At 42.3% G+C, this 70,346-nt stretch overlaps 5 protein-coding genes across 8 annotated transcripts in view; all 5 read right to left on the bottom strand.

Annotated features, from left to right (window-relative positions):
• The window catches only part of LOC130490962 (keratin, type I cytoskeletal 24-like), an 11,794-nt gene extending 2,472 nt beyond the window's left edge, over window positions 1-9,322 (bottom strand). Inside the window, exons 1-7 of the mRNA XM_056864775.1 lie at window positions 8,735-9,322; window positions 7,098-7,180; window positions 6,769-6,925; window positions 3,331-3,492; window positions 3,116-3,241; window positions 2,074-2,291; window positions 76-140 (exon numbers count right to left, since the gene is read on the bottom strand). Of these exons, the coding sequence (XP_056720753.1) occupies window positions 76-140; window positions 2,074-2,291; window positions 3,116-3,241; window positions 3,331-3,492; window positions 6,769-6,925; window positions 7,098-7,180; window positions 8,735-9,253 (1,330 nt within the window). The 5' untranslated portion in view covers window positions 9,254-9,322. The remainder of the gene's footprint in view (window positions 1-75; window positions 141-2,073; window positions 2,292-3,115; window positions 3,242-3,330; window positions 3,493-6,768; window positions 6,926-7,097; window positions 7,181-8,734) is intronic.
• Window positions 9,323-16,185: 6,863 nt separating this feature from the next.
• Window positions 16,186-33,227, bottom strand: LOC130490975 (keratin, type I cytoskeletal 10-like). Its single transcript, XM_056864799.1, has 8 exons — window positions 32,988-33,227; window positions 28,347-28,429; window positions 26,453-26,609; window positions 23,633-23,794; window positions 22,516-22,641; window positions 21,306-21,523; window positions 19,045-19,217; window positions 16,186-16,292 (listed from the first exon to the last, which is right to left on the bottom strand). The coding sequence occupies exons 1-8, from the start codon at window positions 33,210-33,212 to the stop codon at window positions 16,186-16,188; spliced, it is 1,251 nt and encodes a 416-aa protein (XP_056720777.1). The 5' UTR covers window positions 33,213-33,227.
• A 3,531-nt stretch (window positions 33,228-36,758) lies between these two features.
• Window positions 36,759-46,051, bottom strand: LOC130490961 (keratin, type I cytoskeletal 12-like). Its single transcript, XM_056864774.1, has 8 exons — window positions 45,515-46,051; window positions 44,883-44,965; window positions 43,916-44,072; window positions 42,037-42,198; window positions 41,802-41,927; window positions 40,375-40,591; window positions 38,074-38,340; window positions 36,759-36,862 (listed from the first exon to the last, which is right to left on the bottom strand). The coding sequence occupies exons 1-8, from the start codon at window positions 46,049-46,051 to the stop codon at window positions 36,759-36,761; spliced, it is 1,653 nt and encodes a 550-aa protein (XP_056720752.1).
• A 9,021-nt stretch (window positions 46,052-55,072) lies between these two features.
• LOC130490966 (keratin, type I cytoskeletal 12-like) lies at window positions 55,073-60,876 on the bottom strand. 2 transcript variants are annotated; one of them, XM_056864785.1, is made up of 8 exons: window positions 60,397-60,876; window positions 59,687-59,769; window positions 58,660-58,816; window positions 57,321-57,482; window positions 57,111-57,236; window positions 56,216-56,433; window positions 56,101-56,114; window positions 55,073-55,223 (listed from the first exon to the last, which is right to left on the bottom strand). In XM_056864785.1, the coding sequence occupies exons 1-8, from the start codon at window positions 60,874-60,876 to the stop codon at window positions 55,126-55,128; spliced, it is 1,338 nt and encodes a 445-aa protein (XP_056720763.1). In that variant the 3' UTR covers window positions 55,073-55,125. The 2 variants fall into 2 exon arrangements, with proteins under 2 accessions (XP_056720763.1, XP_056720762.1); XM_056864784.1 differs by lacking the exon at window positions 56,101-56,114 and adding an exon at window positions 56,022-56,074.
• A 6,421-nt stretch (window positions 60,877-67,297) lies between these two features.
• The window catches only part of LOC130490972 (keratin, type I cytoskeletal 19-like), a 14,200-nt gene continuing 11,151 nt past the window's right edge, over window positions 67,298-70,346 (bottom strand). The window contains exons 6-8 of one of the 3 annotated variants that reach the window (XM_056864795.1): window positions 69,824-70,044; window positions 68,994-69,044; window positions 67,298-67,382 (exon numbers count right to left, since the gene is read on the bottom strand). In XM_056864795.1, the coding sequence (XP_056720773.1) occupies window positions 67,298-67,382; window positions 68,994-69,044; window positions 69,824-70,044 (357 nt within the window). The other 2 variants (XM_056864796.1, XM_056864794.1) reach the window with 2 other exon arrangements.

Genomic DNA, 70,346 nt, shown 5'->3' with positions numbered 1-70,346 from the left:
GGGCGGATGCTGAGTTTCAACACTGATATGAAGCAATTAGCCAAAATGTTCTCTGTATATAGTATATATATTTACCTTTGCCAGAGCCTCCTGAAACCGTGGAACTGTAGCTTGCAGATCCGGAAGCTCCCGATCCAAAACTATTGTTGGAGGGGGAAAAAAAACTTGCATAGTTTCAAAACACGTAGTGCTGTTCTTTGCTTTTAAGTAAGCAGTTGTAGAATGGTTGTACTGATGTGTTTAAGGTAATATGACAATCTGTCCAGATTGCTTCTGACTTTTAAAAATCAAGTTAATGGGGATCACTTTTTTTTGCCATCCCATTGCAGATGACTTATGGTGCCCCTGTAGGGTTTTCAAGGCAAGAGACGTTCAGAGGTGGTCTGCCATTGCCTGCCTCTGCTTAGCAACCCTAGACTTCCTTGGTGGTCTCCCATCCAAGTACTAACCTGAGCCAACCCTGTTTAGCTTCTGAGAGCTGATGAGATTGGGCTAGGCAGGATCATTTATAACCCTATGCAGATATTCCAAATTTGCTGGGGGTGGGGGGAAGATAAGGATTCTGCCCACTGGCCTTGCTACTGATCTCCATGTATGGTTTTGAACTCCTGTTAGAGTCAGTGTGTCTGCAAACACTGCACTCTTATCTGTCTACATCTGTCTATCTGTATGCACTCTGTCTACATGTTGATTTGAAGGTCTGCGCATTGCCTTTGTTCAGGCTGTATACCTGCTATGCACATGTATAGTGCTTTGTGTAGACCAGTGGTTCCCAAAGTGGGAAGTACCACCCCCTGGGGGGTGGGATTACCTAGGGGGGCACTAAGAGGTAAGAGGGCAGCAGGGGGCGCGAGAGATGGGCCCCTTCAACTGTGTTGTTCACCAATTTACAATAGATCAAGCTATGGCACCATGCTGGCAAATTTGTTGGGAACTATCAGAATATTTTTTCCAGACTTTGAAGAGCTGGTACCACTGGATCAAGTTCATCAGTTTTGTTGAATAAATTTCAACTAAAAAGTTTTTGAATCTGATCTTGAATAGATGTGTGATTAATTGTTGCTGTTTTGAAATTTTATTGTTATTATCTTCTTTTGTGAGTCTTGCAAACCCCTATTTTGAATAATGCTTTTTATAGGATATGATAGGGGGTGCTGGGGTTGAATTTGTGGAATCAAGGGGGCGGTGGCCCGAGAGGTTTGGGAGCCACTGGTATAGACCATACTTTGGGTGGCAGGGCTAGTAGGTGTGGTTCCAATCTCCCCTTGGTATGTTGCTTCTCATTTTCCTCACTTCTAAGTTCCTGTTTCTTTGGGGAGGGGGTTCCCTGTTCAGACGTGTTTTGCTCCCTCTAGTGGTCAATTCGATATCAAACAGCTTTAAGTCTGGCATGAAACCTGCAGTTAAATCTGCAGGGACATATGCTGGACTTAAAGCTGTTTGATATCAAATCGACCACTAGAGGGAGCAAAACGTGCAGAACTGAGCGCCCCCAACCCCGTCTATTGGTGTATTTCGCCAGCAGGTAAAGACATTTTTGCTTTGTCCGGCATACCCACAAATCACGGTTACTGGCCTTCCTTCTAGTGTTATGTGTTTTAATTGAATTATTTTATAATTTTAATTGCAATTTTAAATATTCAAATGGTTAAATTTTTCATGTTTGCCTCCTTGTGGACCCTGATCGGGTGGCAAGGCAACATAATTTTTTTAAAAAATAAATAATAATATGAATCATATGGATGGGACATGAATGTAGGTATGGAAGGAGGTTGGGGGGACCTGACTAGGATGGGAAATGCTCTGTCTTCTATTTTGTATTTATCTTTATGGGGTTGCCATAAGTCAAATGTGACTTGATGGGAAAAAAAAGAAAGGTTCACAAGTGGTATGGCTTACTACCTGCCACTCTAACTTTAGTTAAATAGGAACAGAAATCTTTGTTATAATTTTTCTTGCAGCTGATGGGCAAAATCTTGTGCAAACATCCTTTGTTGCAAACAAATGTTATGTCCCTAAAGGAATCTGTTCTTGACATGACCCTGGTTCTTCAGTTGCATGTGAAATCCTTACCCTCCTTCTCCATCCAGTAGGCGGCGGTAGGTTTCAATTTCCCTTTCCAGACGTGTCTTGATCCCTAGAAGCTGCTGATATTCTACATTCTGGTTCTCCATTTCGGCCCGGAGCTGCATTAGCTGTTCCTCTACGCTACTGATCTGACCCTGCATTTGGCCAAGCTGATCGCAGTAATTTCGTTCTGTTTCTGCCAAAGTACCTTCAAGGGATTGTTTCTGTCATGTAACAGTTGGAGGAAAGGAGAGGTAAAGGTACAACACCAGTTAGTGAATACAGAAGAAGAGGTGTTTCAGCAAAATAAATAAATAATTTTTAAAAAGAAACACCTTAATTCAAACGAAGCTTATGAAATCCTTCCATTATAAAGTTTCCATTGCACATTTAGAGTTTATTAAAAGTTGTGGTTTGCCTTGTGACTCCTTTAAAAATGTCTCTTTTGGTTCCTTCCCTGTTCTTAACTTCTTATTTTCCTCTCTCATTCCTCTTAGGACCAGGGCCATTTATTTTGTATGATGGTTACTAGGAATTGATACTGTTGACTTGATGCTAACGCTCCAATGTGTCACAATTTGAGATGGTGGCACATCATCTCCTGGAAGGCCTTCAAAATGTGGATTATGTTGAAAGATAACCATATTGCCAACCTGTCATACACCGGAATACTTGTCAAACAAGCTGTTATGCCAAATAATTCATTACATCAAAAACTGTTGTGTGATTTGCTTCCCTCCTCTAAAATAACAGATCTTTACACTAGCATAATTTTCACAGCTTTTTCTCTACTAGAGTTGCCAGCTCCAGGTTGGGAAATACCTGGAGATTTTTGGGGCAGAGCCTGAGGAAGGTGGAGTTTGGGGAGGAGAGGGACTTCAGTGCCATAGAGTCCAATTGCCAAAGCGGCCATTTTCTCCAGGTGAACTGATCTCTATCGGCTGGAGATCAGTTGTAATAGCAGGAGATCACCAACTACTACCTGGAGGTTGGCAACCCTATTCTTTACCATTTAAAATAATGGGACCTCTTATCATGATATACCTACCATGGCAAGTTGGGCCTGCAATTCCAGTTCCAGTGCCTGCAGAGTCCGCTTCAGATCGGTGATCTCGCTCTTGCTTGAGCTCAGTTGATCCACATTGGCAGATATCTCTTGCCTCAGAGCTCCAACCTGCGAGGACAGCCAAACCGGAGAAGCATTTTAGTGGGTTAGTAAAATGGAACGTTTCCTGTGCGCTTTGGGCTAGGGAGCTTCCTTGCCTGTTTGTTGAACTGTTCTTCCGCCTCTCTGCGATTCTTGTCTGCAAGTTCTTCATACTGGGCTCTCATGTCGTTCAGTAGCTTAGTCAGGTCAATTCCTGGTGCAGCATCCATTTCAACGTTGACATCGCCACTAGCCACCCCTCGGAAGCTCTTCAGTTCCTGCAGAAAGAGAAGCCAAATAGATTTTAAGCATTCCTATTACAGGCTATCACAGTACGGACCATAAAACCACAATCCACTGAGAAAAGGGGATCTTCCACCTGCAAATCCCTTTGGGATGTATCCAGTGACTTCCTTCGGCTAAGTGCGGAGTCTGATGAAAGAAAATTACTCACTTAGAAGAAGGGATTTGTTGTGTTGGGCCATACCTGCTTTTCTGCTGACAGAAGAGGCAGAAGGTTTCCCTTTTGACCACCAAAAAAGGTATGCCAGGGATTGTAGGACTGGCATGGATAAAAGCCATGCAGGACAGTGTCTGTAGTGAGGAGGTGAATGGGTGAGATCAATAGGAAAAGTGGATAGGATCTAACTCATGGATCCCCAGCACTGTTGAGCGTGTGGACACCTTTGGGATTTTTGGAGGGTGTGGTGAACGCCACTCCAAAATGGCTTCAACAGGAGGCAGAGCCAAACTCAAAATGGTTTCCTGGATCCTGGCCCAACACCATAACCACACTACACCATGCTGCCTCTCTATACATACTATACATACACAATCATATAGCGCTCAACTGTTCCTTGTGTGGGACATTTTTGCATTTGGCAGAGATCTACCTTCTCTCCAAGTTGTGAGAAGTTGAACAGGTGGAGGAGTCTGGGAAGAAAGGACTGTGGTGAGCAAAAAAAGATAAATGCATGGCATTTTTGGACAATAACAGCTGAACTCCATCTTGCTTAATTATGAATTGTAGGTTGGCTATACGAGGAAGAGGAATTTAGTTTAAACCTATCTCTGTATTCTCCTATTTGACCACTAGATGGCAGATACATCTAACCTTATGGAATTTTCTTTCGACTGGGTAAAATAAAGGTTTGCTATAAAAGTGGTAAAAATGCAACTCCTACATTTCTGTACAGAATATGTATTTATATAGTTGTAAATGCCGGTTGTATTGAGTAGCATATTTAAATTATTTAAAATCATTTTAGAATAAGGCTTTATTTGAAACAGGGCAATTAAATCTTTTTGTGTGTGTGTGTGATGATATCACTTATTTATTTGGGAAATTTATATGCCGCCTCTCCAGAGACCTGCTGGGTTTTTTTCTTATTTTTTTATTGAGAGAAATTTTATATTCAGAGAAATTAAGAAAGCGAGACTATTTCCCGAACTATGAACACATAAAGCTGCCTTATACTGAATAGGACCCTTGGTCCATCAAAGTCAGTATTGCCTACTCAGACCGGCAGTGGCTGTCCAGGGTCTCAGACAGAGGCCTTTCACATCACCTACCTGCCTAGTCCCTTTAACTGGAGATGCCAGTTATTGAACCTGGGACCTTCTGCATGCCAAGCAGATGTTCTACCACTGAGCCACAGCCCCTCCCCTTTTGGTAATCTTTTCTCAGCGCAAGGTTATCTTTTACTGCTTTAGAGCAGCTAAATGTTTTGCAACTTCACTGTAATATGGTACAGTTTCTTTAAAACCACTCGAGAGGTTCAGTTCAATGGTTTTAAATTTTTAAACAAGTACACTATTGACTGTTGCTTTACTAACATAAAGCTTCTTAAACTGTGGGTCGCAAGCCCATATGGGGTCGCATAACTAAATGTGGGGGTCGTGAATTTTTTTTTTAAAAAAAATAAATTTCTTTATGATTTATTATCAGTAAATGTTTGATTTGTATACCTCTTTTATATACCTATATACCCAGGGTCGCATAAAAATTTATGGGGTGAAAAGGAGTCGTGAGTGGAAAAAGTTTAAGAAGCCCTGTACTAACACACATCCTGCTTTAGAAACTAGTGCCAGAAAAGCTACTACAGAATAAAAGAATAGATCAAGTCAGTAAGAGAATTTGGCAACGTGGAACAGTGATGGAGAAGGGAGCAGTACTTAAGAGAGTGAACCTTGCTGTGAGAATAAGGGTAGCGAAGACGGAGGTTCTGTGGCTCAGCCGGGGCGGTTTGGGGACGGGGGTGCCGGCTCCCGGCTCTTGATGCTGTAAAATTAACACCTGCGCCTGCTGTCAAGAGCATGGGTGTGATCCTTGATGCCTCCTTACCTATGGAGGCTCAGGTCACAGCCGTGGTCAAGGCAGCATTTTTCCATCTCCGCCGGGCCCAGCAGCTGGTGCCTTACCGCTCCTGCCCAGATCTAGCCACGGTTATCCATGTGACGGTCACCTCTAGGCTAGACTACTGTAACTCGCTCTACGTAGGGCTGCCCTTAAGACTGACCTGGAAGCTCAAGCTGGTACGAAATGCGGCGGCGAGGCTCCTTACTGGGGCCTCGCCCCGAGATCATATACAGCCAGTGCTCCGACAACTGCACTGGCTCCAGCTGGAGCATAGGATCAGGTTTAAGGTGCTGGTTTTAACCTTTAAAGCCTTACACGGTCTGGGACCTTCATATCTTCGGGACCGTCTCTCCTGGTATACCCCCCGAAGAGCATGACTCTCTGCTGATAACAACCTGTTAGTGATCCCCTGGCCCGAGGAGCCTGCGGCTGTCCTCGACCAGGGCCAGGTGGAATGCTCTACCTAGTAACATCAAGGACCTGCGGGACTGAAGACAGAGCTATTCCACCGGGCCTATGGTTGAGGACAGCCGCAGGTGAGATCAAGTGAGATCAGTGCTGGTCTCCCTACTCCCTCCCCCCCTTCTTCTTAACTTACAATCAATGTATTGTGGGGGGTTAGCCGACCTGGTTTTAGGTATTAAGTTATGGTCGGCATGATCTGCGACAGTGGGCTCTTTACTCTTACGGCAGCCATCGTTTTATAACTAAGGGAATGGTTTTAATAGTTTTATGTATTTTATAGTCATATTGTAAGATTTTTAAATGCTGTAACCCGCCCTGAGCCCGGCCTTGGCTGGGGGAGGGCGGGGTAGAAGTATGAAAATAAATAAATAAATATTCTGCAGGTATACAAAGGTGTCTCTTTTCTTCCACTAAATGCTGGTTGTGTATATCTGCGTGCTTTTGTACGGAATCCCAGTAGTGCTGGAAACCACCAAGGGCGAACTTCTCTTTTGTTTCAGAGCATATCTCTGTCGCTAGCAAAATGTCTTGGGGGATTCTCAAAGCCAAACATGACTTGCCGTGGTCTGTTTCCCTCTTTTCTCAGCTCTGCCCTGGGACGAGTGAGTGATGAGAACTTGTCTTTTTGTTAGGTTGGGAACTCTGTAACCATTCCCTCCAAGGGCAAGAATTTCTTACTCTTCCTTGCCTAGGAGTGGCAAAGGAGCTTTAAAACAGAGTTTACTCCTACCTCTTCGTGGTTCTTCTTGAGGTAGGCCAGCTCCTCACTCAGGCTTTCGATCTGCATCTCTAAGTCAGACCTATTCATGGTCAGGTCATCCAAGACTCTCCGTAAGCCATTTATGTCACTCACCACGCTCTGGTGTAGGAACAATTCATTTTCATACCTGTAAAGTGAATGCAGGGATTATAACGGCAGAATATATTGACTGAAAATCACATGCATTTAAAATCAAGGGGCATTACATGTTAGGTTTTTGCTTCTTGCCAAGTTGGAGGAGGAAATGTGCATGGATGAAGATTTCATTTCCTTGTCCTTGCCAGGAATATGGTACTTACTTAAGTTTGAAATCATCAGCAGCCAGTCTAGCGTTGTCAACTTGCAAGACGATTCTGGCATTGTCAATAGTAGCTGCAGCTATCTATAATCAAACATATGAAACGTAGTTGCGGTAATTCCTAAATATAGTATTATTATTATCTTCATTGGTTTGTATTTATTCAATATTTTTAAATTCTTTATTTACTTTATAGCATCATTTTTATGTACTTCATTTTTAACACCAGCATCTTCTATAGTTTCCCACCCCAGCAACATTTGGCATGCTGGACATTTTACACCAAATTAATAGTCAGATAATATCCTTTAAATGCTATTGCTAGACTTGAGAATTGGGAGGAGAAAGAGGCCATTTATGCAGGGTCGATTTTGATGCTCGCTCAAAGCTCCTTTTTTAAAATCCGACCTTTAAAATGACTATTCACGGTCCCGATGCAAGAGGAGAAAGTCAAACAAATTCCACTCCCCCACTTGCTTTCTCCTTCGTTTGCATAGCCATTAGCAGTAGTCGTTTGCATAGCTAAGCTACGGCTGTGAACCTGCATGCTTCCTTCAGTGAATGCTTCGATGTGGGGGCAGAGCAAATACAAAAGGTCGCATTAAAGGAATGCAAAGCAGGTATGCGCTGGCTTCACAGTGACGTCTGGAATGACAGTTCAGTGTGAAGAAATTTTTTTTTAAAATGTGGGGCACTTCAGTCTGGAATGTGCTGCTAATTACCAAGCACAAACGGCCAGAGAGTGGTTTCACTGATTTCACTAGGCTTAGACTGATTTCAGGAGGCTGAGAACGGAGTAGCTCTGCATAGGATTTCACAGTTAAATCTGCAGGAATTTTGATGGTGTAGATATCAAAATAGAGATAGCTGTTCGGAGGGAATCTGCCTGAACACAGAGCACAAAAGGCCCCCCGGGTGAGATTCCAGAAGATAATGTTGAAGGGCTGTGCTGTTCAAATCTGTTCATTTCTTACCTTTCCTACTTAGGATACAACCAATCCAACTATGTATCTGACAGCCCTATTAAGAATCATCCATTATAGCCCAGATTTTACATGGATATTATTTTTGCTGTCAAGTCACATCCGACTTATGGCGCCCCCTGGTGGGGTTTTCAAGGCAAGGGACATTCCGAGGTGGTTTGCCATTGCCTGCATCTGCATCACGACCCTGGTGTTCCTTGGAGGTCTCCCATTCAAATACTTTTCAGGGTCAACCCATGGATTGTAATTGCCAAAATTTCACACTTGGATTTGCTGCCTCTCATTAAAAAAGATGTATGATTATCAGTTATTTAACAGTTAATTGCTTTACTGATCTAAGTATGCAGTATGAGTGGAAGCAGTGAAGCATGTCTAGAGATGGACAATTTATTTTATTCTGATCCAACAGTTGCCAGTAAAGATTTACAAAGGCCCAAAGGGGACTCTGCCCTGGCAGGGAGCAGCGTTACTCCTATTACCTCTGACAGTAATGGTTACCTGGAGCTGCGAAAATGTTACCGATTAACTCTTCAGCCTTATTAAATAGAAGAAAGTATAACTTAATTATGAAACTGTATATGGACCCAGTTATACATCAGCGTAATATCTGATGACCGAAATCAGGGTATTTGGCAAAAGCATTTAGGTTACTTACTTGATTCCGAAGGTCTTCAATAATTCTGAAATATTTGCTATAGTCTCTGTCAGTGTCAGGAGTGCTGTACTTTGCATACCATTCCTTGATTCTGAGTTCCAGTTCTGTGTTTGCCTCTTCAAGAGCATGCACTTTGCCCAGGTAGTTGGCGAGGCGGTCGTTGAGATTCTGCATAGTTTGCTTCTCACCGCCAGTGAGGAGACCGCCATCTCCCCCTCCAAAGCCACCACCAAAGCCACCAGCAAAGCTGCTACCCCCACCAAGGCCACCTCCATATCCTCCACCAAGACTACCTCCGTATCCTCCACCATGGCCACCTCCGTATCCTCCACCAAGGCCACCTCCGTATCCTCCACCATGGCCACCTCCGTATCCTCCGCCAAGGCTTCCTCCAGCAAAGCTGGAGCCACCACTGAAGCCTACACCACTAGATAATCTGACAGATCCTCCGCCACCCCCTCCAAGACTGTATGAAGAAAGCTGTCGGGAAGAGCCAGAGGTGAGCATAGAGAGAGCCATGGTGTTTGAGCAAGAAGTGTGACCTGTCCTATCCCAGCAAGGCAAGCTGACTAGAAAGAGTGCGTCGATTTGGTGGGCTTTCAGCATTTATATACAGTCAACAGGGTGTATCATTTCCGCCCCCATCACAGCAAACCTATCTTTTGCCAAGTCAGTGCCTTAATATCTGCAACAAGATAATTATTTTGTCTAATTAAAAACTGACGTTACCAAGTTCAGTTTTGCAGAAGTATGTATCTTTGGGCTATGTGTTATGCCCAAATTCTGGATGGAAGTATGTGGAGCAGTGCCAAATCTGTTTTGCTTTCCCTTTTATCTTTAAAATTTTGATGAACAAACTGTTTCCCCCCCTTTCCCTCTCCTTTCTTTTAACTTTGGTTATAGGACATTCTTTTCAACATTTCAGCCCTCCAGGCATAGCCTTTGCAGTTGAAGAAGGAAGCCAAGCCAAGCTTTAAGTGACATGTATGAACAGCAGATGCTCTATAGTCTTAAATGTGGGGGGTATTTTTTATTTTTTTTAATCTAGTGGGAAAAGAGATCTCAAATCCCCTGTCATTGTTTGGCTCAAAGTTGCAAGTTGACTGATTTATTAATTACTTCTCGGATGATTATTCAGCATGTTTGATGTTAAAGCTGGATTTTTCATTTGATGTTCAGCCTGCCGTTGCAAGTCCAAGAAGGTGATAAGAAGTGGGAGTTGGGATTGGGAAACCAAAGAATTCCTCTTTAAACTGCAATTCAGAAGCAGACAAGTCAATTCATATTTATTAGTAGTGACAAAACTGGGTGATATATGTATGTTCAGCATATTTTTATAATTAATTATTTAGCAGACTTCTACTGCAGATAATCACAGGCAAGAACAAAACATGCCTATTTCTCTCTGCTTTTCCTTCCAGAATGCTAGATCCTCATTTAGCCCACAACTCCAGGATTCCCTGTGAGAACTTATTTGTAGGGTTGCCATCCTCCAGGTACCAAAACAAGAAAAGAGCACCACTGTGCTAATACCGTCAGGTTTGGAAACTGGCACGGGAAGAAATCAGTACAATAATACAAAAAGTGTGTATATTGTGTTTCAAAACATTTCAACAAGTACAATGGACTACAACAAGTGACAAACGATATATACAAAATATACAAAACGTGTTTGATGCAGTCTATGAATAGTACAGTCTATAAATAGTAGAATCTTCTTAGTATATGGAAAAGTAGGATACTCCTACAGGAACTGGTGAACCGACTTCATGATGATATATAGAATTTAATTAATGATTGGAAATAGGGCTGAAGAAATATTCTTGAAACGGCCGTCCCCCACCCATCATGCTTAATGAAGATTTTGTGATCATTTATACATGTACCTAATGGTCTTTTTAAAATACTTTTCCATATACTAAGAAGATTCTACTGTTTATAGACTGTACTATTCATAGACTGCATCAAACACGTTTTGTATATTTTGTATATATCGTTAATTGTCACTTGTTGTAGTCCATTGTACTTGTTGAAATGTTTTGAAACACAATATACACACTTTTTGTATTATTGTACCGATATCCTCCAGGTATCAGCTGGAGATCTCCTGCTTTTACAACTGATCTCCAGCCGATAGAGATCCGTTCACCTGGAGAAAATGGCCGCTTTGGCAATTGGACTCTATGGCATTGAAGTCCCTCCCCTCCCCAAGGCCCGCCCTCCTCAAGCTCTGCCCCAAAAACCTTCTGCCAATTGCGAAGAGGGTTCTGGCAACCCTACTTATTTGTACTCCAAATTAATGTTCTCCTTTTCCCCGTGTACTGCAGGCTCACGAGGCCTACACAGCATTTGGAATTGAGCTGAACCTAGTATTGTGTTTGTTTTGGCTTTGGCTGGTAGGGTTGCCAACCTCCAGGTACTAGCTGGAGATCTCCTGCTATTACAACTGATCTCAAGCCAATAGAGATCAGCTCACCTGGAGAAAAATGGCCGCTTTGACTCCAGAGTGGTGGACTCCAGTCTGGAAAACTGGGTTCGATTCCTGCACTCCTCCACATGAAGCCTGCTGGGTGACCTTGGGCTAATCACAGTTCTCTCAGAACTCTCACGCAGAGGAAGGCAATGGCAAACCACCTCTAAACATCTCTTGAAAACGCTATGGGGTTGCCATAAGTCAGTTGTGACTTGATGGCTTTCTACCACCACTGCTCTTAAAGACAATGGCGATGGAGTTACCTCCGTTCACCTTGTGCATTTCTTCATGTTCAGTGTCCACTGAGGCTAAGGTTGCCAGTTTCCTCTTCGTAATCAGCAGGAGGTTTTTGGGGCGGAGCCTGAGGAGGGCGGGGTTTGGGGAGGGGAGGGACGTCAATGCCATAGAGTCCAATTGCCATAGCAGCCATTTTCTCCTGGTAAACTGATCTCTATCAGCTGGAGATCAGTTGTAATAGCAGGATATCTCCAGCTAGTATCTGGTGGTTGGCAACCCTGAGGTTGTTACTGGCAGCAGAGTTTGAAAAGCCCTTGGGCAAGTCTCCAGAGAACTTTTCCTCCTTCAGTGGGCTCTTCTTGCTGTCCTTGCTGTTTCCCACTTGCTTGCCCTTTTTCTTTGTGCAGCCGCGTGCTCGTTCATTAGCTCACATGAACACATGAAGCTGCCTTATACTGAATCAGACCCTGGGTCCATCAAAGTCAGTATTTTCTACACTGATCAACAGCAGCTCTCCAGGGTCTCAGGCAGAGGTCTTTCACATCACCTACTCGCCTAGTCCCTTTAACTGGAGATGCCGGGGATTGAACCTGGGCCCTTCTGCATGCCAAGCAGATGCTCTGCCACTGAGCCACAGCCCCTCCGCTGTCTGTCTTGCTGTGGTCCATTCCTTTCCTTTAGCTGTATGCTGAGATCACTTTCCAGTACGGGCAGCAGCAGAGCAGATGGCAGTGGCAACAACCCTTTATTCTGAAGCTTGCAAAGCATTGTGCCTTGCAATAAACCAGTAGTTTGATGCATTTGTCCTGGTTGCAGGTGTCAGTTTGGTATTAGAATGCATTTGAGCAGTGGCATGCTGAATTACGATGTGTGCCGGTAAAGAAAGGTTTAGCTCTCTAGTTTGCCATGAATACTGCACCGTACCTGGAAAATAGATGGCTTGCTCTGCTTGGATTCATCCTTCTCATTTTATGTGCTCAGGAAAACAAGCAAGTCAAAGCTTGTTTGGTGATTTAGATGTGTTGTGTTTCTTTTTGTAGAAGCATGTGAGTGATGAGAGGTGTGTATTGATGAGTTTACCTACTTTCTGTCGCTCTGGTATTCTACAGAATTGTCAGTCTTAATGTCATGCAAAAGTTTGCAAGCCTTTATTTAAAAGATGTTCTACATTTTAAGATGTATTGGGACTTTAAAAAACATCCCCCTTCCCCCGGCAACTTTGATACTTAGTGCTAAAAAAACCCAACTTCGGTAAGGTTATGCAGATCACCCACAATTGAAATCCTGCAGAGAGGCTGTTGAGGAGAGAAGCAAGGGGTTGGCCACAGCTGGTAAGTGTGTGTGTGTGAAGTGCCGTCAAGTCGCTTCCGACTCATGGCGACCCTATGAATCAATGTCCTCCAAAATGTCCTATCTTTGACAGCCTTGCTCAGATCTTGCAAACTTGAGGACTTCCTTGATTGAGTCAATCCATCTCTTGAGTCTTCCTCGTTTCCTGCTGCCTTCAACTTTTCCTAGCATGACTGTCTTTTCCAGTGAGTCTTGTCTTCTCATAATGTGACCAAAGTACGACAGCCTCAGTGTAGTCATTTTAGCTTCTACGGTCAGTTCAGGCTTGATTTGATCTATAACCCAATGATTCATGTTTTTTGGGGGGGGGGGCATTCCACGGTATCTGTAACACTCTCCTCCAACACCACATTTCAAAGGAATCTACTTTCTTCCTATCATCTTTCTTCAATCTCCAGCTTTCACACCCACACAGCTGGGAAGAACAGGAGCTAATGTAGATCGGCAGAATGGGAATGGCAGGTGGGAGAGGCTCTGTACATTGAAGAGGAGCAGTGCAGTTGTTGCAGTGAGAGTGGGACCTGTGCTTCTGTGAGTATCTTTGCTCTGGCTTCAGTGCCTCACAGAACTGGTCCCAGTTTCCCCAGGCTTCAGACCTGGCAGATGTATTCTACATGATATTGACTGTGTGAGCTGGGCAAGTTTAGCGTAGATCAAAACCCGCCACTGCTCTGTACTACTCCCACCAGCAGGTATGCTCTTGGAAACTGTGGTTCTTTTCAAGCCCCAACATTTCTTTCAAGCCTCAAAGCCCTAACTCAAGGGTCCCCATCCTTTTTGAGCCTTCGGGCACCTTGGTACAAAAGACTGCACCAAGTCCTCCTCCACTGAGTTTCCCAACTGTACAGCTCTAGAAGAAGGCATTTCTAGTTGCTCAGTCCAATTAATCAAATCTATTTGTGTTGCGAATTGAAATTATTGAAGACTTTCTATTCCTTGGCTCCATCATCAACCAAAAGAGAGACTGCAGCCAAGAAATCAGAAGGAGGTTGAGACTAGAAAGGGCAGCCATGAAGGAGCTAGAAAAGATTCTCAAGTGTAAGGATGTGTCATTGGCCACCAAGATTAAGGTAATTCATGCTATCGTATTCCCTATTACTATGTATGGGTGTGAAAGCTGGGCAATGAAGAAAGCTGATAGGAAGAAAGTAGATTCCTTTGAAATGTGGAGGAGAGTGTTACAGATACCCTGGACCGCCAAAAAAACAAATCAGTGGGTTTTAGATCAAATCAAGCCCGAACTGACCCTAGAAGCTAAAATGACTAAACTGAGGCTGTCGTACTTTGGACATATTATGAGAAGAGAAGAGTCACTGGAAAAGACAATCATGCTAGGAAAAGTTGAAGGCAGCAGGAAAAGAGGAAGACCCAACAAGAGATGGATTGACTCTATAAAGGAAGCCACGGCCCTCAATTTGCAAGATCTGAGCAAGGCTGTTAAGGATAGGACACTTTGGAGGACATTGATTCATAGGGTCGCCATGAGTCAGAAACGACTTGACGGCACTTAACACACACACACACACACACACACATTTGTGTTGTTTCTATTATATCCCCTCTGGAAGAACCTCCTTCCTTTACCATACCATTTTCTGGTGCATGGCACCTTCGTAATTCTGACACAGCCTGGTGGGTGCAGTCACGAAATAGCTGCCACAAAATAGCTGCTACAGGTGACGGAGCAAGCCATAGAATCACAGAGTTGGAAGGAACCACCCGGATCATCTAGTCCAACCCCCTGCACAAAGCAGGAAATTCACAACTACTTACCCCCCCCCCAACACACCCAGTGACCCCAACTCCATGGCCAGAAGATGGGGAAAAAACCCTCCATGATCCCTGGCCAATCTGGCCTGGAGGAAAATTGCTTCCTGACCCCAAAGTGGAGATCGGCATTAGCCTGGGCATGTAAGAGAGGGCCACAAGAGCCAAACACTGATACAACGCTTCCTGCTCTCCTTCTCACAATCTGCTTAAGTTCACAGAATCATAAAACAGCTGTGCAGCTAACTTTTAATCACACAGTGAAGATCCTTGTGCTGTGGCGGCAGGTGCTGCCAAACTACATTTTTAAAAAACACTCTCTAATGGCCCATCAGAAGCCCTGCTAAGCAAAAGCCCCACCCGGCCCCCCACACTTGCTAAAAACACTTGTTGGGTACCATGAAAGATGTCAGTGAGCACCATGGTGGGGACCCCTGCCCTAATCGAAGTGTGAGTGCTAGGATTACAGATGGATTCCTACAGCAGAACAGCACTTCATAGGATTGGGTGGTCGGGTCTTCAGGTCAATACAAGGACTGGTGTCACGTTCAGTCACAATCCCAAGTCCTGTAGCAGCTTCAGTGGCCTTGCCCTGTGCCTCAGTGTTACTGGAGTTCATATCAGTGCCCCTCTACTACAGTCTCTAGGAGGAGTAAGATCATGATGGGTAGCTGTGTTAGTCTGTCAATAGCATCAACAGCAGTAGAAAAGAGCAAGAGTCCAGTAGCACCTTAAAGGCTAACAAAATTTCTGGCAGGGTATGAGCTTTTGTGAACCACAGCTGACTTCTTCACATACATTGAGTTGCCCGGTCCCTCTTCGCTACTGGCGGGAGGTTTTTGGGACACAGCCTGAGGAGGGCGGGGTTTGGGGAGGGGAAGGACTTCAATGCCATAGAGCCCAATTGCCAACACAGCCATTTTCTCCAGGTGAACTGATCTCTATCGGCTGGAGATCAGTTGTAATAGCAGGAGATCTCCAGCTATTACCTAGAAGTTGGCAACCCTACAGATACAGCTAGAATGTGAGTCCATCTATCCTTAAGAAGAGAAGAATGAATTAGACACACAATGGCAATAGTATGTAAATGTCAATAGCAGGTAAATGACATTAGCAGGTATGATTGGATTAGGTGTGATATGCAGAGGGGTAGTAGGCATGGAAAACTTATCATTGGTAATGAAACAGGAATCCCAGACCTCTATTCAATCCAGGAGAATGCATAGTCTTGAGTTTCATTATTAGTTGTAATTCAGCAGTCTCTCTAATCTCCCTTTGAAATCCCTTTGTAAGAGAACTGTAAGGAGTAAGGGGCTGGACAGAGAGCTTGCCTGGTGGGGTGACAGATCCAGTTGTTTCAGCCACCCCACATAAACATATAGTGGGAAATAACTTTACAGGAGATGTTATTAAAATTCAGCAAATATTAGTGCAGGAACCTACTTTCAATGTGTGAGAGGGAATGCTAAGGAAAGAGTTAAGAATATAGATGAGGTTTCTTATTAAAGCAATTAATTCCATTGGCTTCTTGGTATTTTGATACTGCAATTAAAATATATGCTTCCTTTTCAACATCATCCTGGAAAATGCTTTGGGATAAAGTTGATGCTCCCGATGCTGATGTTTATATAGCTGGGTTTTCTTCAACAGACTGAACCTTGGAAGATATTACTCGGCCATGTTCATCTAATTCCTCAATGATTGTTTTAACGACTCTCGTTCTCTTTGGATCTAAAGATGAAAAAAGAAATAGTAAATGTCAGAAATGTGAGCACAAGAAATTTCTCATATAGGGATGATATATTTACCCTCAGACCATAAAAGTAAGGTTCTTCCTGTAATGTGGTCATCTGAGCATTTATCTGGCATAGTATTTTGCACCTACAGGGCAACTTTTTTGCTTGATCTCTTTAGAGCAGTCAAATGGAAGAGTTACCTTGACATTTATATCCTTTCTAACAATGAATTGGTCATCCAAACCAACAGGAGTCTTTGGATCAGTCTTCATGGGAAGATTTGGCAGCCATACCTTGTGCTTTAATATGCAACAGGAAGTGCATGAAGAAGAAGTAAGACGATAGGATGTTTCTCATATAAACATTTAGAGTGCTTTCCGGGGGGGGGGGCAAAGCTCCATAGGAGCCAGCGTGACCCTGCTCCAGTGTAGGTGCCACCTTATCATGGAATGAGGTGGAACCTACGACAGTGTGGGGGCAAACACGCTAGCGTCCAGGAGTCGTGGGGCTCTGCCAGCCTGTGCCACCAACGCAGCCATGCTGGCAGGGATTTTCCAGAAGGGAAAGCCTGCATCAGTGTGTGTGTGTGGGGGGGGGCATCAAAGGGGCGGAGATGACATTAGCTTCCTAATCCCTTTCACCCCAGGAATGCTCCCTTGAGCAGCCACATTGCTACGCCACCTTTTTTGGTGGCTTAGCCCTGTTGCTTTCTGTGGGGGCATTTCCCCCTTTTTCATTTTAAAATTACTTTTATTTTCCTTGCAGCGGCCAGGAAGCCTCTGCGGAGGTGGCGTGGCTGTGCCGCTCCCAGCTGCTGCCTTACTGCCCCCCTTTAGGAATGGGCTGCCCATCATCCATCCTATTTGTGAATCATGATAACTATGCCTAACATGAAATTAATCATATCTGCAGATAGCTACATGAATCCGGAATGTCTCTTAATGTATACCCTATCATGTCCATGAGCCAGTGTGATGTTGTGGTTAGAGTGTCGGACTAGGACCTGGGAAACCCAAGTTCGAATCCCCACTCCGCCATGGAAGTTTTGCTGGGTGACCACGGGCCAGTCACACGGTCTCAGCCTAATGTACCTCGCAGAGGTGTCAGGATAAAGTTGATATCGGAGAAAATGTTGGAGAGAAAAATAAGGTGTTAATGAAGCAAATACATACGTACATACGTACATATGGAAAGAAAGAAAAGAAAGGAAAGAAAAGAAAGAAAGAAGGAAAGAAAGAAAGATAGATAGATAGATAGATAGATAGATAGATAGATAGATAGATAGATGGATGGATGGATGGATGGATGGATGGATGGATGTTTGGGTGAGCAGAAGAAGGCTGTTCATGGGACTATCCAAACCAAAAAGGTTGAGCTAAAAGACACTAAAATTACAAATATATAAATTTTAATAGGGTACACAGTAAAGTTAAAAACACAAGGCCTATGGGACCTCTACCTCAAAAAATGCCCCCCAAGGCGCGGAATTCTGCCAATGTGCTTTAAGTGGCTTTATTCCTGTGGGCGATTTTTTTTTGGGGGGGACCCCTTCTGGGCCCCATATCTCGGGACCCTCTGACCCAATCTTTACAAAACTTGGGGGTTCTTGCAAGAAGGGTCTCGGCAGTTGGGCCGTACCATTACCCTGGCCCGGGGGTCTGGCTGCCTCGGCAGTTGGGAGAAGGCCATTGTGGTTGCCTCGGCAGTTGGGCCATACCATTACCCCGGCCCGGGGGTCTGGTTGCCTTGGCAGTTGGGCCGTACCATTACCCCAGCCCGGGGGTTCTGGTTGCCTCGGCAGTTGTGCCGTACCATTACCCCAGCCCAGGGGTCTGACTGAAGGCAAGCCGACAAACAAAATGTGCACACCCCTCCCCACGGGGATCTCTTTCTCTCACACACAGACGCCCTTTCTTTCTCTCCCCGGGCCACGCAGCGTCTGAGCTCACGCCCGGGACCCTCTGACTCAAGCGTTACAAAACTTGGGAGTTCTTGCAAGAAGGGTCCCCTCAAGCTACCCTGAAAGTTTGGGACCTCTACCCCCAAAAATGCCCCCCTGGAGCCGCGGAAAGCCGCGAATGTGCTTTAAATGGCTTTATTCGGCCAAATTTATTCCCGAACTCTGAATCTCATGCCAAATTGCACAGATCTGAATCGGGGGAGTTCGGACTTCGACATTTCCCAAATTAAAATGGGCCAAATTTTGCCGAATCCGAATTTTACCGAATTTTTTTTCAACAGCCCTAATTCACAATCAATAAATACATGAAACTTATAAAGAGTTGACGTGAAGTCATCTTTACAAAACTTGGGGGTTCTTGCAAGAAGGGTCTCGGCAGTTGGGCCGTACCATTACCCTGGCCCGGGGTAATGGACTACTTTGATCATTGTACGACTTCACATCAACTGTGTATGAGTTTCATGTATTTACTGATTGTGAATGACTCACCTATGATATAGGCCTTGTGTTTTTAACTTTACTGTGCACCATATTAAAATTTATATATTTGTAATTTTAGTGTCTTTTAGCTCAAACTTTTCTGTTTGGATTCAACATTTTGGTTGAGTTTAATTTGTTTTTCTCCCCTTTTTGTTGTTGTTTGTTCATGGGACTATACACAGAAAAAGAAAAGTACAAAGGTAACCAACAGAGCAGGGGGGGAAAGAGTTAATTTAGTGCCAAAATGAGCTTTGGGCTTAGCCCAATAATAACATTAATTAAAAGCAAGTGCAAGATTGATACTTACCTTTGTCTCTGGGCTTTGTGTCAGAATGTGTAATTACACTTCCTCTAGAACCCGATTCTGCGTCAGATCCAGTGGTGCCTCTAGCATTAGATGCTGAGATTCTTAATCCTGAGCTGGTTCCAGATCCCAGATTTCTTGATCCTGGATCTCTGCTACCACCATATCCAGATTCACTGTTGATAGGTAATGGGGTTTATTCTTATCACTCTTGCTTAATTATATTTCCAGTATTTTTACGACATGCTTTGATCAAATATGCTTTCATCTAGAGTAAAACTGAATCATGGTCAAGTTGCACATATTCTGTATTGGGTATGCAGTAAATCAGTTTCCTGTCTGATTCTGTTATAAATGGAAAATTATTGTTGAGGTAGAAAATTTTAATTATTGGTTTAGAAATTTGTTATCTGAGATCACTTAAACAAGGGGTGTTGGAACTCATTTGTTATGAGGGCCAGATATGACATAAATGTAACTTGGTTGGGCTGGGCCATGCCTTGCCAGCCCAGATTGGGATTGGGGGAGGTGGCTGCCTCGGCTGGAGAGCCCACACCAGGCTCCCCATCCCAGATCAGGATGTGGGGGTGGCTGCCTCGGCTGGCAAGCCCACAGCGGGCTTGTCAGCCCGGATTGGGACTGGAAGTGGCTGCTTTGGCTGGCTTGCGAGCCGGATAAGAGTTCTCAAGGTGCCGGATCTGGCCCATGACACCCCTGACTTAAATGGAAGATGTTGTGCGTCAAACTTGGGACTTCATACATGCCAGCAATACATGATATCACCACTGTACATTTTACTGTGTTTTTATAGGAAGCTTTACATGGATGGCAGTTGTAAAGACCTTTCCACTGGGATTAATCAGGAAACAGTGGCCTTTTATGCATGGCTGTTTCTCTCACGGTCACCCCTCCAACAACTTCAGGTTTTAGTTTTTATTATGCGTGCCATTTCCGACCATCAGAGGTCGCCTGGCTCTCTCCCTGCATTTTTGTGTGTTTTGCCCAGGTTTTCAGGGACCTGTTTTATCAAAAATTGGAAAACATGGGGAAATGCAGGGGGAGAGCAAGGTGACCTCTGACAGTTGGAAACAGCATGCATAATCAAAACAAAGACCCAAAATTGTCGGAGGGGTGACCACAAGGGAAACAGCCATACATAAAAGGCCTATGTTATAACTGCACAAAAAAGTAAAACAGTGATACAGAATAAGATATGTGTTTCGCATGACTTGAAATATAAGTCATTCCATTTCGTGAATTTTTTGGTCAACATTAAACATTTCTGACGACATCCCAATTGTGAGTCCTGCTGGTAGACTTTAAAACGTCCACTCACCAGAGCATCATACTGATTATGGTTTTTCCTCAACTTTTTGCTCATCAGTGCAGAATAAATGGGGTTTACCATTAGTTTGAACTTCCACTATAAATAATTGTAAGGTTGCCATGTCCCCTACATGAGGAACTTGCAAGATAAGCCATAATAGATAATGGTCTAGGGGGACCACAGATTAAGGTGTTATGTGCATGTGAAGTCACGTCAGAACTGTTATAGGCCAAAAACGCATGGTCCCTTAACCCACTTTATTCCCCGTTTCAACCAGGATCTGGGGGGACGGGACGGGACTGTACGCATTGCCTTGAAGAGCAGGGACGAAACTGCAAATTGATCCATGTAAACAGAAAATGTGGGAGACGTAAAGTTCCTGTTTAGTTTGGCATGCCCCCCATACCCCTGGTGATTGGTTGTTTCAAATTGACCAATGAGGGCCTTCCCTGCCCTGGGAAACGACCAATCACTGGGGGCGGGAGTGTTGCAAGCTAAACAGGAACTCCACGTCTCCCGCATTTTCTGTTTACATGGATGGGTTTGCACACAGTTTTGTTCCTGTTCGCTCGAGCTAATGCATACAGTTTTACCCCAGCCAGGGTAAATTTGATCCTGGATGAAATGGGGAATAACGTGAGTTAAGGGATCATGCATTTTTGGCCATAGTCTGAACTGTTTCATGAAAGGAAATGTTGCTGTTTGGGAAAAGAAAAGGCCTAAAGTGGTATCGGACAGCCCAGTGACGCTGCCATTATATTCCAGTTGGATGCTCATTTTTGCTGGCCTGGGTGCATCTGATATGCAACCAGTCTACTATTTGTACTACTGTAGACAACTTATAGGCAAGCTGTTAAAATTTACAAAGTTATCAGCTATTTATGACAAATCTGGCTTGTGTCGTCCTTTTTTCCCTTTTTTGGTTGTTGTTTTCTACCTTGCTTCTCCATCAATCAAATGCCGATAGGTCTCGATCTCATTCTCCAGGCGGATCTTAATGTCCAGAAGTTGTCTGTAGTCTGCATTTTGGCATTCCATGTCCTCTCTTATCTGGTGCACTTGGGTCTCCACATTGCTGATCAGCCCTTGCATTTGCAGGAGCTGGACACAATAGCGACCTTCTGATTCTGCCAAAGTGGCTTCAAGTGATTGCCTCTGACATAAAAAAATAATTAAATGCATAGTTAACTCAGGGCTTGTTTTGCACAGTCGGCATCTCAAAAGTTTATTATCCCAGTGTCCTTGAAGGGTAGCATTATTTTTACACCAACAGAAGCTCTATGCTGTTTTGGAGACACATCCATGTGTGAGCTGTCTTGAGTTGTTCATTTACTGTGCCTCTGTGAACACAACCCACAAGATACGCTGATTAGATTATGTTTTAAAGGTTGCAAGGTGGGCTTTTATGTGAAAAATGTAAGCCCCCAAACCCTATTGTGTACACAAAACTAGTTCTGTGTGGTTCTTTGGATACTGTCTTTGGCATGTGTAAGAGTTTTGTTTCTGACATGTTTTTGCCTGTTTAGGGTCTTTGGAATGGGACTGGCTCCAGATCAGATAAATGTTTTTCTTAATGATTCTCTATGAGTTGCTGCAACTGGTTAGACAACATTCTGTTCTTGAAATAATTGGATCGTCGTTATCAAAATAGAAAACCTTAAGGAATTGCTTAACTGAGTCTATTTTTCTCCACAAATGCAATAAACATATCTTATAATGAGTTGGCTGAATGATCCATCAAAACTATTATGGTCGGACTGTCTGGCACTGAGTCTCAAGCGTAGAATCAACAAGAGGCAAATTAGGAGTGCCTGATATTTCCAGGGACTGTTGATCCTTTCAGTTAACCTCGGCTTTCTTTTTTACCCCTTGAATGTGTAAACACATTAGAAGATGAATTCAGGAGATTTTATTCCAGGATGACTATTCAAAAATTTGTGGGGAGAGGAGGGAAGGGAAGACAGGCTTTTGCAATGTGAGATGCTATGGTGTAAAAAACACCATTTGGGCAAGTTATTCATAACATCATTTGTATCTGATTTAAATGTTCCTTATAGGGCAACTTGTGAGATCAGGCTTTGTGTTGGAAGGAGATGTAAGTTAATATTTCAAATGAAAGTGTGTTTGGTTAAAACCTCTGCCCATACCAAAGCAAGTTGAGATTTCAGGTCTATCTCCAGAGCTTGAAGGGTGCGTCTCAGGTCTGTGATCTCAGTCTTGTTGGTGCTGGTCTCCTTAGCACTCACATTGATCTTCGTGTTTAATTCTTTGCTCTGCAGTAATACAAGAACATAATTAAAAATACAAAATTCAAATGAGACAAATAAATGATTTGAGCGCTTGATTCTGTTTTTTTAAAGCTTATTGGCTCTATTCAGTTTGTAAACTGGAAGGTGAGAAGGTAATTTGTTTGACTGTCCATGCCTGTGAACTCCTGGTACATGGATCCTAGGGGTTTCAGTGCCCCAAATTAACATTTTACAACTCGATGAACTTTAAGGGTATGTTTAGTCATAGGATTGCCAGGTCCCTCTTCTCAACCGGCGGGAGATTTTGGGGGCGGAGCCTGAAGAGGGCGGGGTTTGGGGAGGGGAGGGACTTCAATGCCATAGAGTTCAGTTGCCAAAGCGGCCATTTTTCTCCAAGTGATCTGATCTTTATTGGCTGGAGATCAGTTGAATTAGCAGGAGATCTCCTGCTACTACTACCCGGCAGATGGCAACCCTATTTAGTCAGAATGTTTCTTCACTGGGCGTTTTATGGTGATTTATGACATAATTTGCCCAGAGCTACACAGATTGAGTAAGCCCGCATCATGAAATAAATACTACCCATTAAGCCCTGGTTAGCCAGTGTTGCTAATTTAAAGGATGCATCCTGCTGCACAGGTACAAAGAGGGGATGAATAGCAAGCAATGCTATGCTTTACACAAATCAGTCAGTTTAGTGATCCGACCATAACCTTGGGACATACATGCCGCCTCTCCAGTAACTGGGGTTATTTAAGTCTTTGATTAGGGAAAAAGAGCTGCAAGCTGCAGTGACCTTGCTCTGTAGTGCAAGTGGCAACTATGCAGAAGTGCATGGAATATTTGCTTGTTATTAGCTGTCAGATGATTTCAGTCTACACTTTTTATGCTGTTCCATATACAGGGAAATAAGAATGTTGGATTAACAAACATTATTGGATTTTGTGTTAATTTAGTGTTGGGTATGATATGCTGCCATGTAGATTTATGCACACGTGACTGACGATTTATTTACCTTTTCATTGAACCAGCTTTCGGCATCTTTACGATTTTGCTCTGCCAGAGACTCGTACTCGGCTCTCATCTTGTTCAAAAGTGTGGTTAGATCAGTTCCTGGGATGGCGTTCATTTCAACATTGACATCACCAGACGCTGTGCCTTGCAAACCTTTTATTTCCTACATGGAGAGTGGGGGGAGAGGCTCACAATTTCACAGAAAATACACAAAACAGTCTAAGTGTTTTCACTCTGCATTTTCAGACAGACATTAACATTTTTACATTTTTGGAAATTTCACACTCATTGTTTATTTTTTACTATGGGAGAAGGTGTGTGGCACAGGAAAAAGAGCTTGGTTGTGTATTTCTCTATAGCAAAAGTGAAACTTGTAAACAGATATCACTTATTTTTAAATTTTTGACTAGGAAAACAAAAAACGCATACCCACGTTCTCATCAAAATTGAGCAGCCACAATTATAGAGATGACATTTTTTTTGTCAATTTTGTTTTATTGTATTTTATTGTGTGACGGTTTCTACTTTCGTTTCACACAATCTGGAAGACTTTCTCAATGTTTTGCTCCTATTGTAGAGACACTGCATTTTCCTTGTAACCTAACTGCAAGATTTTTTACCTGGGAAAATATAACTAACCCCTGCCCCATGGGTACCAATTGGATATTTAGGATGTAATTAGAAATGAGAGAACTCTTCAGGCCTATGCTATTTGGTGGTGTTATACAATTCTCACTGCTCATTTGCTGGATTGTTTCACATTCAAATAACAAACTGTTCACTTACTTTGCTTTGCAGACAGCAAAATGGTATTGTATATTCTTGTTTAAACTTAAAGAGACAACCTAAATCATGCAAATACTCTGTACTTACAGCCCAGGTGTTTTGTTTTAAAGCGAAAGGGCAATTACTGGGGTGTAGTTATCGCAGCTTTACTTAGGGTTGCCAGGTCCCTCTTCACCACCGGTGGGAGATTTTGGGGGCAGAGCCTGAGGAGGGCGGGGTTTGGGGTGGGGAGGGACTTCAATGCCATAGAGTTCAATTGTCCAAGAGGCAGGTGATCTGATCTCTATCGGCTGGAGATCAGTTGAATTAGCAGGAGATCTCAGTTGGCAACCCTAGCTTTACTGCAGTTTAAGAGATTTGTAATCTCTACCAAAGACATGAAATTTGTTTGGGGTGGGGGGTGGGGAGGTTGCCTCATCCAAGAGTGTTATGATGATCTGAGGAGAGCTGGTAGCATTTAGTTTTTCAGTTCTTTTGGTTGATAGCCTTTGGGTTGTCTTTTGGTGTATTATTGACTGCTCTGTTTTTTATTAATGTAATGCTGAAGTTGCTGCATGAAGCCACCTCTGAGAGGTGGAAAATAGATAATTTAAATAAATAAAAATTTCTTTATTGGTGTAACAGTGCCAACATTTATGATTAGTGAATAGTTATACGATGTCTCATACGTCCTCACTTGCATTCTTTTAGCTGAATTAAACTGTGCCATTTTTAGCACTCTGAAATTATTTTTATTTTGTTTTGGACTGCAGGAAATAATGACAAGACAGCATGCCAGCATGCAGACGAAAGCTTCCCTGAAGGCGCGCGGGGTGGTGGTGGGCCCCCCGTGCACCTTCAGGGGCCCTTTAAACAGATCTGCGCCTCCCAGCTGGGAGGCGCAGATCTGTTTAAAGGCCCCCCCGTGCCTTCATGGAAGCCCCGTGAAGGCGCGGGGGGGAACCCCAAATCTGTCGAATTTATTTGCCGAGCCCCCGAAGTTGGCAAATTCGGCTCCCCTGTTTCCCGCCTTTTTTGAGTTCGGTTCGTCCCGAACCGAACAACAGCCAAATCGGGGGAAATTCGGCTGTTTTTCGGTTCAGGACGAACCGAATCGACAGCCCTACTTTTTGCAGAGGGGAGGGGTGGAAGAAGGATTGGAGCAAGAAAGATGCAATTTGATGGGAATATTCAACTCCCTTCCCTTTTCATTCCACTCATTTTATACCATGAGGGAAGGGGGATATATGAAAAACCTGGGGCTGTCAACTCCAGTTGGGGAAATTCCTGGAGATTTTGGAGGTGGAGTCTGGGAAAGGTGGGGTTTGGGGAGGGGAGGGATTTCAGCATTGTATAGTACCATAGAATCTACCTTTCAAAGCAGCCATTTTCTCCAGGGGAACTGATCTGTCATCTGGAGATCAATTGTAATTCTTGGACATTGCCAGCCTCCCCCCCCCCCCCCGGAGGTTGGCAACTCTAGAGGAACCTATATCGGTTCTGTAGAAATAAAGTCTTGTTTCATTCTCTTGTAAGGCACTAAATGGCCGCTGATACCAACGTTAGCTGCACTGAAGTTCTTGGGGAGGGCAGGGTTTCAGGAGGGGAGGGACCTCAGTGGGATATAATGCCACAGAGTCCACCCTTCAATGCAGCCATTTTCTCCAGGGGAACTGATCTTGGTCATCTTGAGATCAATCGTAATTCCAGGAGATCTCCAGGCTGTACCTGGAGGCTGGCAACCCTGGTGATGGTGGTGGAAAGTGCCGTCAAGTCACAGCTTAATTATGGTGATCCCATAGAGGAACCTCAATCAGTAGAGCAATGGGCTGTTCTGCAGAAATAGATTGGTGTTTCATCCTCTTGTAGGACACTACATGGCCACTGATACCCTGGTTGTTGGGGGTCAATGAAGCATCTGTTAGTAGTATTGATGCTTTCATCATTGAGCATATCCTAGATTCAACAATTGTGAAATGCCACCGTTTGTACATGATAAATTTGCATTGGCTGATCTAGACCACTGTAGTCTGTTTTGGCAAAATTGCTACCTTACCTCTTCATGGTTCTTCTTGAGAAAGGCCAGCTCTTCAGTTATACTTTCAATCTGCATTTCCAGGTCACTTTTGGTCAAAGTCAGCTCATCGAGTACTTTACGTAGCCCATTGATGTCTGCTTCGGCACTCTGACGGAGGAACATCTCATTTTCATATCTGAAAAAAAGTTTTAAAAAAATACTTAGCATTTGAATCCAAAGCTCTCTTCATATATTGTCACAACATCTTTACAATATCCATATAAGCATGCCAGGATTGTTATTCCCATATACAAATGAAGGACTATGGCGAAGAGCTGTGCTGGTCTATGACTGTTTTAATAAAGACTGATTGATTGATTGATAGATTGAAGGACTATGTCTGAGAGATAGTAATTTGCCTAAGACTATTAGAGGAGAAATCCTAAACAAGTCTACTTGGTAGCAAGTCCCATTTTAATCAGTGGGGCTTACTCCCAGGAATTATTCTTAGAATTGTAGTCTGTGTAATGCTGGTCAAATGACCGTAATAAATTGAAACTGAATTGTAGTCTGTGCCTTTTTAGCTGATCTGAGATTTGAACTAGCAGCCCCCTGCATCTTTCTGACTATTCTGCAACAGTTCTCTGGTTAATACCTGTGGGATTTAAACTACTGAACTTTTACTGGATGGTATCATGTTTCTTGACCCATTATTTGATTGCTATTGTCTGACATCCAGTTCACACATTGCAAAGTCCTTATGCCCTCCACGTGTTTGGTTGATCAGATGTGGGCTAGAGGTTCCATGCTCAGAACTTAATTCCCAGGCATGTGCAGGAACAATTCGGGTTGGGATTGCAGCATGTGGGGAGAGGGGGCTTGAGATTTCCCTCATGTACTATTTTACGGTCTGGAAAAGCACCAGGGAGCTGCACGTAGCCGTCATGTACATGTAGCCATAACTATATGTATATTGGCTCCCTGGGGGCACTGGGAGAGGATTAACAGCGCATTCCTGACTTCTGAGGATGAAAGTCCTCAGGAGGCCAAGAAGGGGCGGGGAATCCTGGATGCTGGACTCCTGGCAATGCCATGGCAGCGCCACCCCAGGACACCGATGGGACCTTCCACTGGCATCCCACTGGCGTAAAGGCCCATGCTGGCATTCTGGGGGGCGTTCTGGGGGACGGGGCTGCCTGTAGGCAGCCTCCTGTCCCCTTTCGCCCCAGGTACGCCAGCGGGGAGAAGAGCGAGGCTGCACCTGCTATTTAGCAGGCGTAGCCTCACTATTCTAAATGGGGCAAAAAGCCCCATTTTAAAAGAAAAAAAGCCTTTAAAAGGCTTTTTGGGGAGCTTTTGGCAGCCATGGAACGGCTTAGGAGGCATCGTAGCAGCGCCTCCTCCCCGCCGTCCCTGGCTGCCGAAAGCTCAGGAATGGGCTGTAAGCCTCTCTTTTCACACACCTTGGTCCCAATCTGAAGTGGTCCCATGCATAGGGTTGCCAGGTGCCCGCTGGTGGCGGGCAAACCCTCGGCAATTGCCCCCTCTGTCCGCTGCCCCCCTGAGGGTCGGCACGCAAACGTGCACGCGTGCGTGCATACTGCGTGCGGCACTTCCGGTTTAGAACCGGAATTTCCGCCTTGCTAGGGGCCTTTACCTCTTAGTTTGAGTGGTAAAGGGCCTAAGAGGTAAAGGCCCTTTTTACTTCCGGTACACACGCTTAAACGCAAAAGCCTCCAGCCGGAGGAAAAGAGGGACCTGGCCACCCTACCCATGCATGCCTGAGAATTAAGTTCCGAGTACAGAACTCCCTGAGCACATGTGATCAACAGGATCTGTGGTGCTTTGTAATGTGATTTGATCGTGAGTTTCCTGTTTCTATTTCTGGTTGTTTTCTCAGGTTAACTTCAACACACTCTACTTTGAAACTTACTTCATTCTGAAGTCGTCTGCCGCCAGCCTGGCATTGTCTATCTGTAGGATAATGCTAGCATTGGTAACGCTTGCTGAAAGGATCTGGATGGAGGGAAGGAAAGAGAAAAAGGAGAGCGCACTGGATGTGAAATGCTACCAGATGAATGAGAATTGTACACATTCTGTTAGAATAATTGATAAATTGGGCAAAAGCTGATACGGACAACATCTTCTTTTAGTTTCTTTTGCTGGAATAATTTTTGAAATTATAGTGACTGCATCCACACAGACGTTTCGGCTGGGGGGGCGGGGAGACTGACCCGGCAGCTTCTGCCGGTACAGAATGCGGCAGTGAGACTCCTTACAGGGGTCTCGCCCCGAGAGCATATAAAGCCAGTGCTCTGTCAACTGCACTGGCTCCAGCTGGAGTATCGGATCAGGTTCAAGGTGCTGGTTTTGACCTTTATAGACTTACAGAGCCTGGGACCTTCGTATCTGCAGGACTGCCTCTCGTGGTATACTCCCCAAAGATCTTTATGATCATCAGATAACAACTTACTGGTGGTCCCTGGCCCTAAGATTGTGCGGCTGTCTTCGATGAGAGCCAGGGCCTTTTTGGCCTTGGCACCGGCCTGGTGGAATGCTCTGTCTGGTGACATCAGGGCCCTGCGGGACCTTAAAGAGTTCCACAGGGCCTGCGAGACAGAGCTTTTCCGCCAGGCCTACAGTTGAGGACAGTGGTGGGTATCATCCTCTGCTGGCCTTCCTATTCCCCCCCTTGTTCCTATGTTACTCCTGTTATCGGGGGGACGGGGACAGGACAACCTGCTGCTTATCCCGGGCACTATGGGCTAAATTAGGTGCCATCTGGAGTTTTTAGGTTTTTAATTGGATTTTATTGTTTAATTTTAGACTTATTATTGTTTTATTGTTGATGTTTTGATGTGTTTGGATGATGTTACCCGCCCTGAGCCTGGTCTTGGCCGGGGAGGGCGGGTTATAAGTTGAATAAATAAATGAATGAATAAATAGATAAATAAACAACATCCTATATGGAGGGGCTGTGGCTCAGTGGTAGAGCATCTGCTTGGCATGCAGAAGGTCCCAGGTTCAATTCCCGGCATCTCCAGTTAAAAGGACTGGGCAAGTAGGTGATGTGAAAGTCCCCTGCCTGAGACCCTGGAGAGCCACTGCCAGTCTGAGTAGACAATACTGACTTTGATGGACCAAGGGTCTGATTCAGTATAAGGCAGCTTCATGTGTTCATATGTTTATAATCGTTCGCTTTCCAGACTTTCCGTATCTTTGAGACATCCTTCCTCAAACCTGGTTTAATATGATTTTCTGGAAAGAACACAGTCCAAACATGTTTGCAAGAATGGGAAGATGAGTATTTTCAAAGGTCCTTTTCACACTGAGACATTTTCTTTCCATCTGCCCCTTGTGGTTGCCACTTCCCCTCTTGTACCACCAAAGGGCTTTTTCAGGGCTTTTTTTAAAATTGCCATTGCTATTATGCTATAGTGAAATAATGTTATTATGATCTATTGTCGTAATCTACGAATTCCTTTGTATTCCCAGCTTTCAATTTCTTTAAAAAAGCCCCTATCCCTTTCAGCTGTGGAAAGGAAATAGTAGATCGTGACAATAGCTTGTTAAAATATTGAATTAAGCCAGGAGTGTGGCAAAATGCCATACAAGTCAATAGAAGTAAATAATTTGGCAAGAAGTGGGGCCCACCAATCGATAAATTTCTTAAACAATTCAACAGGGAGACCGTCAGGACCTGGGGATTTGCCAGACTTAAGGCTACCTATTAGCTCAATAATTTCTTCCACTTCAACAGCTGGCCATCTAGGGTAATGCTTTATCCTCCGTAGAGCATTCTCTCTTGCTAGGGTCAATACCTTTCCATCAAGGATGCTGAATGGAAGGTACCACCAAATCCCAATACAGGATTTGTCCCTGTGGTTCCAACTCCCTGGATACAATTGTACACGTATTGTTTGACTGTTCTCTATACAAAACATCCCATGGGAAATGGTTAAAAACTTGGTTATATTCAAAACATCACCTGTCTGATAAAGTAAAATGTCAATTTTTATTGAATGATTCAGTACCGGAGATTACTGAGGGTGTTGCCTATTTTCTAGTGGATGTGATGAAAGTGCAAAAACTTGCAAGCTCTGATATTTGATTATATTATTCTTTGTTTTATTTCACTGATTTTAAGTTTTATGATCCCTTTTTGTAACAATTGTAATAATTTTTATGCCATTAAAGGTTTATGATGATGATGATGTTGTTAAAATATTATTGCGCTATAGTGTAATAGAAATTACTGCTTTTTTTTTAAAAGGCTCTTGAAAAGTTGTGCAGTTGCTCGATGGGGAAAAATGCAGAGGAAATGGTGGCTGACGAAGGAAAAAGCACACACACAAACAATGTGTAGGCTCTGTTGCCAGTGCGACTGCCTCTGCTTTTGCCATGGTTATGACAAGAAAAAAAAAATCCTCTCCATGTGGGTTAACCATAGTGGAAGGGCTCAGGCTAGAAATTACCCAAGGTGTGTTTGCTGCCAAAAATTCCACGGATGCAGCTTCTTTCCCAGTGTGAGAGTCTGTAAATGGAGACGTCAAGGACTGAACCTGGAATCTTCTGCAGCAAAGAATGTGCTGTGGCCACTAAGCTCTGACCTCTCCCCATATTTTAAACAGTGGGGAGAGACAGGATAGAGATTCCCCCCCCTTCCTGGTCTCATAATACTGGAACTCAGGGTCATCCAATTAAATAGATTGATTGTAGATTTAGGGCAAAATTATGTTCTTCTTACATAAGGCATAATTAACTGATGGAATTCAGTACCAGAGGATATGGTGAAACCCAGGGTTGCCAACCTCCAGGTCCTAGCTGGAGATCTCCTGCTATTACAACTAGGGTTGTCAAGAGCCTGGTGGTGGCAGGTAAAATCCCACCAGTCCACCGGGCTGCCCACCGGCCAGCTGATGGTCGGCGGGCACTCCGTACATGCGCACACACTCGGAAACCATAGAGTTTTAGCCAGGATCGCTAGAGCGTCCGCATGACTTCCAGGTAAACCCAGAAGTGACGTAGGCACATCATGCACTTTGCTCGCATCCCACGCTGCAGCCACATCCCCAGAAAGCTCCCGCTGGTGGAGCTATGGGGCCTGGCAAGCCTAATTACAACTAATCTCCAGCCGATAGAGATCAGTTCACCTGGAGAAAATGGCCACTTTGGCAATTGGATTCTATGGCATTGAAGTCCCTCCCCTCCCCAAACCCTGCCCTCCTCAGGCTCTGCCCAAAAACCTCCTGCCGGTGGCGAAGAGGGACCTGGCAACCCTATGATAACTACTGCCTTAGAAGGTTTTTTAAAAGGATCAGTCAAGATCCATGGTAAATGTACAAGTGCCTATTAGCTATAATGAATAAATGGAAACTCCATGTTCAGGAGCTGAATACACTGTGTTAGGGACAGTGAACTGCTTTTGCCTTCATGGTCTGCTTATGAAGCCCTGGTTGGAAACCGAATGGTAAATTGCATGGACTTAGGTTGAGTGCATGGGCTTTCTTTTGCCGTCATGTCACATCTGACTTATGGCGACCCCTAGTGGGGTCTTCAAGGCAAGAGACATTCAAAGATGGTTTGCCATTGCCTGCCTCCATGTCACACCCCTAGTATTCCTTGGTGGTCCCCCATCCAAACACTTGCCAGGGTCAACCCTGTTTAGCTTCTGAGGTCTGACGATATCAGGCTTAGGTCTGCTCATATGTTCTTAAGCTATTCCCCATTTCTCTAACTTCATATCTCATGGGGGACAAAAATTAGTTTAAAAAATGCATCAGCATACATAACAGCTCTCTGTGTAACCCCACGGACTAAAAGGTCCTTTGGAAATTTGGGACTTTCCTTAAATTAATCTACTGGAGGATGTGTCTAGGATGATGTTATATTTCTGCTGGTTTTCCCCTAGATTCCTTTAACTGAACAAAAAGCAGGGGATTTTATTTCTTTGGACAGGTTCCCATTATTTTAAGTGAAAATGGACTCCTGTTGCTTTTTGTATGGTCTGTTTTCCTGGGGCAAACTTATCAACTTGGTTTTAATGCCATACACATTGACTTCTGAGGAAGGTGTGACAAGCCACAAGGGCAGATTACCCCTTAAATGCAATTTCATGTAAGTGAGTCTCTTGATGTTGTTTTATAAAAATATGAAGTAGCGTTGGAAGAGGGGAACTTGGAATGGAGAAGTGTGTGCACCTATATATTCCTAACATTTTGCTGTCTACCATTTCTCTACTCTAAACTCCCCTAGGTATAAATATTTCAATAAATAAATAAATGTAGGTTAGAGGAAGGCTTCAGACTTTGCCGAGTGGTCACATTCATGCCATTGTTTATAAGGCATTGGAATGACAAACGGACGCAGTGCAATATTTCTGTCCATATCAATCATGCCGAAATTTGTAGTTGTTTAATGAGGTACATAATTATTTGAGTGGAACTCAAGCACTGGCAGATCACAGGATGTGATCATCACTTACTTGAAAAGGCAATTCTCTTCAACATCACGATATTTACAAACTATCCTTGCATTAGACTTCAGAATTTCCTTCAAAATAGAGCCTACTCACCTTATTTCGAAGCTCATCGATCGCTGTATAATATTTGCTGTAGTCACGGGGTCCTTCATCATTGTGTGCTCCAGATTTTTCATACCAGTTTTTGATTTTTTGTTCAAGGGCACTGTTTGCCTCTTCCAGAGCACGTACTTTAGCCAGGTAGGAGGCCAGACGGTCATTAAGGTTCTGCATGGTTTCTTTCTCACCACCAGAGAGAAGCCCACCATCGCAACCCATGGTGCCAGGACTGTAGATATGAAAGCAACCAGCAGTGCCCCCACCAATGCCACCCCAGCCTGATTCAGCACCACAGGCTACCCCAGTACCAAAGGTTCCTACACTAGACCCTCCACCACTAGAAAAGCTATACATTCCATTGCTTGCAAAGGTTCTTGCACCAGACCCTCCACCCAGGCCGTACGTTCCACCATTACCCAAAGTTCCCACAATGGACCCTCCACCTGGACCATACTTCCCACAACTAGAGGGCTTCAGAGATCCCCCACAGCTTCGAGGAGAGCATACGTGCCTAGGCGCACGGCCAAAGAAAGACATACTCTTGAGGCAGAGTTTCAAGCAAGTACGCAAAAGAAGGAATGTCACCCAAGCTGAGTCTGAACTGTAAGAACAGCATCAAGCTTTTATATGCCGATTTTGTAAGGGTGTATTCTTTGTTTGCAGCGTGTTTTCTTAACTCCAGTGTTTATTTGGCCAATTTATCATTTCTAACTTGCGTGACTTCTGGATATTAATAGCCAGCCCCAGTATTCCATCTTGTTCATTTCCCCTTGGGCCATTTGTGATTTTTTTTTTTCCAACATGGAGAATGGGTGGGTTTGACGAGGTGGAAACTTTCATTAACTTTTCAGCAATGTTGAGTAAATCCTCCTGTCCCAGTTCTGACATTGTTTTTTTTTAATCCATCATTATATACATACTTCTTTGCGTTCCTGCTCTGTTACACTCACACTGGAGACACAGACTGACTCCTTTGTGACAAAAGGGTATGCAGACGGCTTTTAAGGATGGTTCTTTTTCATCTTATTTCCTCACCCTGGGTGGTGCAGAGAGTGATGTGGTTTGTGTTTTCTCTTCCACCGCATCCTTTGATTGTTCCAGCTTTCTTTTCTCATGTGGTAGCTTCTCTAATATATTTTCATATTATTTCTTTAAGCTCTTTGCTATAATCACAAACTTTAAGCTAACAAGATGTTGGTTTTGCTTCCTGAAACTTTTTTTTTTGCTTTTCTGTTGTCAGGAATCCAGCAAATGAAAGATGTTTTAACAGTCAGCTTAATTAGTACATGGAACACTTGGGAAATGTCAACAGTGCTTTAGAAATTTAAAAAGCACAGAACAACTGAAGAGATAACTTTTATTGAGTCAACTAGTCTTTAAGACATAGGGTGCTCTTAAGAAAAACATTGAAAGATATATTCAGACTGATGACTACATGGTTGAGAAGACAATTTGAGCAGGTAGACAGGTTTATATGATCATCTGGGACATCAGTTTGCCCAAAGTCCCAGGGAGAAAGCTATGAAAAATGCATTAGATATCGAAAAATGTGTAGAGTAAACTACACAGTTTGGTCTCCGCTTCCTTGCCAGGTTTATAAATGTAGGACACTCAAACACAAAAGGTTTCTTTTAGACACCAGAACTGGCCCAATGCATTTGCATGCTGGCTGGCCACTTCTTTTCATAAGCAAATTTAATTCTTGGGTTGCGCAGGATGTACTCCATGTTATCACACACAACAGAAGACCAGCACCTTCATGATATGCATGTCAGCAGCATGCCAAGGCACCTGGCTGTCATGTGGAATTTGGTCTGATTAGCAAAGAAGCTACAATGCTTTTAGTTCAGATGCAAGTCCAGAATCATGGCTGCCGTATGATGAGAGTGTTGAGCATTAATGTGCATGTAGACAAATGCAAAACACATGCAAAACCCTTCATAAATGTGGGGCTTTTTTTTGTTTTGTTTTTTACGATTAGTTATGAGAAAGTTTTCTGGAATGAATGCTTACACTTGCCACCACTCAGTTGTCCAATATGAAGTCTTATCTTTCAGTAAACATATGTAGTAGAAAAGAGCAAGAGTCTAGTAGCACCTTAAAGACTAACAAAATTTCTGGCTGGGTGTGAGCTTTCATGAACCACAGCTCACTTCTTCAGTAAACATATGATGAAAGAATCCAGAGGGGATCTGTGTCCTGTACTCTGAGATCTGGATTGTTCTATGGGATATACAGTAATGAAAAATGGTGAAGGAAATGGGTTTATGGCCTCTACCTGAAGCAACAGAATGCTACTGGTTGTGAACCCGTGGTAGTCCTGCACTGAGGTGCGTTTTATATGCCTTCTGGGATATCTCCAGCAGGCCATTTAGAACTATCTTAGCATGAGAGTGGATTCTGCAAGTCCAGTATTTTCCTGTTAGAATCAAATATGTGAAATCCATAAATCTGGTCTCCGCTTCCTTGCCAGGCTTAGAAATGTAGGACACTCAAACACAAAAAGTTTCTTTTAGACATCAGAACTGGCCCAATACATTTGCATACTGGCTGGCCACTTGTTTTCATAAGCAAATGTAATTCTTGGGTTGTGCAGGACATACTCCATGTTATCATACAACAGAAGACCAGCAACTTCATGATATGTGTGTCAGCAGCATGCCAAGTCACCTGGTTGAATGAAATTTGTAATTACCCAGTATGTTAAAAGGTGAAATCGGATGAATTCGATCAACCAGCAAGCTGCAGCAAAGGTTTACCCTCGATTTCTGAAGGTAAAGTGTGCTGTAAAGTCACAATCAACTCATGGCAACTCCATGAAGTTGCACCTCATGGGGCTTTCATGGCAAGAGATGAGCAGAGGTGGTCTGCTATTGCCTTCCTCTGCATAGCAGCCCCACCTTCCTTGGTGGTCTCCCATCCAAGTACCGACCCTGCTTAGCTTCCAAGCTCTGACAAGATCAGGCAAGTCTGGGCTATTAAGGCACCTAGATTTCTGCATGTACAGTATTGTTTTAGAGATGGCCTCCAGCCACAGGTGAACCATGTCCGCAATATGTGGGTAACCATTATAAATGATTTCTTAGTAATGTGTGTACACCATGTTGTGTGTAAGATTCATGACCCAAATATCTTAATTTCATTTGCCACAGTAGGAAAAGGTTTATTGTGGAATGCAGGAAAATGACATCAACATTTTCTCTTGGTTTGCATGGAAGGAGTGTTTGCATGGAAGGATAGTAACAGAAGCATAGAAACAAAGAAAATTCTGATAGAGGAAAGTAATTTTTAGGTAGACATTTTGCGTGATTAGCTCTGCAGCCCTAAACAGAGTTACATCCCTCTAAATCAGTGGTTCCCAACCTTTTTTTGACCAGGGACCACTAGGACTTTTTTGTTCGGTGCAGGGACCCCAAGGTTCAAAATAAAAATTCCGAGAATTTGAAAATAAACTTGAATCATAACTGTTAGTTAAACATTAAACTTAGAATAATATTTGAATATATATTTTTATAATAGAAAACTTTTAATTGAAAATATTAATTTATTATGGGTTTATAACTTTGTTTCGTGGACCTTAATTTAGTTCTTGCGGACCCCTGGGGGTCCGTGGACCCCCGGTTGGGAACCAGTGCTCTAAATCCATTGAAACTGATGAGTTTAGAAGGATGTGGCTCTGTTTAGGGTTACATTGTACATTTTTATCTAATTTGCTTTTTTGCTACAGCGTATCTCAAAAGTCTTCCTATAGGGGTTAGAAATTGATTATTGTATTGGTTTTTCTTCTACGGATTGGACATGAGTGGAGATAACTTGGTCACCAATTCTGTCTTCCACGATCGTCTTGATCACTCTTGTCTTTTGTTGTCCTATATAACATACAAAATTCAGAGAAAATAGAGGAGAGCAGGAATTCTTTTAAATACATGAACCTATTGTGTAAGTATAACACTGGTATACATATACTAAAAAAGTGTTACACCTGAGGATCATTTACAGTTGTTTCATTACTTCTTATTCTGTCCTCTTTACAGAGCCCAGATCTAAATTTCTCAGAGCGTTTCTAAAGGGCCTAAATCTTTTTCCAGATCCAGAGAAGCTGCTCTTTCTCCTATCAGACGCCAATTCTGATGTTTCCTACAAAGTGTCACTCTTTGCTTTAGCAGCCAAGAAAATCCGAGCTAAAGTTGTTTTTAATGAGGGAATTTAACATATTTAATTACTAGCTTCTTGGGGGTCAGACTATTTTAAAGTTATTTGTATGTTATTTTAATGTTTTCTATGATAGATTGTGATGGCCTTCAGCCACAAACAATAAACTTTATCGTCATCATTTTGCAAGGAATCTTACAGGTTTGGCAATTGAACTCTATGGAACTGAAGTCCCTCCCCTCCCCGAATCCCGCCCTCCTCAGGCTGCACCCCAAAAACCTCCCGCCGGTGGCAAAGAGGGACCTGGCAACCCTAAGTGACAGTATCTGGGATCCAGTCCCAGCCCAGAGCAGATTCTGGCATCCTCTGCCATAGCAGCCAGGTGCGGAGCGGCTCCCTGTGTCTTCCGGCATGGCGGCCGGGCCTGGAGCGGATCCCTGGGGCGGCAGCCATCGCCAGTTCAACTGGGAATTTGGAGGGAATTGGGGGGGGGATTTAAACCCCAATGTATTTTTTTTAACTTTTCAGAATACCCCAGGTTTGCAGAAAAAACGTTTAGTGTCAGTGTGGTTCCAATCCGTGGAGATACATATCTGCAGATGGGAGCCACATGTCACTATTAGATATATAGATGCCAGATTAAGAAAAGTGTTCCCCTTTGCCATCACAAGGAACATTGTGTCCAATCCCATGCTTAGCTGCTCCTATGCAGCTAATGTTGTTATATTACTTTAAAAATTATCCCTCTTCCCCTGGTGATTATTTCATGTTGTGAGGTTAACTGGCAATACATTAGAACTTTTTTATTCTTAGATACCTAGCAAAGGAAAATTATTTGTCTAAATACGGAATTTAAAAAATGTATAGAACTAAATGTACAGAACTAATTTTAAAAATGTACAGAACTAACAAGAACAAAATTGATTACCTCTGGCAGTGCTTCCACTTCTTGATCCTGAGTCATCAGAATTTCCAACGCTAGATCTTGTGCCTGTACATCCGGAACTTCTAGATCTTGACTCTCCATATCTGGAGACCTGGAACTCAGAAGTGGCCGATTCTTGGCTTCTAGACCTTGAATCTGCAGATCTAGGATTTCTAGGTTGGGATTCAGAAGAACCAAAGCCTCTGGATCTTCCATCTGTAGCTCTCAAAGACCCGGATCTTGAATCTTCAGACCCTAGTGAACTAGATCCAAAGTTGGAAAGATTAGTGGTCTCTAAATCTCAAATTAGTTGATCCTGGTTCTCTAGATCTAACATGTGTGAAGTTTCCCACATTTCATATCCCTGATGCACTAGATCCAGTAGTACTTCCAGATTCAAAATTACTGCAAAAATAGTAACTTGTGTGTGTGTGTGTGTGTGTGGGGGGGGGGGGTTAGTTAGTGCTTTTGGTTTAGCAAGACTTAGGATAAAAAGGACACGGGCTTGTAATTTAACAATATTCCCCATTATTTTCACACTCTGGACATCCCACCCCTTCGCAGAGCCTTCTCTCTCGCTAGGGTTAATGCCTTTCCTTCAAGGATGTTATATGGAAGGTATCAACAAATACCAATCCAGGAAAGGACTTGTCCCTGTGATACCCATTCTCTGGACTCAACTGATCATATTCTGTTGGTCTGCCCTCTATATGAAACACCCCGTGGGAAATTGTTAAAAAATTGGCTTCTTTCAAAATATCTCCTATCTATCCAAGCAAAACGTCAATTTTTATTAAATGATTCCAATCCGGAGGTTACTGTAGATGTTGCCAACTTTCTAGTGGATGTGATGAAAGTTCAAAAAGCCCAACGTTTGTAATTTCTATTTTTGGAACTTTCTGGCCTATGTTTTTATCTTAATGACTGCATATTTTATGTACTTTCTGTAACAATTGTAATATTACTTATGCCATTAAAGGTTTCATTCATTCATTCATAGTAACTTGGGGGGGGGGTTAGTTAGTGCTTTTGGTTTAGCAAGACTTAGGATAAAAAGGACACGGGCTTGTAATTTAACAGAACAAACTTTGGCACAGTCCTTTTCATCACTATGAAATGAGATTTAAATCATACTTGGTAAAAAGATAAAATTTAGACAATATGTAAAGTGAAAATATGTAGAATAGTTACAGTTAGGGCAGCCAGAATTTACAGAATTCATTATGATAATGTAATTATCCGTGGAGGGATATAACTGGATGTTTTGCACTGGGCAGACTTAAAAAATTTCATCCTTTTCGGTTTTTTTGAACAAAAATGGCAGTTATCGCATTTTTATTCTGTCGTACATTATGAACTTCAAGACATTCTGAAAATCCTTTTGTTATAAGCAACTTATATACAAATGGGAAGGCAGGCATTGCCCCAGTCAGTCCCCGGGGGCAGTGACACGGCAACAGAGAGGAAGTTCCCACAGTAATCTAGTATTAAGAATGAATTGATGAGAAATCAAGTGGTAGGCATGCATGTATGATGAATGCATAGATAAAGGAGGAGCTAGATCAGGGGTACCCAGCCTTTTGGAGCCTGCAGGCATCTTTGGAATTTTGACACAGGGTGATGGGTACAAGTACAAAATGGCTGCCTCAGGAGGTGGAGCCAACTACATAATGGCTGCCACAGGAGGCAGAGCCAACCACAAAAGGTCAGGGAGTGAGATCATGCATAAATCTAATAGTAACTCTCCAGCATTTCAGGCAGTAGCTCTGTTTAACAGGATTCCTTTCAAAATTGACATTTTAAAGTATTTTCTTGCATACACAGACAATAATGCAGTGAAGACCCTTGTGCTGTGGTAGCAGCTGCTACTGCAGCAACTTCTTAAAAATCTGCACAGCCAATCAGATTTCCAGTGGCTAATCAGAAGTCCTCCTGGGACAAAGCCCCACCTGGCCCAGCCTACTTTCTAAAAAACAGGAAAGGGGTCATTGGGGGCCATGGCACCCCTGGACACCACACTGGGGACCCCGATCTGGATCAAATATACTTAAGGAAGAAAGAATTCTGCCCATCTAGGGTTGCCAGGTCCCTCTTCGCAACCGGTGGGAGATTTTGGGGGCGAAGCCTGAAGAGGGAGGGTTTAGGGAGGGGAGGGACTTCAATGTCATAGAGTTCAATTGCCAAAGCGGCCATTTTTCTCCAGGTGAACTGATCTCTATCGACTAGAGATCAGTTGAATTAGCAGGAGATCTTCTGCTACTACCTGGCAGTTGGCAACCCTAGCCCCATCCCAGTTTATTCACCTCTCTTCCCCATCCATCAGGCTGCGGTAAGTTTCAATCTCACTCTCCAGGCGGATCTTGATATCTAGGAGCTGCTGATATTCTCTGTCCTGGCACTCTGTATCGGCCCTGATTTGCTGCACTTGACCCTCCACGTTGCTTATTGCTCCTTGTATTTGGGAAAGCTGGGCACAATATTGACCTTCGACGTCTGCTAGTGTGGCCTCAAGAGATTGTTTCTGATGTAAGAATAAAATATAATTATAATAATAATGTAAAGATATAAATAATAATAAAAAATATAATATTGAGTTATTTGAGTGAAAAGTTGATTGAGAATCTGAAACAAATATGCCCTCCAACATTTCCCTCAAAACCTTCCTCTTGTGAATTTTGATGTTGAATGGTTGCTAAATATCTGTTCAATATTCATATATTCTGCTAATACCTTATATTTAGTTACAGTACTCAGTGTCCTGATGGTATTTGTTATTTAATGTAATATTTGATTTTCATATTTGGTGTTTGACCATTTTTGAGAGCTTCAATGCAGTGTTATTTCATATTTGACTGTTCAGTAGGTTTGACAGCTTTGGGTATTTGAGATTTGATTGCACTGTGTCCTCCATCGAATCTCAGCAAGAAGTGCAAACTAACCAACCAACCAACCAACCAACCAAATAAATAAATAAATGACACCTGTCAAATACCAGGCAACCAAGAGATCAGTCAAATGTAATCAACCTTAAATTATGAAGTCATAATTCTAACCAAAATTATGGAATTAGAAATGTTGCCATATCTTGAAATTTCCCATTATTTCAGCTATATACTTTAATTGTACTTTCATTTCAGTTATATGCTTTCATTGGATGGATGAGTGTTGCAGCATTCTTAACATCATCCCACACAACTTCAATGAAAGTGAAGGTCTGGAGTGCATTGGATAATGGAAGTGCTGACCTATGCTAGAAATGTCTTTCCCTTTCCCATAAAGCAGACTTTTCTGCACCCAAAAGAGCAGATTTACTTGTATTTATTAAGACATTCATATCCCATCATTCGTTGTAGTTCAGGATGGCTTGAGGACAGATTTTGATTGCGTTTATTTTAGAGCAGTTTGGTATTTTCCAAATTGCAGGAATGACATTTGCCACTTGCCTGCTTTTCTGGGCCAAGCAGTTAATTGTCCTCTGATGAACCCATTTGTGGCAAACTGAAGCTCCTAAACCTCTACTTCCTATATCCCAGGTGCATGTGTTGAAAGCTGAGATACTGGTAGAATGAAAACCCCTGCTCCTGTCTACAATTTCTAATGCAATACAGCATCACATCTACTTTCTCCTTTCTGTGTTTCTCTTTATTCTGGTCTTAAACTTAAAAAAGTGTTAAAAGTTTAGTGAATTAATAAGCAGAAAGCATAGGCATTACTGAAAAAAAATCTTATACCAGAGACAATTGTGATTGCAGATCGATCTCCAGGTTTTGCAGACTTCGTCTCAGTTCTGTAATCTCGCTCTTGTTTGTGCTGGTCTCCTCGGTGCTGCTGCTGATCTGCTTGTCCAGTTCTCGGCTCTGTGATAGTGTAATTGGCACACACAAAAAATCCAAAGTATTTAATTAAAGACATCTTTTTGTTTAAAGGAGAGGGCTGCAGCTAGTACATTGTTGGTATTAATTTCACCTGTTCGTTGAACCACATTTCGATGTCTTTTCGGTTCTCCTCAGCAATGGCCTCATATTCAGCTCTCATCTTGCTGAGAAGACTGGTCAGGTCAGCTCCAGGTACAGCATTGACCTTTACATCTATATCTCCAGCAGTGCCGTCCACCACAGAATCCATATCCTGGATCAATCAATAAAGGATTACTTTTTAAACTGGGTGCAAAAAGCATGAATTTAGATGGGTTTTTGTTAAAAAAAGTAAAACAGAAATGGGGCTATCACAGATGATGATTTCTAGACTACTTTCATTTCAAGTTTAGAGGACAGTGGTGCAGTTTGCCAGCATATCTTCTGTTTTCTTGGTCAATGAACTAGTTGAGCATTGTCAACTATTTTTTAAAGCAATAACGTTATCAGAACACCAGAAAAAAGATATTTTAATTGACAGTATTTTGATACTTACTCTAATTACAAACACAAATTAGAAGAAGAAGAGTTTGTTTCTATACCCTGCTTTTTCTCAAAGCGGCTTACAATTGCCTTCCCTCCCCCCCCCCACAGGCACTTTGTGAGGTAGGTGAGGCTGAGAGAACTGTGACTAGCCCAAGGTCATCCAACAGGTTTCATTTAAAAGAGCAGGGAATCAAACCCGGTTCTCCAGATTAAAGTCCAGATTAGAGTCCCTTACTCATATGGAGGAGTGGAAAATCAAACCTGGTTCTGTAGATTAGAATCCGCTGCTTTTAACCACTACACCATGCTGGCTCTTCTTCTTCTACAAATTAGTTATTACCATGAAAGATGAAATCAGCTTTTAAAGACTCTTGAATTATTGTAATATCTAATACTAGGAAAGGTCTCTATAAAATTGAACACCTTTGCTGAATGATTCTTCTCTTTCATTTTTATTTGGTTATGCAACAGTTTCAGGTCTTGCTAACAACCATAATGAAATCAAAAAAGAGGTGCTACCACCTACACAGTGGCTTCAAGGAATAACTGGAAACATATGACTACAGTTAGCTAATAGGTGGTCCAAATGCTTGGTCAGTTGGCAGGTTAAGGTTCAAATGTATTGTGTATGGCCAAAGGCCTCCAAAAATTAATCTGAAAATACAATAAGTCCAGATAACTAGCATTAATAATAACAGGAAAAACATGCTTCTCAGAACCACCAAAACTTGTAAAGGTCAGTTGGCAATATTTGACTGATCAGTTAACCAAAAATGCTGGACTTACGGTGTTGTAGGTTTCAGTCCCTTGGCATTACCATAAACATGTACAGAAGTCTCGAAGGATGCCAGGAATCACGAGATCCCCTTTTTCCACATTAAATGGCTTATGACGCTACTCCTGTGATAGTTCCTACGAGCCATTCTTTCCTTTGTAAATTAGGCCTGCTCACACCATTACGTTTCGGGGGGAAAAGAAGTGGCAGAGAAACCGCCTTGGAATCTCTGCAGGTTGAAATGCGTCCATTTCAGATCAGCCTGTACTCCAGAGGCATCTCAGAGGGTCCAAAATCGATCTGGGGTTGGGGGTGCTATAGGAATTATTGTTGCTTTTAAAAGCTCCATGTAATTGAATGTTGGAGCTTGTACAGAAGGCAACTGGTTAAGAAATGAATGTGTCTACAACCACCAAATGGTGTAAAGTTAACAGAAACAAGCAATTACAAGAACACCAGTCAAATTAATTTCTATGTCATAGAGCAAAACATTCCAATGTGAAATAATAAATATGTTTAATATTTCTAAGGATCACCGAGAGACACTACACTGAAACTGTTGCTGAAAATACTAGGTGCCACAATAAAATTGACAGCCAGCGAATTGTAGTGGTTAAGAGAGGCGGACTCTTAAGTTTAATTGTGTGCACATACTTAAGACTTGTATTACCTCCTCATGATTCTTCTTAATATATTGCAGTTCCTCAGTCAGGTTTTCAATCTGCATTTCCAGATCACTCCGGGTCATGGTCATTTCATCAAGGACCCTACGCAGGCCATTAATGTCAGCTTCGGCACTCTGGCGGAGGGACATTTCATTTTCATACCTAAAGAAAAGGGTTTGAAAAGGGTCGTCAGCAGATATGTGCAGCTCATCTGAACTGAGAAAAAATATATTCTTTTTTTGTTGGTGTTTGTTCAACACCATCATCAGTCAGTCCATTCACTTGCATATGAGGTCTTGTCTGAAGTCCTCCTAGTATCAGAGGTGATTTTTCAGCGTGCCATGAAATGAACTTCGAATTATCCAAATGTCTGACTAGTTTTGTTGTGTAAAACTAAAACATCTGTGCAGTTGGTTGTGTTGAACGGGAATACGTTTTACCCAAGCATGCTGTGCGTTCAGGCATATTTACATTAGTGGAAGAAAGAAGAGGGGAATAAAACCCAACCTAAAAACAGAAGCTGAGTACCCAAGGTTGGGTAGAAAGAGAATATATAAGAGAATATATATAAGATTATATTTATATATATATATATATATATATATATATATATATATATATATATATATATATATATATATATATATATATATATATATTTCTTTCTACCCAACCTTGGGTACCCAGCAACATATTTACATGTCATGGGATAACCTCTTCTCGAGGTAAGCTAGTTTTGTGACATATGGGTCAAAGATCAACTTTTTCAGTGTATTGCTGGCTCCCCCAAGAAGTTTCTTCAAAATCGAAAGATGATGGTTAATTTTGAATGAATTTAGAACTGGATTGGTTTGGTATCTATGACTTATTTTGGCTTTGTGTACAGATATTCAAAGCTCTTGGTTTACAAGGCATGTTTTGCCATTTGGCTTGTAAAACCTGTGGATGTATAGCTTATTGTGCCTTGCTCACTTGTGTTGGAAGTCGGTGCCGGCCAGCCTTGCATTATCAATCTGCAAAATGACGTTTCCATTTTCTGTAACTGCACTAATTATCTGAAAAGGGAAAAAAACAACCATTATAATAAGTGTCGATACTTTATCATACCTCTTTATTATTATCCATTTGCTTTGTATGGGCAATCATAACATCTGCTTAGCTAAGTAATATAAATCTCATTTGTACAGGAAATCTGAAGTCATGTACTGCTAAATGACTTCATTACTTACTACTCAAGAGCCTTTGTGAAAACCTGATAAAGTTAATTTGTGCATTTACATTCCCTTTTCCCAGCCCCCACATTATGGAAAAGCACACTGGAACAATAAATCTAAAATTTCAGTTTAAAATGGTTGTACTTGGTCTGTATTTATATGTATGACTTGCAGTGCCATCCTAAGAATCCTTTCAATAGGTTTGAGTAGGATTCTCCTGTTTAGGATTACTCTCATAGTCTCAGACCAGATCTCATACCTGCAATAAATATACTAATTACAAATAGCTCTGTGTTTCTATTTAAGTCACTAGATTTTAGATTTTGAGAAATATCTGGTCAGAAACTTAAGCAGAACAAGCTATAAAACATTTTAGGTGTGTTTCCATACCTGTTTCCTGAGGTCCTCAATGATGGTGTAATATTTGCTGTAATCGCTTGACCCTCCATCATTGGTTCCTTGTCCCAACTTCTTGTACCATTCTGCGATTTTCTCCTCAAGGTCAGTGTTCGCCTCCTCGAGAGCATGCACTTTGCCCAGGTAGGTGGCCAGGCGGTCATTAAGGTTTTGCATGGTTTGCTTGTCATCGCCCAAAAGAAAGCCACTCTCTCCACCGCCAAATCCATTAAAGCCTCCTGTCGAGCCACATCCAGGCACACCCCATCCAGCACTCGAGCCCCAGGACCCACCAGCGTGGGACGCTGGGCCATCAGAACTCCATCTCCCTTGACCTCCAGATGCCCTACTGACATTGCACATGCCTCCACCAGAACCCCATGCACCACTGCCGCCACCACTGCTGGAGCTTCCACCAAAGACCCTTCCACCAGAACCAGCACTTAAGCCGTGTGATCCACTGCCAGATGTTCTCACCGGTCCTCTGAAGGAGCAAGAGCCTGGTTTGGAAGAGTGGCTAAAGAAACTCATTTTTGGTGGTATAGTATACAGAGGACCTTCCTAGTGCAGCGGTACAGCTTAAGGAGAAGCTATCCTTAGAAGACAATTTGCACCTTTTTATATACAAACCGACAATTGCATCACACTCCTAAATGTATGGTATTTTTTTTTGCCAACTTACTAGTCTAGCCCATCATTAGTTAATTATAATAATTAATAGCTAATCCTAATATATACATCTGGGTTTGTCCCTCTGGGTGTTTTGTATGTCTAGGTGGAAAATAGGTGGAGCACAGTGGATTCAACCTTTCATTACAGTGTTGTATCTTTTTTAGGGCAGAATTGAGTAATTACTTTCCTTTTTATAAATTTACTGCTTCCTAACACATTCTTGCACATTATCTGTTCATATTCAGTCGGTTCTCTTTTTTAATTATATTTATCTCTATTTTACCATACAGGTTTCTATTCTTTTTAAGAACCAAGTTACAGAATAATGGCCAAAATCACAGATGCCTTGAAAAGTGCAGGAATATGTTTATAAATCAGTCTTCCTGCATAGCTGACTCAGAAACCTGATCCATGTGCATTTAGAACTACCATTTTGGTTTTTAAAATATGCACACCCGCAGAGCTTTGTGGTTCATGGGATTTCAATCTATGTTGTTCAGGCTAAAGATGATTCTGGCTTATATGTAGAATCAAAGTCTGACAAATATGTTTCTGGGTTCGATAGTCATTTTATGATCAATCCTACAGAATATTTATGTAAGGTTTTTTAACCCCACACCAGTCATGGCTTTCCTTTATTTAATTGCAATAGTATGTGCTTCAGTAGAGTTCAAGAGGCTGACTTTTGGGCACAGAGAACCCCCATTCAGAAACAGCTGCTTCCGTAGCCAGAGGATGCTTGGCTTGGAACCTCCAAACATTTTGTGATTGTCCCCCTATGGCAGCCATTTGATGACCTGTAGTAAAATCTATTTGTGCTTCATTGGGGATGTAGTTATGTTTTATTGCATTAAAAATGTATTTTTTAACTTGTAATTTTTAGTATTTGTAAACCATGGGATCAGAAATAACAATGTATTGGAATTATTATTATTTGTCTATATTTTAATTATGCTGGTTGTTGACCATGATAATAAATTCATAAATACATACAAGCACCCTGTGAAGTGAGTTAGGCTGAGAGTGTGTGACTAGCCCAAGCGTATTAAGGATTCCTAAGGTTATGTGGGCCCTAACCTGGATGGCCCAGGCTAGCCTGATCTCATCAAATCTCAGAAGCTAAGCAGGGTCAGCCTTGGTTAGTATTTGGATGGGAGACCACCAAGGAATACCAGGGTTGCTGTGCAGAGGAAGGCACTGGCAAACCACCTCTGTTAGTCTCTTGCCATGAAAACCCCAAAAGGGGTCGCCATAAGTCGGCTGCGACTTGAAGGCACTTTACACACACACAAAGTTATGTGGACCATTAGACATTAGGGCAATCCTAAGCAAAGTTTCACCCTTCTAAGAACTCAGGGTATTGAGCTTCACCCAATTCCCATGATCCCTAAGATAACCTTTTTTTGAGTGGTCACATGGGACCACTTTTTCACCAGTGGAGAAATTGGTTGGATCCAACACACTAAGTTTAGAAGGGTGTGATGGTTGCTTAGAATGGTACTTCAAGTACAGTACTTCACATGTTTCTTAAACTATTGACAAAAGGTGCCTTTCTTGGTTTTAAGGTCAAACTGTATTTTGGATGGAATTCAAGATCTTGTCTGGAAAGCAATTAAAAACCGCCGTCTTAATTTAGCATCATGTGTATTAAAAATCATTATGCTGTCAATGAACAGTGACAACTGAGTATATGATGCAGCGCTTACCGTACTGGCTATTTTTAAAACTGTTTTCAAAGGAAGGTAAAGCTGCTTTCATCCCACTAATTAGTTAAGCCTGGCCTGATGACTGCTGACTAGCTAAGTCTTCTTTTCAATTAAAATAAAGGTATATGTATTGCAAAATGTATGTATTGCCAAACCCTGAAACATAAACCATGCTATTAGGCCACAAAGGCAAGCTTTGTTAACCGATTAGTCATCTTCATGAACCACAGTCATCCCATCTGGGAAAGTTAAAAAACAAAACAATTTTTTTTTGTTAGAGCTTCTGCCCATTGAAAATTTGACTAATATGGGTTCACAAGGGGAGGATCTGATTCTCAAGAGTTGGGACTGTCTTCCACCTAAACTTAGAACAACCTTATTGTTATCCTTAACGGTGTTCAACAGAAACATTAGCCATTGACTCAGCGTTTCTCATAACTTTATTGGTTTCCCTCCCATTTCTTCCAGCTTTGTAGCCGAAATGGGAGGTTCTGTATTGATAACAATGGCTTTTACTCCCCCAGTTGGTTAATAGTTTTGTAATTCAACTAATAAATTACTGTGTGTGTAAAGTGCCGTCAAGTCGCAGCCCACTTATGGCAACCCCTTTTGGGGTTTTCATGGCAAGAGATTAACAGAGGTGGTTTGCCAGTGCCTTCCTCTGCACAGCAACCCTGGTATCCCTTGGTGGTCTCCCATCCAAATACTAACCAGGGCTGACCCTGCTTAGCTTCTGAGATCTGACGAGATCAGGCTAGCCTGGGCCATCCAGGTCAGGGCAATAAATTACTAGCAAGGGCTTAAACTCAACTAAGGAGATGTGGTGGTAAAAAGAATGCCCCAGGTCCCCAAACTCCTTTCCCTGTAATAATCAATATTGTTCAGTGTTTTGGTGTTTCCCATACCAGAGTTATTATTTCACATATTTCAAGATAAAGCCCATTATTCAACATATCTTTAGAGTGCTCTGACATTAATCTTTAAGAGCCATTTGTGTTGTGTTGTTTCTGATTATCTGCATCCATGGTGTTACATTGTTTATGAAACTAGCATAGCATAGCCTTGACTTGGCAATATTGGGACAATAGTAATTTAATATAGGCTTTGAAGCCACTATGAAAAATATGTATAAATTGTGAAATAAGCTGTAAGCTATATTAAGAATAAGATTGTTGGTTTTAATTATTAGTTACATGGTGAAGGGATAGACACTGGTGGTATAGTATATGTATGTATGTATGTATGTATGTATGTATGTATGTATGTATGTATGTATGTATGTATGTAGTTACTGGCAGAAACTACGCAAGGCTTTCTGCATTCTCATTTACTGCGCTTGTCAGTTCCTGTTTCTTCGGGAGATCTATTCCCCCCTTTTTACTCCATCTGGTGGTCAGTTTGATATCACACCAATTTATGTCCAGCATATCTCCCTACAGATTTTAACTTGAGGATTTTATGCTGGGCATAAAATGGTTTAATATCAAATCGACCACAAGATGGAGCTAAACATGTGCGAAACAGACCCCCCCCCCCCCAAACAGACAGGAACTTTACAAGTGAGGAAAATGAGAATGGAAAAAAGCCCACAGTCCTGGATAGCCACAATGAAAGTTGATCTGATTTTAGCCTCTACTAGCCCTTTCCCAAAACCATTCTAGGGGATGTGGCACCACGACAGCAGATTGCATCTCTGATTTACACCTATTCATTTGAAGGTGTTTAAAGGTCCTTTATGTGCATAAGGTTATCTGCATATCCTCAGATCATCAGATTTATTATGTTTAATCTCCTTTGAAATTATGCAGAATTATTGGTGGGGTATTCCCACATTTCCTCTGTTAAGATTTTCTGGATAGTTCCCATGCAGGCCTTTTGATTTCTCAGGATAATTTTTTTCTTAGCTGACTGGAAGGATTTACCACTGAGGTTTACAGGAATAAAGTTTTGATTGGCCTGGCCCGCTGCTTGGAGAACCAGACAATTGCATGTCTTGGTTTTGTTACCTGATTTTTGAAGAATGCATATATATGTATTAAACCTCTTTTGGATCTCGGGATATGCCAAATGGGGCTTTTGAATGGTGACTTCTGAACTTGTAACAAATGCACGGGATGATCACAGCAAGCCAATTCAAATCAGCATAAGGCCACTTAATTTTACCATGGTGTTGGTTAGAGTTGGGGCTGCCAAGGTGTTGATTGCTGGAAGAGAAGTATGTTATCATCGGGTAAAGAAATTGAAATTGTTCACGATTTTCTATTCCTTGGTTCTATCATCAACCAAAAGGGAGACTGCAACCAAGAAATCAGAAGGAGATCGAGTCTGGGGAGGGCGGCCATGAAGGAGCTAGAAAAGATTCTTACGTGTTAGGATGTGTCACCGGCAACCAAGATCAAGTTAATTCCTGCCATAGTATTCCCTTTTACTATGTATGGGTGTGAAAGCTGGACAATGAAGAAAGCTGACAGGGAGAAAGTAGATTCCTTTGAAATGTGGTCTTGGAAGAGAGTGTTACAGACACTGTGGACCATCAAAAAAACAAATAAGCAAGTTCTAGATCTAATCAAGCCTGAACTGTCTCTAGAACAGTTTGCGGAGATCAAAGTACATGGTAAATTAAGAAGCAAAGATGCAGATAAAGTTTGAGATTAAACTACTGGATTTCGGAAATGGAAAAGCCTAATGGCTGTTTTGTTTATAGGAGGGAGATAATTGTTAAATTACTATGCGGTAATCTGATTTTAATTGTGATAAGTTTTTATACCATATTTTATTTGAAATGTTGTAAGATTGTTACATGTAGTGTGTATTTCTTGGTCTTTGACCGCGAATAAAATTCAATCAATCTCTAGTTCCTCTGGCAGCTGTTTCAAGATGAGAACCATCTGCCAACCACAAGTCCCACTAGGCAAGAACCTTGCCTACTTTCCTGAAACATGGGGCAGGTGCCATATTGGGGAGCAGTGCTCAGAAGAGCCATATGCAACTCCAAAGCCACAATGAGTATCACTGGTTTAAAGACTTTTTAAACATTTTCGCTGTTTTATCCACCTTCACAACTTTTGTTTTCTTCATCTTTCAAGCTTACAGTTGGACCCACCACCACTGCAAAGAGTTACTCCCCAAGGTATCACTGTGAAATGCTTTTATGCAAAGCCTTTTTTTAAATTGAGGCTTTGGTTTTGATCCCTAAGACACTGCTCCCCAAAAGTATGGTGTGAAATCTATTGCATCTAGTGGCTATGATAGGAAGCCATTCAGTATTTCCATTATAAGATACCACTTTGAACTAGATTTCCTTCCAGTATTTTTTGAATTTTCTTTCTGTAGCTTCTTTTTGCATCTTTTTCCAGATTTCTGTAGAATATCTTTAGGTTACTACAAGTGGGGGCTCACAAGGACTTGTGGGTCATCTCATTTCCTCCTCCTCCACTATATCTTCTTTCCCTTGTGAGGGTGTAACTATTTAGGATAGCACTGTGCATCTCTCAGTAACCTATGTGATGTGGCATTTTTCTTTTTCCTAAAAACCATTTCTGGATTTTTAAGCATATGGCTTACTAACGGGGAGGGCGGGCTATAAGTCTAATGAAATAAATAAATAATAAATAAATATTTCTAAAGCCTCACATTGTCTAGTAGCTGGAGTACAGAAGCAGTTTCATAGATGTAGATCCTCACTTGCCTTTGGTCATGAGCAGTTTTTGCACTGTATGGTAGATGTGATTAATCTGATATCTCCTTGTTGCAAATAGTAGCCTAAGCCACCATCCATACTGCTCTCAGGATCGTAGAGGCTCATAAATTCTGTTGTTGTGACATGCTTCACATCCTCGAGTATAACAATAATAGCAAACTCCTATTTTAGAAAACTTGGGGAAAGGAGTAGGGGTGTGCATTCGGATATGCCGAATCGAAAAAAGAGGCACCATTTTAGTGAAGCCAAAAAGGCAATGCAGAAAAAAGGCATTTTTTTGGGGGGGGGGGGCTTTTTCAGGTTCATTATCCTTGTGGGACTCGGGCGGGGGTTAAGGTAGAGCCACCAAATTTGCAGCATAGCCGCAGATGATTCTCCTTACAACAACCCCAAAGTTTGGTGAAAATCAGGTCTGGTGTTCCAATTATATGGGCCCTCAAATTTTCCTCCATTGTTTCCAAAGGCGGATGGATGAGGGTACCCTCTTTGTGGGCCCATAAAATTGGACCCCCTGACCCAATCTTCACCAAACATGGAGATTCTTGTAAGGAAAGTCACCTGCAACAATGCTGCAAATTGGTGGCTTTACCTTAAAAAACTGCCCCCCGAGCCCCACAAAGTTTCTCCATAGGTTTAATGGACCCAATTTTTTTCACATATTCAAAAAAAGCTGGGGGAAACCCCCATATTGGTATAGGGTTAGGCTTTTTTTATTTTCCCAAAATTTTCAAGTCTATTTAAACCCAAATCTGAAAAATACTGAAAGAAATTGGTGTACATCCCTAGAAAGGAGGTTTCCTTGGGGTCCCATTGTTCTCCTCTGTGGTCACTGAGTGGGTCACACCTCCTAACTTTGTCAGCATTATGGGTTAGGTGTTCCAGGTGACCCACAGCTCTGCACCCCCGTCATCTGGACTTAGAGAAAGGGTTTTTATATCAGAGGGACGAGTTTCCAGGTGGCCTTGAATTGTGACCCCTCTAATTACATGAATAGAAGCACTAATCATGTAGAGTGGACTAGCCTTTAGTGCTTCAAAAACATCTAAAACGCTACATGAATGCTGATCTGCATTTCCTATATAAAGATTATGGTACTGCACACCTCTCCACTGTGTTCAACTGAATGGTAAAGGAGCCGTGGTGGGGAAAGGAGGAACATGGAGAATGACACCATTTTGCAATCCATCACAAGTTTTGCAATAATGTTTTTACACTTCAGTCCGTTTTGTTTTTATTCAGCTAAATACAGAGGGATATAAATGAATTAATGGAACAGGCCCTGTGATTTGTATGTGAGAGCTGTTTGATCATGGTTTTTTTTTTGCTAAAAGTAAAATGTTTGGAATTCTTATTTTCTCGAGTCCCCAGTAGATGGCAATCCATGCTTTCGAAAGTCTGGTTTGAAACATGCTGTTTGCTAGTGTAGAAACTTACTCCAATGGACCTGTTTATGCCCACTGCAGCATTTTTATTTATCTCCCAGATCCTTTTGGATTTATTTAGAAACTTATTTGTTTGCTTTACCAGCCCTGTTATGAACCTTTCCCTCCTTTGTTTGTGTATTAGGTCTCTTAGAAGTTAAGCCTGCTGGCATTGTCTATTTCTCGTAAATGGTTTCATTCTTAGGCACCTGAACACTAATTATTTTCTCTTATCCCTTTTTATATTGTCATTTATAATTATTCTTACTGCATTGCTGATGGTCTCATGTTTCTTCAAGTAACTACAATGCTGTTAATCTATCAGGGTTACTTATAGACATGCTTGATATATCGGGGATGTGTCGAAAAGGCAATTGATTAGTGTGCTTACCTCCATGTGAGCCAGCGTGGTGTAGTGGTTCAGAGCAGTGGACTCTATTCTGGAGAACTGGGTTCGTTTCCCCACTCCTCCACATAAGCAGTGGACTCTAATCTAGAGAACCAGGTTCGATTCCCCACTCCTCCACATGAAGCCAGCTGGGCGACCTTGGTCCAATCACAGTTCTCTCAGAACCCTCTCAGCCCCACCTACCTCACAAGGTGCCTGTTGTATATGGGGTGGGGGGAGGCACTTGTAAGCCATTTTGAGACTCCTTACAGTAGAGAAAAGTGGGGTATAAAATCCAACTCTTTCTACTTCATTATATAATCTATAATTTTTGTATTCTTCAAATGAGAGAATGTGAATGGAATCGCTACCTCTTTCCCAATCCCCCGGACTTTCTTGGAGGCTCAGGGAAAGATTTTTTTTCCCATTTGCACTGGGACTTGGTGAAGGTTGGGTAAGGGGGTCCAATTTTATGAGGTCTGGAAGGGGTAGCCCCCCTCCATAGGGAAACATTGCGAATTTAGGATTGTAGAAACAAACGGAAATCTAAAATCAGAACTGAAGCAAAGCATAAGTATTAATATGACACATTAAATGATGCAAAAATTACATAGTAGGATCCTAGTTTCAGGAGGTTATACACAGCAGTATAGGCCACAGTCCTTAATAATTTATCTAAGTAATTTTTTGAATCATTTAATATAGTGCGACTCTTGTGCTCACATAGAAAATCCCTCTTGAATAATTCAGTTTTGCATAGTTTGCAGAAACCCATGAGAGTGGGAGCCTTCCTGGCCTTCTCAGGCAGGCCATTTCATAAGGTGTGGGGGCACAATGGAGAAGGCATGTGTACGGGCAGCTGTTGATTTTGCCCATTTGCAGGTTGGCACCTGCAGAAGACCCTGCTCCAACAAGCAAGTTGTCAAATCCCATTTTGTAATCTATAAAGCTGCATAAAGTGCTCCGTGGGGCCATATTTCTCTGCCAGGTGGTATATGATCCAACACTGGTCTAAGGTTGAGAAGCCGGACCTGAAGCGTGTATGTTCCTCAATTTAAATGGAGTATAAAAACCAATTCTTCTTCTTCTTCTGTGGTTATGGTTCTGAAGTTTTAAGTCTTTCATTTGATATCAATCTTATACAGTGTCTGCCTGCAATACATTTCATTAACAATGCAGTTGTCATGTTTCTAAAAAATGAATGGTAAAAGTAGAGGCACACCCTTGCTTAAAAATAAATAGAGGGAAGAATATTTATTTAAATGATTTATAGATCACACTTTCTGTACCAAATGTGGACTTTGTTGTTTAGATATGGGAAGATATGAAAATATTTTTAAAAATTACATCATTTGAGTAGGCTTGTAGTAAAAGCCTGTTAATTTATATATGAGTGATCTGAGAAAATTCCATACTTAGAATACCAAAGTATGCTACTTGTTGCTTTCAAAAAGCCTACCGTAATGTCTTTGAACATGGTGTTTAGCACATATATGAGAAACCTAAAGCGCAGGACATGTCCTAAAAAAACCCAGCCTTGTATGATTAAATTACTTGTTAAATAATACACCATATAAGCTGGAGTATGTTTATAGAATTATTTAACGAGAGGAAATTTCAAATATGACTTTGCTTCTATAATATTTCATGCAGGAGAGAAAAATAAGTGAATCCAATCATTTTTTGGAATTCAAATAATGAATAGCTGGCATTTTTGCTTATAGTTTTTCTTCAATTTCCTTAACTTGGGATGAAACCACTTTGCCGTCCACCACCTCTTCAACAATTGTCTTGATCTTTCTGGTTTTGGTTGGATCTAAACAGAAAGAAAAAGAAGGTTCACAAAAATTACGCTAATCCTTACAGTAGGGTTGCCAGCTCTGGGTTGGGAAATACCTGGAGATTTTGGGGGGTGGAGCCTGGGGAGGGTGGGGTTTGGGGAGGGGAGGGACTTCAATGCTATAGAGTCCAATTGCCAAAGTGGCCATTTTCTCCATCTGAACTGATCTCTATCGGCTGGAGATTAGTTGTAATAGCAGGAGATCCCCAGCCATCACCTGGAGGTAGGCCAACCCTACATTTCAAACATGCTCTAAATATTTTTCATTTCCTAGTATATTAAAATTTACAGCACAGTAATATGTGACTTGCTCTGATCTGGATGGCCCAGGCTAGCCTGATCTCGTCAGATCTCAGAAGCTAAGCAGGGTCAGCCCTGGTTAGTATTTGGATGGGAGACCACCAAGGCATACCAGGCTTGCTGTGCAGAGGAAGGCACTGGCAAACCACCTCTGTTAGTCTCTTGCCATGAAAACCCCCAAAAGGGGTCGCCATAAGTTGGCTGCGACTTGATGGCACTTCACACACACAATATGTGAATTAATCCAGTAGGCAATGTGTGCTGTACACACGTCCACAGTGCATGATAGGAAAGTGAGGTGTGGCTCAAAAGCAGTGCAAGAGGGATAAGACAACAGCTGAAAGAAAGACTAAATTAAAATAAACCATGAAATTAAACAAATAAGATTAAACTCATGGGTGTTCCTATTAATGGGGCATTTCATTGATGTTCTCTCAACCATACATCTGATCAGAAATCCCAACGTCTGCTTACCAGGAGTGGAATCCACTGACTTCGTGCTGGCCACGGAAGCACTTTCAAATGAGCTGCAAAGGAAAAGTAGAGCTGTTACACCATGTAAGATTTCTAGGATCAGGCTGATGATGAACTTAGGCTTTCACAGAGAACTGACATGTAACATTGGAGGTCTTTAGGAATCAATTTAAATATTTGGACGGTCCTCCTACCCAATCTCGCCATCAAGTAGTCTGCGGTAAGTCTCAATCTCCATTTCCAGCCGGGTCTTGATATCCAGGAGCTGCTGGTACTCTGCGTTTTGTCTTTCCATGTCTGCACGGACCTGGAAAAGCTGGGTTTCTAGGTTTTCAATCTGAAGTTGCATTTGCGAGAGCTGGCTGCAGTATCCTGCTTCTGTTTCTGCTAGGGTGTCTTCAAGAGATTTTTTCTTTATTGAGAAAGAAAGAGAGAGGGAGAGAGATTATAAAATGTATGACAGTAAAACAAACTTATGCATGCTGGATCACATAACTAGCTGTGAGGTAGTGGCAGCTGTGAGATTTTTAGTTCTTTTGATTTGGGAGCCAAAGACTTGATATACTTTTTAAAATTCTGCAAATGGTTCTGTGAGAACCCATTTTATCAAAACATTGACCTGATAGACATGTTTAAATACTTGAAGGGATGTCATGTTGATGAGGGAACTAGCTTGTTCTCTGTTGCTTCAGAGACTAGGACACGGAGTAATGGATTTAAACTAAGAGAAAAGCGATTCCACCTAAACATTAGGAAGAACTTTCTAATGGTGAGGGCTGTTCGACGGTGGAATGCGCTGCCTTGGAGGGTGATGGAGTCCCTGTCTTTGGAGGTCTTTAAGCAGAGGCTAGATGGCCATCTGTCGGGAATGCTTGGATTGTGGGATCCTGCATGGCAGGGGGTTGGACTCGATGGCCCTTGTGGTCTCTTCCAACCTTGTGATCTTGTGCACACAAAAGCATGTTAATGAAACCCAACCACATGTATTGAGAAGAGAGAACCATTTCTGGACCTGTTGTGCCATTGTAAGGTCATTTTTGAATAGTGTGAAAACTCCCTGAAACAGTACATAGTTCCTGGTCACCCTACCATAGCCAGTTGAGACTGCAGTTCTATTTCCAGGCTTTGCAGAGTACGTCTCAGGTCTGTGACCTCATTTTTTCCTGACTGAAGCTGTTCAGAATTTGAGGAAATTTCTCTTTTCAGTTCCCCACTCTGAAATATCAAAACAGGAGAGGTTGGGGAACAAAATCCAATGTCAATAATTCTATTCAAGCAAATATTCTCTTTCTGAGATACCTTTTCATTGAACCAGGCTTCAGCTTCTTTCCGATGCTGTTCAGCAACTGCCTCGTACTGAGCTCTCATATCGTTCAGAAGTTTGGTCAAATCAACCCCTGGAGCAGCGTCCATTTCCACACTGACTTGACCAGTGGCATTGCTCTGGAAACCCTGGAGTTCCTTAAAAGACAAAAAAAGAAAAGAAACCTAGCATAGAATGGCCCAAAAGTCCAGCCTGATGCAATATCTAAAGAAATGGGTTAGAGAGCTTACTCGGACATGCATTCTTCAATATCCTGTCATCCAACATTTAAGAAATTCAATAAACATCCTTGTAATGAGAGAGCCTTGTTATTTCTTGTTTCAGAGCGGCATGGTGATGTTCAAGCACATGAAGAGACGTGAGTCCCCAAACACTTGGGCCATTTATGAATGGCTTTGTCCTCACAGTCACCCCACCGACTGCTTCGGGGCTTTGTTTATTAGGGTTGCCAGGTCCCTCTTCGCCACTGGTGGGAGGTTTTTGGGGTGGAGCCTGAGGAGGGCGGGGTTTGGGGGGGAAAGGAACTTCAATGCCATACAGTCCAATTGCCAAAGCGGCCATTTTCTCCAGGTGAACCGATCCCTATCAGCTGGAGACCAGTTGTAAAAGCAGGAGATCTCCCGCTAGTACCTTGAGGTTGGCAACCCTATTGGTTATGCTTGCATTTTCCGACCATCAGAGGTTGCCTCGCTCTCCCTATGCATTTCCGTGTGTTTTCCCTGCATTTCCTGGATGTCGGCTAAACAGTTTTAGCCTGTAGCTAAAACTGGGGAAATGACCTACAAAATAAACTTTCCTCCCTGTGTACGTCTTGTATGCTTAATGCAGTTTTAGCATTCTGAGAACCTATTACATCTGGCTAGTCTGTAGCATTCATTTTTAAAACTGAAATACTTATTAAAACTGCTCAAATGCACATTTGCTTTTATTTAACAAGTAGCATACCTAGTTGAGCTAGGTTCTGTATATAAGCTAGAAAATTGACCATTAGATTTGGAGCATGATAATTACTTCATGACTGTACTCACAGTCCTCTTACCCGTGCTTTCCTACATATTGCATAGGGATTCCTACTATATACTGTTTATTTTATGGACTTTATCTTTCTATTTTGCTAAATCAAAAATCTGGGGGGGAAACACTGTTTGTTTTTGGCTTCTCTTTGTGTATATTCTCTCTATATGAGTTGAAAAGAGAACAAAGAAGTTCTTGCATGGTGACTTAGTGCAAATGGAGCTTGAACGCATAATGTTATGACGTGGAATAAAAAGAAGAATTACAAGAAACACTAGAACGATTGAAACAAAAACCTACTTCTTCATGGTTCTTCTTGAGATACACCAGTTCCTCACTCAGACTTTCGATTTGCATTTCCAAGTCAGCCCTGGTCAAAGTCAATTCATCCAGGACCCTACGCAGCCCATTAATGTCAGCTTCGACAGCCTGGCGAAGAGCCACTTCATTCTCGAATCTGAGAAGAGATCAAATATATATTTTCTAACCAAGCCCAGGTCTCCCAGCTGATAATGCAGAGGTTTATTTGGGGGAAGGAGCTGGTGCTGAATCTCACATAGTGCCCTTGCCACATCTGACCAGTATACAAAATAATTCCTAGGTCAGAATAACCCATTCACCAATCACATGTTAACTGCATGTGCTTTTTTCTCTGATTCTGGCATCATTGTTTTGCTTGTCTTCGAATTTTTTCTCTTTGAGATCTATATCTATTTCTCCTTCTTCCCAAGATTGTAACTTGGGATTTCTTCTCTTGAATTCTGATCTTTCTTTTTTATCTTTTTATTTCTGCTGTTTTAAATAGCATTATTTCCAACTTAAAAACTCTAAACTTTAATCTTTGCTTTCATTTGATACCATAAAGTCTGCTTGATTATTTTAAAATAGCTAGACATAATTATTATAATGCTCTTTTAATCTAGACTATTGCTTTCCTTTAACCTATTTTATCTGTTTCAAATTCTTCAATTCTTTTTTCTTTATTCTTATTTTATGTGTATTTTTCCTGTTCTTTCAATTCTACAAGGTTTCAATATACATTTTTTGTTGCTCTGCGTCTTCCTTATATTTCTGATCTCTTTTAAAAATATATATATTTATTCCTTTTCAGTAGGCATGAGGCTAAATATTCAAAGGTGCAGGAAAGAAACACTAAACTGTTGACTTCTATGCGTTTTATAATTGTGTTTATTGCGTTTTTATAATGCTTTCTTTATATTGTAAGCCTTCTAGAGTTTCTCAGGGGAGAAAGGTGGCTAATAAATGTTTTTAATAACAAAAACAATGATAGTATATTTGGGAGCCTTCACCAAACAGGTCTACTTACTTAAGTCTGAAATCCTCAGCTGCCAGTCTTGCGTTATCAATTTGAAGGACTATCCGGGCATTGTCGATAGTTGCATTGATTATCTGGAAAACAGAAAGAGTATTTCTGGGGAATACAACTTTGCCCTAATGATTCTTTGATTACTAGTACTAGTGCTTCAATAGTACGTACAAATGAAACCAGGATTTCCCACACCACCTGCAAAATAGGGTGCAGCAGCTTTCTTAGGCTTTACTTTCTTAGTCTTATGGTATCCTTCCATATACCCAGTGGTAAATGAGAAATGAAGCAATTATCTCTATAGTATTCAACTGGCCTTCCCCCATGGGTATGCTACTCATGACATGTTATGCTTAACAGTAGGAGAAGTGTTTTGTTGTTTTTTTACTTGATTCTTACATGAAATTGCTGGAAAATGGTTTAACTAGATTTATCCAAGTCATGTTGGTATGTATCCCTATGCATCCTGTTTCTATTTCCTTGAGATCAATAAGGCAACTAATTGCATTTTATAAAAGTGTTCATGGTGACCACTGAAGGATACTTATCTACACAACTGTAACATCATACAGCAACAAACTACAAGTCACAGTATTGTAAAGTATAAGTTATTTATTCATCTTTAAGAGCCGGTTTTATAATATTTCCTCTGGGCAGCAATATGGAGAATTCAGTTTGTAAAGAAATGCAGGGACCTCATGATTGCTTACCTTGTTCCTGAGATCTTCAATTATTGGGTAGTATTTACTGTAATCTTTGCCAGCTGCAGGACCACCAACACCTGGTCCATTTTTCTCATACCATTCACGGATTTTGCGTTCCAGCTCAGTATTGGCTTCCTCCAATGAGTGCACTTTATCCAGGTAGGCGGCTAGGCGGTCATTCAGATTCTGCATGGTTTCCTTTTCAGTGCCTGATAAAAGGTTGCCTTCACCCCCAGCACCAAAGACCCCAGTGAAACCAGCAACTGAACCTCCTCCAAAACCACTGCCCAGTCCTCCACCATATCCACTGCCCCATCCTAAACCGCTACTGCCACCACCACCAAAGCTGTGAAGAGACCCCCCACCAAATCCTCCCCCCATACTCCCTGAACTACCGGTGCTAGAAAGCCTAAAAGAACCTCCACCAAGTGCACTCCGGGAAGAGAAATGCCGAGGTCCAGAAGATGATCGGATAGAGAGAGCCATGATATACAAAGAGGGCAGAGCTAAAAACCTGGTGCAGTGATGATGGGATAAACCAGAGTAGCTCAATTGTAGGCTTCAGCTTTATATATGAAACAAAAGGGAGTGTTTGCCTGGTGAAGTCCACTCCTCCTTGAGGCAACAACATGCGTTCATCTGTTGCCTATTAGATTTATCTCCAGACCAAGTGGGCTGATATGTTCAAACCCAAAATTGTCCATTGGCATGGAAAATTCAGTGCCCTCTGGGTGTTTGTACTTCTAATGGGTGTATTGGGTGTAGATAAGCTTATAAATAATCCATCTGCCGCAACTGAAGCCGGAAATAACTTGTGCTTTGTTAAATCCCCTTCCCCCAATGAATTAATTTTTAAAAACTTCATTGCTTTGGTACACCATAAACTAATCATAAACCTTTGTTTATCTCGTCTTGTTTCTCCCCTTATCGGTTTTTGGTCATGTAAAATGTAAACACTTTTTTTTGTTTGCATTGTTTATACGTTGCTGAATACATAAATTATGAATATCTTGCCCTTATGAGTGAACGCTGTATAATATTCTATGCTTTGTTCAAAGTGACTTGAAAGTAGAAAAAAAATCTCATCAAAAATCCCATCCAAAAACGTTTTCTCTTGTTGAATCGGGGCAGGCTCTGGCAAAACATTTTATTCTTCCACGTATAAATGTGGCTGTGTTAATGAATGCTCACACATCTGCCCAAGTACAGGTATATTGAAGCTGTGTTGTACTGTGAATGCACTGAAGTGTGTTAATAGAAGTCCAAGTTCAGCTAAGCAGTCATGCTTGTGGATAGGGTTGCCAGCCTCCAGGTGGTGGCTGGAGATCTCAATCAATCAGGCAATCAATCAATCAATCTTTATTAAAAACTGTCATAGACCAGTACAGCTCTTCCCAATTTACCACTGAAACCCTTAGTATCACACTCTACCCAGCGTGGTGTAGTGGTTAAGAGCGGTGGTTTGGAGCAGCTGAGTCTGATCTGGAGAACCGGGTTTGATTCCCCGCTCTTCCACATGAGTGGCGGAGGCTAATCTGGCGAACTGGATTTGTTTCCCCACTCCTACAGATGAAGCCAGCTGGGTGGCCTTGGGTTAGTCACAGCTCTCTTAGCCCCACCTACCTCACAGGGTGTCTGTTGTGGGGAGGGGGAGGGAAGGTGATTGTAAGCCGGTTTGAGTCTCCCTTAAGTGGTAGAGAAAGTCGGCATATAAAAAACAACTCTCCAGTTAAAGGGACTACTAGGCAAGTAGGTGATGTGAAAGACCCCTGCCTGAGACCCTGGAGAGCCGCTGCCAGTCTGAGTAGACAATACTGACTTTGATGGACCAAGGGTCTGATTCAGTAGAAGGCAGCTTCATGCGTTCATGCGTGTTTCGCCTTAAATCTGACCCCACGCCTTATACTCCAATGGCGTCCTCTTGTGCCTCAAGTATGTGCTCAGTTATCTCCAGGTATAAGAGCCTTTGGCCATTTCTGCTGCTCACTGAGGTAAAGCCATTATAGTTTAAGCTTCATTTGCCCTTTCTGTGAAACGGAAATGCTGACTCGCCTAACAGGGTTGTTGCTAGGGCAAAACGAAAAAAGGATTGCAAAGCAGTTTGAAAACTTAATGTTAAACAGTGGTTCAACAGTAGATCAAGCTGTTTAAGATGTACAAGGGACACCAGCAATTATATATGACTGCGCTGTCAGGCTACTCAAAGGGAGGTAATCCCTTATTTGCTCATTAGATTCTTATTCCACTCTTCCTCCATGGAGGACACGATAGTATGTACGGTTCTCTTATTCTGTTTTATCCACTCAACAACCCTGTGAGAAGAAGAGTTGGTTTTGATACCCCACTTTTTGCTACCTTTAAGGAGCCTCAAAGCGGCATACAATCACCTTCCCTTCCCCTCCCCACAACGGACACCTTGTGAGGTAGGTGGGGCTGAGAGAGTTCAGAGAGAACTGTGACTAGCCCAAGGTCACCCAGCAGGCTTCATGTGGAGGAGTGGGGAAACCAACCCGGTTCTCCAGATTAGCATCCACAGCTCATGTGGAGGAGTAGGGAATCGAACCTGGTTCTCCAGATTAGAGTCTGCCACTCTTAACTACTACACCATGCTGGCCCGTTGTTACCACAGGCATTTTAGGACAGATAGGGGATTTGAATGTCGGTCCTAGTCCCAGTATCCGCTCTGGCTCTATACCACAATGGTTATGGAATTGGCGTATGAGAGATGAATAACGAAACATTGGATAATTTGTGCATACTTAATCCTGGCAGAAATACGTCAGGTTAAAATAACTTGCAACCCTTGTGAAATCACTTTGACATATGACAGGGTATGTTACGCTTCTTATTTAGAAGAATGTTTCAGAGAATAAACGTTAGGCTTTAATTATAAATTTAGACACAGGAGACCTCTAGATCTTTCTTTTATAAGCTTTACAGCAAACAGATAACTTTTTAAAATGTATGCATTGGTTTTCATCATCTCGTTGAAGTTGTCATTTTGAGTTTATCACTTTAAAACGAATTCAAGCAGTAGGATTATGGGTGTGGTTGTTTCAGCAGGGATTTTCTCTGAACGGTGTTTCGTTCAAGAAGCTGAAGTGAAAGAATTCTCCTTTTTTTGGTAAAGAATTAGATAATGACTCACAGCTGTGAAGCTATGGAATGTTTTCTTTGACTTTGTATGGACAAAGATTATCAAAGGGGGAAAGGGAGATTTGTGAAAGATGACTTTGTATAATTGTGTGTTTGTTTAATCAAGAAGAAAGCCTGTGTGCTTCCTGCTTTGGACACCTGGGTGTTGGCTGAAGGGTTGTGCTATATGGGCATATTTGCCAACTGATAGGGAAAATAAGACTTTGCCTATCAAATCGGGCAGGGGTCCCCAACGCGGTGCCTGCTGGTGCCTGCTAAGTGTTTTTAGAAAGTGGGTGGGGCCAGGTGGAGCTTTTTGCATTTTTGATGTTTATGATATAATGAAGACAGTGGCATTATATAAAGTACTTTACCTAATCAAATAGTGGGGTGATATTCTAAACACAGTGGTACTTCCTTCTGACTACGCACAATAGGTCAGCACGGCTTAGTGCACTGAACTGGGACTTCTTCCAGATCTTCTCGGTTTCAGTCAATTTTTATAATGATGGTGGAATTCGATAACATCACTACATCAAATTTTGTCCGCTTCTAAAAAATCATGTTCCTGTCAAAATCTGCCCCAAATCTCCCTCTTACTGTACACATGTGGAAGGAGCTCCTACCAGCCCTTCAACCCCAACTGAAGTCGTTACAAGTAATAGTGTGCAAGTTAACCAGGGCTAGGCTTTTGAGAGAAGGGCTCGTGTAAAGGGATAGTCAGGAGAAGAAGCATTTTCCCCCTTTGCATAAATGTGTTCAATCAATCAATCAATCATCATTTATTGTGTCAAAAGACCAATTCAGCACAGACTTTAAAACTCTACACATAAATGTGTTCGATATCTGCAAACTGAAGACAGACATTGCCAGATGTGGGCTTCTTAGTTTCTAGCACCTGCTCTGGGAACAGCCAGGGCAAGGCAGGAGAGCAAAACAAATGTCAAAGGTCCTGTAATTTCTGTTAGATCTTAGAGTAATATCAAATTAAGCATTTTTAGCATATAATAAATAAGCACATTCTAAGATGATGGATGTAAAACTGGATAACAACTACTTCAGAGGGCTCAGTGGCGCCCCATCAGAATCTCATTGGCACTGTGACCAAAGCCGTTTCCGCACTAATCACTTACAACAGAGTATCCTCATTGTTGATCTATTAGGTTTGGCTGTGTATTCCAATTTTTTGTCTGCATGCTTCCTCTTGTCTTCCTCCTGAGAACGTTTTCGCCGTGTCTGCACTTCCAGAAAAATAAATAATATGTTCCCAGGGAGAGCATTGCGTCATCGTGACATTGCAGACGCACGGGATGCTTCCCCCTCTTCTGCCCGGAGAGGAAGCATGTGGACAAAAAACTGGAATAGGCAGCCAAACCTAGCAGATTGTCAATGAGGATACTCTGTGGTAAGTGATCAGTGAGGAAAGGGCCTAACTGAGAGACACTGTCCTTCAGTGTTACTCCTCTGAAGATGCCTGCCACAGCTGCTGGCGAAACGTCAGGAAAGAAAATACCAAGACCACGGTCACACAGCCCGGATAACCTGCAAGAACTGGAAGGGCCTAAGTGTTTGTCGATACAACGGCAATACAATGATTGCAAAACAACTCCAACCCCAAACAAGCGGTGGGGGGAATAGTATGGACTAGATTAAACATAACATTTCATTTAAGGTTTTTAAAAGCTGGTGGTGTGGATACTGCCTGTAACTAACAAAAGGAACTCTGCCACACAATATGCTGCTGGAAAAGGAGAAAACTCATATTTCAGCTTACCCCTGTGAGCCTGTAGCACCAAAATAAAACAGGAGTCCAGTGGTACTTTGAAAATTAACAGAATTTATTCTAGCACAGGAGTCGGCAAACTAATTAGTCAAAAGAGCCAAATATCAAATATCAAAAGTATAACGATTGAGATTTCTTTTGAGAGCCAAATTTCTTAAACTTAAACTATATAGTTAGGTACACTGTTTATTAACTTAATAAACTTTAATTAAAGTTTTAAGTCTTAATTAAACTATAGGTACACTGAATAAAACTTGATATCATACTTAATAGTGATCTTATTTATTGATAACAATTAAATTGTAAGTCCCTGCCATTTCCACCTCCCCGTCTGGTCCTCGTCTGGAGGCCTGGTCTACCGCCATAAAAGCCTATTGATAGACCTGGCCTCCGGCTGAGTCCCATTGGGAGGCCAGGTCTACCCATTGGCTTTCTTGGCAGTAGACCTGGCCTCCGGAGGCCCATAGAAGCCAATTGGTAGACCTGGCCTCTGAAGGGGGACTTTTCCCCCTCCTTGGAGTCCAGGTCTACCGCCAAGAAAGCCAGTGGGTAGACATGGCCTCCCAATGGGACTCAGCCGGAGGCCAGGTCTACCAAAGGAAGCCCGCCCCGCCCAACAGCTGATAGGCGGGGGGGCAGGAACCGCCGAGCCGCTTGCCCAGCAATCGCGCGGCTAGAGGGGAGGGGAGGCTGTAGCCTCCCAACCATTGAGGGCAAGGGAAAGGGGGACCTGGCCATTCTCCACGGCGGGGGGGGGGAGAGACAGCGCGCCCGCTCACCTGCTCTCGCGCTCTCTCTCTCTCTCAGGCGCACCGGCTCCGCAGCCCAGCTGCCGGCGCGAGCGGGCACGAGAGCAGGGGCTCCAAACCAAGTTCGGAGAGTCGCACTCAACGGGCCAAAGAGCCGCATGCGGCTCGGGAGCCGCAGTTTGCAGACCCCTGTTCTAGCATAAGCTTTAGTTTGTCAGCATTCCAGCAATGAAGTGAGCTCTGACTCAAGAAAGCTTCTGCTGGAATAAAGTTTGTTAGTTTAATCAAGACTTCTGGACTCCTGTTGTAGTCTTCCTTACAGCATTTACAGTCTGTCTTTCTCTAAAAGATTCAAGATGTTTTTGCAATTCATCCACCTCAAATAAAATGGTCATCCTCAATATACCCATTGGCTTGAGTTCCCCCCACCACCACCACATTCTGCCTCTCTGTCCCTTTCCCAAATTAAGTAGAGTCAATGAAGTGCAAATAAAATTCATTTTTGCATGTTGGCTTGACTGACAAAATTTACTCCACTTGCAAACACATGTGATTTTTTTTCTTTAGTACATAATTCTAGCATATATAGACAGGATGAAATAAACATGCAGTGATGCATGATGTCATTAACAAAAAACAAACAAACAAACCAGGAATTATTTTATAAATTCAAAATCACTTTAAAATGCATACATGCTTTGGCTGTAATCCTCAGAACACTATTCTGGGAGAAACCCCACTGATTAAAAAGGGACTTCTGAAAAGACCTGTTTAGGATTGGTCCCTCAACCATGTCAATAGACAGCAGGCTACTTCTGGTTAACATGTTTTGCAAAACTATGTTAAAATGTAGCTGTGGTATCCTGTTTTGGGAAAAGCCCAATGCTGCATAAGCCATTCTTACTTTACTCCTGGAGGCTGAGACTTTTTTTAATTTGGTAAAATATGTTTGCTTTATATAGGGAGATTATATGGAAATCTAAGGGAAATTATTCAGTGACTTATAGCTGTGAGGATAGATAATCTCAAGCAATTAGAGAGAGTGCTTTAACACAATGGTCCTCCATTCTACAATTATGAAACCCATTCATAAGCAAAGATAGAGGGAAGAAAGAAAACAGTATACTATTTCTTTATGAATAACATGATTCTCTTTGTAATTCAACTCTCTGTTTAACTCTGTTAGAAGCATAGAAATCAAGGGTGCTTATTTTCAATTAACACTTTGTTTCATTGCTGGCTACATCTTCTCTTCTCTCTCTCTGACTTGGGATGACACCACTTTTCCATCAACCATCTCTTCAACAACGGTTTTGATCTTCCGAATTTTATTCTTTTCTGGAAATAAAAATATATAGCTATTGAGTACGTCAGGCAATTAAGTGATATCACTGATGGACCAATGTAGTCCATCAAAATGGATACTAGTCAATGATCCAGGCTTTTATTGAGGGGGGGGGGAATGCAGCAAAGCTGGGTAAAACCTGGAAGAATGCCCGGTGATGTTTTGTGGCCCCCCTCCCCAAAAAACCCTTCTTCAATTGGGGGGGGGCATGGAACAAAGCCTCCATGTGGAAGTGACCTAAAGTGACTTCTTCCATTATATATGTGTGTTAAGTGCCAGCAAGTGGCTTCCGACTTATGATGACTATGAACTAATGTCCTCCAAAAACGTCCTATAGCCTTGCGAAGGTCTTGCACACTGAGGGCTGTGCCTTCCTTTATAGGGTCAATCCATCTCATGTTGGGTCTCCCTCTTTTCCTGCTGCCTCAACTTTTCTTAGCATTATTGTCTTTTCCAGTGACTCTTGTCTTCTCAGAATGTGACCAAAGCTCCTCGGAAATAATATACATTCCAGGTAGCATATTGTGGAATAAGCATGCATTTTACAGTATGCAGGTTGTTTTTCAGAGGCAAATGCATAGTTTGCCAGCTGGTTTTTAAAAAGTGACCCCACTGAGGTATATACCTCCCCAAACCTTGCCCTCCTCAGACTCCACCCTCAAAATCTCCAGGTATTTCCCAACCTGAAGCTGGCAACCCTAAGAATTTGAGGATTGCAGCTCCTTCCAGGAATATGAATACCCCTTCACCCAAATCAGTTATTTGTTCACTAAAGCTGCCGCACAACTTTCAAAAACTATTGTAATGCAATCAACTGCTGAAAAATGGACAAGCCTCTGGATTAAATCTTCTTTTTCACTGGAAAAGTTTGCTCTCAAAAAGAGGGCAGAGGCGTCTGCTCAGTCATACCTCTCTCAGCTGCTTCTCGTTTTGCAATCTCCAGTTCCAAAATAGCTCTGTATTAAAAAAAAAAAAAGTAAAATAGATTTCCCGTAAACACACAGTCCTGACTTTTAAGAAGTAGTTATTATGATTCTTGTCATTTCATCCAAGAAACTCCGGGCACCATTTTATTCTAACGTCCGGTCTGTGGTGTAGGCTACACAGAGTTCTTGCCCCAGATCACTCAGTGAGTAGGGAGTTGAAGCCAGGCCTTTATCCACATGGGGTTGCAAAACTGTGCTCCTGACAGAGCAGCAACAAGTGGTATGGCAGCAAGTGGGAACAGCACCCATACTTCCTGTCCCTGAGCCTTCGCTGCTGCTGCTAGGGTTGCCATGCAAACCTCCAGGTGGTGGTTGGAGATCTCCCACTATTACAACTGATCTCCAGGTGAAAAAAAATCAGTTCCCCTGGAGCAAATGGCCACTTTGGCAATTGGACTCTATGGCATTGAAGTCCCTCCTCTCTCCAAACCCCGCCCTCCTCAGACTCCACCCCCAAAATCTCCAGTTATTTCCCAACCCAGAGCTGGCAACCCTAGCTCTGGCCCCCTTAAACCTCTGCTCCCCTTTCCCCATTATTTCTTCAAAAGCCCCAATGTGTTGCAGGTTGTGCTAGGTCCTCCCCCAGTAGGGTTTCCAACTTCCAAGTGGTGGTTGAAGATCTCCTGGGATTACATATTCTCGAGGGGAACTGATATCTGTACTCTGGAGATCAGTTATAAAAGCGGGAAATCTCCAGATCCCACCTGCAAGTTGGCGACTCTATCCCTCACACACACCCCGCCCCAGTAACAGCCCAGATAACACGCTATTTTCACGATTTCCTCTCTGCCCTGGTCTGTGCTTCATAATGTTCCCTCAATGTCTCCTCTGTTTTCCAATATCCTTCCTACCAGATTGTGGCAGCTTGCCGGTGTGTTCAACTCCCCCCCCCCCCAATGGCTTTATTTCTTTTTCAAAATATGAAGGGTACAGAAGAAAGAGGGAGACAATAGGGGAGGTTCCAAAAAGCAAATCGTCCATGCCCAAACCTGGTCATCTCTAGTATTCACTAAAAAATAGCTACCCCTATTCATAGTCACATATTCTATAGCCTACTAAACTATCGTCAAAACGTCATGCTTTCTCTAAGTCTTAGAAATTGTTAGTTTTTGATAAATTACCTCAATTATAATGATCATCAATAATAAACGGTATATCTGAGTTCATATCTTCCCGCAGTTAACATATTTTACTCTTATTTGCCTAGACAGTTACTTATCTAATTATAAACATTGACTGGCCTTTGCATTCTTACTAGCTTACATCAGTCATTGGATACATTCTTTTATTAATATCTCTCATTAAAAGGTTGCCACTTTTGTTCGTATTCTTCGACCGATTTCCTTCTCAGAGGATAGGTTAGTTTCGACATTGCTGCATAATCTTCAAGATTATCCAGTGTGTTCAATTTAAGCCTCCTTGGACTGTCTCTTACCTGCTGTCCTCTCCTTCCAGCAAGCGGCGATAAGTGGCAATCTCTGCCTCTAGCTGGACCTTAATATCCAAGAGGCTGTTGTACTGGGAACTCTGCCGCTCCATGTCTTCCCGCAGCTGCAGCAGCTGGGCCTCCACATTCGCAATGGAGGCTTGTATTTGGGCCAGGTACACCCCATAACGTGCTTCAATCTCTGCCACGGCATTCTCCGCATTTGTTTTCTAGCAAAAGATATCAAACGTGAAGCTCAAGAGGGCTTTGTAAATTAAATTACCGTTTTGCCCAGATGTCTCGAACAACTCTGGTTTTACTCCTTCATTCATTCATTCATTCATTCATCATTCATTCATTCATTCATTCATTCATTCATTCATTCATTCATTCATTCATTCATACTCCTGGTGTTCAATGCCTTCTAACATTTGGTAGCAATTTGCTATAGGGCTGTTGATTCGGTTCGGCCCGAACTGAAAATCAGCCGAATTTCCCCTGATTCGGTGGTTTTTAGTTTGGGAGGAACCGA

This window comes from Euleptes europaea, chromosome 18, assembly GCF_029931775.1.
Source record: "Euleptes europaea isolate rEulEur1 chromosome 18, rEulEur1.hap1, whole genome shotgun sequence".
NCBI classification, from domain to species: domain Eukaryota; kingdom Metazoa; phylum Chordata; class Lepidosauria; order Squamata; family Sphaerodactylidae; genus Euleptes; species Euleptes europaea.
This window is presented reverse-complemented; position numbering and strand designations above follow the sequence as displayed.

Bases quoted from the DNA above. Each gene is read 5' to 3' on its own strand.
- LOC130490975 (XM_056864799.1), bottom strand. From the start codon at position 33,212: ATGGGTTGCGATGGTGGGCTTCTCTCTGGTGGTGAGAAAGAAACCATG. The intron at 26,610-28,346 runs GTAAGTTTCAAA...ACTTTTTTTCAG, and splicing joins GCAGACGACTTCAGAATGAA to ATATGAAAATGAGATGTTCC. The intron at 16,293-19,044 runs GTAAGTATCAAT...TTTCATCTTTAG, and splicing joins CACAAAGCCCAGAGACAAAG to ATCCAAAGAGAACGAGAGTC.
- LOC130490961 (XM_056864774.1), bottom strand. From the start codon at position 46,051: ATGAGTTTCTTTAGCCACTCTTCCAAACCAGGCTCTTGCTCCTTCAGA. The intron at 44,966-45,514 runs GTATGGAAACAC...TTCCCTTTTCAG, and splicing joins TTGAGGACCTCAGGAAACAG to ATAATTAGTGCAGTTACAGA. The intron at 36,863-38,073 runs GTAATCAATTTT...TATGTTATATAG, and splicing joins AAGTGGAAGCACTGCCAGAG to GACAACAAAAGACAAGAGTG.
- LOC130490966 (XM_056864784.1), bottom strand. From the start codon at position 60,876: ATGGCTCTCTCTATCCGATCATCTTCTGGACCTCGGCATTTCTCTTCC. The intron at 59,770-60,396 runs GTAAGCAATCAT...TCTGTTTTCCAG, and splicing joins TTGAAGATCTCAGGAACAAG to ATAATCAATGCAACTATCGA. The intron at 56,075-56,215 runs GTAGGAGGACCG...TTTCCTTTGCAG, and splicing joins CTACTTGATGGCGAGATTGG to CTCATTTGAAAGTGCTTCCG.